Raw genomic sequence first — 68263 nt, 5'->3', positions numbered from 1 at the left:
ATGAGTAACAGCAAGTAGCGAAGACCTTAGTTAAACAAGGAAGGGAGAGCGCGCGCGCGTGCGTACGTACGTAAGAAATAGGAGGAGGAGCGGCTAACATATACATACATACATATATATAATTGTACGTATGGCTCCTGCGCTTCCGACGCCGTGGCCGCACTCGAGGAACCGCCTTCCGCAGGGGTTGGGGGACAGTAGCAAAGAAAAATATCGGCCGCAGAGGGCGGCGTCCTTCCACGGGGCCGGGACGGCTCCGGTGGAGCGGCGCCACATCCGGCGGCCCAGGACCCAGCCGGACCTGCTCGCTGGGAGCCCAAGGGGCCAGCCTGAGAGTCCCCACGCCAAGAAGACGACCGACCAAGGTGCTGTCGATCGGCCGACGACGAGGAGGTTGCCGCCCAAGGTGCTGGTGAACGTGACGGTGCAGCGGAGCCTGGGGCCGGTGCACGTGATGGCGTCGGCCGAGTGGACCGTCGCGGAACTAGTGGCGGCCGCCGTTCGCATGTACGTGAAGGAAGGGAGGCGGCCGCTGCTGCCTGCTGCAGAGCCTTCCGCCTGCACCCTCCACTACTCCCAGTTCAGCTTGGAATGTACGTAATTCAGTATTGCTTGCACTTACTTCCACATTATTATTATTATTATTATTTATTATTATTTTTCGTGACCTTTTAATATTATTCCAATCCTAGTTCCATTTAGTTTTAGTTTTTAATTTTAAGTTTTCTGTTATACGTGCAGGCTTGGACCCCAAGGAGAAGCTGATAGAGTTGGGCTCCAGGAACTTCTTCCTCTGCCCCAAGCCTCTTCCTCCTGCTAGTTCAGATGCTCCTGCTACCACTCGTGCCTCTTCTTCTTCTTCTTCTTCTTCTTCTTCTTCTTCTTCGTGCTCCAAGGAAGCTGAGAAGGCCTCCAAGATTGGCCTTAGTACTTGGCTTAGATTTATGGATTTCTTCTCATAATTAATAAACTTGTTGCGCTTATTCCTTAACTCGTCCCCTCCCTAGCTGAAGTGCTGAACAAGCTGGCTCAGCCGCAAAGTAGCTACGATCGAGTGCTTCATGCTGTAGCTTTTTAGTATTTTAAGCTGCTTGTTTGTTATTCCACATCCTGGACATTATCAATTGTATTGTATATACGTCTATTAGGGCTCTCTCAGCGGTTTAAATATCCCTCTGTTCCTCACTGAATAAGTTCACACAAGTAATACAAAAGTGCCAAAGCAAAAATAATATTTGATCTGGCACAAATATCAGTTATCGAGAAAAGACTAGTAAAACAAACTGAGATGGTTATTAGGCCAGCGATGAACTATGCCCAAATTTAGTTCTATCATTTGGGGGCAAATCCAAACTAACCATTATAAACTTTTTTTAAAAAGAATCATCCTCAATCCAATTTAAAAATAAAAAATCGAAGTTAAGTTAGCCTCGTAATCTAATCTAATCTTATCTGTGTTAAATTATATTTAACGAGTAATCTATACTAATCATTTTTAACTAAGCTGGAGCAAATCTAAACTAATCCCTCGTCTCGTCGGATGAAAAAATATAATACGTATTCCCATTCGAATAGCACAGATCTCACTCTCACCAGGCCGGATGTAATGCTTTTTCCTTTCTGAGTCAGGCCCAGCCCAATTTCACTCGGGAGATGAGATTTCAAAATTTAAGCCTGACATGGTTGGTCCTTCAAATCTCAACGTTGATCCGCTAGGCCTAAAGACAATTCTCCCCTAGTTGATCCGGTCCGACTTTTATTGATCAAGTTTCCAATTTACATGAGGCGAACATGGTTGTTGGACGGACGGCGGATATTAATTAGCGTCGACTCCTAAGTCCTAATCTCGCATCAGCGTCGTCCGTTGGGACTTGGGAAGAGCGCCCAGTCCGGGTGGGGGTTATATTCGTTATTTTATTCTGTTACTTCCCTACAAAAGACCATACAAATAACTGGAAAATTTTGACATTCATCAAAATCAAAACCCTAATACTAAAACCTATAAAAAAAAAAGAAGAAGATAGTAAAGAGCAACTCGTCCGCGTCACAAGCGTCGCCTCTGCGCCGTCTCCGATCGAAGAAGACCCCCTACGCCTTCTTCTTGTTCTTCTTCTTCTCGAAGCCGCATGCAGATGGAGTCGTGGGGTAAACCTGCTGCTCTCTCTTTTCGATACCAAGTTTTGGTTGTGCTTTCTCGTACCTCTGCACCACCTTCTCATGCTCTGCATGCTGCATATCGTGTTGTTTCAAATCTGCTTGCCTCATAACTTTCTTAAGTTTTCTAGATTTTTTTTTTTTTTTGTAATCCCGTGATTCCTTGCTCTAATTTTGGCAATGCTTTGCTGAATTATGTCGTTTATTTGCTCTAGGATCAGGCTTAGTTATCTGCGTGTGACCACATAAAATTTAGACTTTTTAATACGAGACCAACTAGGGTTTAGCTACATGAAGTCTTTTCCAACAATTTATTCGGGGCAGTCATCTAGGCCAAACCTTTTTTAAAAAAAAAAAAATCAAAATCTTTTGTCTCTGCTTTTGAATTTTATTTTCCTTCCTTTCGGATCTTCAAACTTGAATTTCGTATATATAATATATATATATATATATATATATATATATACATATTTTTATTTCTTACGGTTTTGCTGGTCCATTATTGGTCTAAAGTTATATACTGCCAAACTATCTTAAATTAATTTCTGTAAATTTATACTTGATTGACGCACTTGGCACATAAAATCGCAACTCATCTTACATTGTATATTAATACCCCAACAGGTGCATCAGAAAGTCGTAATCTTATCTAATATTTTTCGTCTTGTTCGAATGCCTGCAATCCCATGGGTGAGAAATTATTTTAAGGCTGCGTTTGGTTCGCGCTATCTTTTTAAGATTCCTAGTAATGCAATGGGAATAAAAAAATATGACGGTATTTGGCTAAAGGCACTAAGTAATCTAGTTGGTAATATTAGATTCACTTGGGAATGAGATTCATCCTAAAGTACTAATCTCATTCCCTTACGGGAGAGTGGGTATCCTCATATTAATAAATTGGGTAATCATAATATGTCTAATCTCTTTCTTTCTCCCTACCCGCCGGCTAGTTAGTATTATTATCCTTTACACTCTAACCTCGGATCTCTCTCTAAACTTATCTTTTTCTTTTTAAACTTCAACTATTTTTCTCTATCTAAACTAAGCTCTCTCTCCCCCTCTTTTTCTAAAATTTCAACTCCCTCACTCTCTCTAATGTCGATTCAATTTCTCTTCCTATTATTTAATTATGCTCTCTCTCTCTAACCTATATTTTCTCTCCTTTTTTTTCTAAAAAGATGTTGAAATTTTTGGTAGCATTATCTAAAATTAATTAAAGAAATAAATAAATTAATTGTATATTTTTTGTAAACTTAAATAACATGACTAAATAATATGACCGTGCGAATCAAACACATGAATACCACATTTTTAGTAATAGGATGAATAGGAATAAAATTCTCGGATATCTTTTTACTCCTAGTAATCTTTCATAGTGCGAACCAAACGTGCCCTAAGAATTATGTTATTGTGACTACCAATCAAGGAAAAGAACTTAGACAAATAATAACAAGGTAGTGTGTACTGTTTTCTTGTTTTGCCTTAGTACTTGAGTTCTTCATACAACTGTCTTTGTCTAAGAGTGTGTCATTTTATTTTATTTTTCCACTTGCATTGTTGAGCTGAATGTAACTCTGTTGTCATGAACTAATCTTGTCGAGTATTTCATCTAGTCAAGTTGATCTTTAATCAGCTTTAAGCTATTAAGCCTTATGCCTTTTTGTTCTGTTCTTTTAGCCCGCCTTTTTTTCTATTATGATTCTGCTGATAATCCATTTACATCCCCCGCTTTTCTATTGTGAACGAATTTCCTCTTCTATTCTGCGCAAACAAGCTACTAAGGAATTGTTTATGTTACCTAGTTTGCTCAACTTGGATTTGTTATTGTGCATATCAAAGATGATTTTTTGCCTGTTTGTCCCTCTTGGGCATTCCTATAACACGAAAAGATTGGAAATATAGTGTTATGTTTTCCTCCCCTGCTTACAACCTAAATTTTTCTTTTATATGACCATCTTCTTTGGCACAATTATCAGCTGTGGAAGTCAAACCTGGGGAAACTTTTAAGTGTGATCCACAAAGAGACAACTATGTGTACCTGATGCAGGTTACTTACTATTCGTGCTGTACATTATCGTTCATTGCCGTATGCTGAGCACATTTTAAACTTTGCATTCTGTGCTCACTTTATAGGCATCACTTGGTAATAGCAAGAAGGAAGGAGCAGAGAATGTTCAAATCTTTCTAAAGTTTGGTGACCTAAATCTAGTCATCGGAACTCTATCAGCAGAAAAGTGGCCTCAGATATTATATAATTTGCTTTTTGAGAAGAAGTTTGAATTATCTCACAACTCAAAGAATGCTAGTGTCTTCTTTTTCGGCCAGAAGACTCTACCTTTGGATGCTTCTGAATATCCTTTTTTCAAGTTTACGCTTAGTTGCAGTTCTTTCTCTCTACGTGACTACATCAACTCTCTCTGATTGATTCTTTGTTACTTCACTTTTTTATCTTCTTTGTTTCCTTGACGATATTTTGGTTCTCTCTGTCACTTCTGATGATGATGATGAACTTTCAGGTTGTTTCTCATTCTCTTGTAGCGTATTTCCTTCTTCCTCTTCTTCAAATTATTAAAAATTGATGTAAAAAGTTTCATACTTATCTGTTCTGTTTTCTGAATTTTGCAGTTAATTCTGCCAGCGCGGATGATAATGATGTTCAAGCTGGCCAAATTGCAAACGGTATCATACTGCTGTTTTATCTTTCGATTTTATAATATCTATTATTTAAGATTCAATCTGGAATCCGGTCTCTGTCACTCTGTGTGTGTTTCTTCAACAACCTCTGGCAACTTTTTATAATACACACTTTTAATCAGTTAAAATTTTCCCTCTCTTTTTTTTTTTTTTTTTTTTTTTTTCTCTTACTTTATGAACTCTTTTTTCTTGCTTTGTTTCTGTGGGCTAACAGTCGTGGAGCATGAGACAAGAAAACCGAAACAGGAGGAGGCAGATGAAATCGTTGAGCTTGAAAAACCATCATACCCTAAAAACCTAGATGCCAGTAAGGAGAGCGGCGAAGATAGTTCCGAGGAATATAGCTCGGAAGAATATTCTTCTGAGGGAGATAGCTTTGGGGAATATGATTCACAGGAAGATAGTCAATTGAGAAATGATTCTGAGGATGAGGAGGTCTGCTGTATGGTTCTTTTTCTTCCCCCTGTTTCTTTGGTTCCAAGAGAAAACTTACTCATTCGATCTCTTATTTATAAATATTAATCAGGAAATTGATGAGAATGAAAGTTCAGAGGAAGATGCGGCTATAACTAGTAAGGTATCTTTGTGCCAATATGCTCTGTAATCCCAATTTTTCCGCTTTTTTTACTTTTCATCATTCCACCCTAAAAACTTACGCAGCTTGATAATAGAATTAAGCGACTATCACCAAGGGAGCAGTCAGCGTTTATGCTGCAGTAGTTCAAAAGAGAGGATCACTACCCTCCGAGGCATCTGAGTAAGCCCTCCGTTACTTTTTCTCCTTTACTGGATGTAGCAGTGTATAAATCCCTTTGTGCCATTCTTTTTAGATCTTACAACTGAATGTTTCTGAAACTTACAGGAAAGCAAAGCGCTCCAATGCCAAGTGATCAGGAATATCGACTCTTCCTCACAATTTTGGAGAACTTCGGGCAGCAATTGAGAGACAAGTTTGCATAGAGGCTTTAGTGGATCTAGTTTTTTTTAAATATCTTTACAAAGTTAAAAAAAGCTTGTGTTATAGTCTTATTCTTTAGACGTAGTTGTTAAGAATGTCACAAACATGAGTCTATGATTAGAGTTTACTCGAAAGGCTTTGCTTTTTAATTTGTTATCAGACTTGTTTTTTCTTGAGTAGTGACCAGCAGATAAATAGATTATCCAATGTGATAGTGCCCTTTGCTGTGATTCGTCCCGTGATGCTAATAATTTTTAACATCTGAATTGTTCATTCCGGCTGTCCTTTTTCACATTGATCTTTTTGCTCGTGCTTCTTGGCGGCAGATGTTGTTTGTAATCATATGGTCAATGGGTAGAGAAGAAATGTGATGACGCAAAGGGGCTGTTTAATTGCGCACAATAAAAATCGCTGCCCTATTATTTCAGACGTGTATAGATACTAGTATATTTTAACCAACAAAGGAAACAGAGGATAGGATCAATTTTATTTATATTTTGGACAGCAAGATACAGGTGAATTTACGGAGGATATCTAAGGGCTTTTTTTTTTTTTTTTAAAAAAAAAAAATCTGAGGGGGAGGGGCAAGTGTTTGCTTAGCCATCAAGATTCATCTTTCATCATTGAGGAGGCTGCGGGGGGACCAAGCTGAGGGGTAGGCTACTAGATCCCATTGTTGTTACAATGATTTCAACACTTGGCAAGGCACAATCATTCTGTGTCTGCAGCTTTTTTGGAACTTCAGCCAGTCGTCAGCTTATGTTTCGGCAGGTTTTTATGTATTAGACGGAGGAGGGATGATATTACGTACCCATAATTGTTTCTTTTATGAGTCTAAAACTGTATGACGGTACTGATTGATTTACCTATCATTGCGTGCTGCTGACGTGCTTCCTTAGTCATATGCTTCTTGCTTTTGCGTCGGCGGCGTCTGTAGCAGTTGGGTTGGTTTGGTTTATCTAGAGACTAGACCCGATCGATCCGCAGGGCTTAATCAACACACATGCTATGCTCTATGCACGCCTTTATGAACCTCTGCATGCATTCCTCTTCTCGATCATCTTCCACTTGCTGCGTAAGAAGCCCGTGAAGGACTGAGGTGGTGGGCTCATATATTGTCATGGGGTGGATGGACCTCGATCAGCGGCACCACCTGGCCGGGGCAAAAGAGTAAAAGTGGGGGCCAGGGATGCAGTACAGACAGCCCATGTGAAGAAGAAAGTAACAGCATCCATGCACCTCTAGCAACCGTCGTCGGAGAGACAAATCACGCAATCATATGCATACATCTCGCGCCACAAGTTTCTTTATTTATTTATTTATAAATTAAAGCGCAAATAGATAGTTGATTTGGAGCACCGGCCTGCTGCATGTTATTTGTTGAGGAACACTTCTTTCTTACACCTGTTGCCCCGTGAGGGCCCTCCGAATACGACTCCTCCATGTGTGTGTGTGTGTCATGTGTGGTGCTCGGGCTGAGAGGGAAGAAGCAAAGCTTCTTTAATAACACCCTCAAAACACTATTCACTCGAGGCAGTTTAGCAGTTCGGAACAGTTGGAGCCCTTCTGAATGTTCGTTTGGGCTTAAATTTGACAGGCAGGCTCGGTTTAACGTACTGAGTAAGAATATATCTTAAGTTTTCAGTTTCGACCCTGTTTAGTCACTGAAAACTGTACCGAACTGTAATCTTTATTAGATAGCTGTCGGATTTTATTTTCCACCTTCCAGGTGTCAGAATGACGTGAAACTTTAAATCTAGCCTCATAAAAATAATTCTGACATATCCACCAATTTTCATAATTTTCTGACACTGTGCATTTTCTGCTAATTTATCTGCCCCGTTTCTCACAGAAAATTCTAAATCTTCTGTTTTCGCTCCGATTTCAGCACAGGTCATTTCCNAGAGAGAGAGAGAGAGAGAGAGAGAGAGAGAGAGAGATGTCTCTCTCCTATGCTCGCACGTGCATAACAGTGCACCAATAATTTGCGAGCACGTGTAAGGAACGTGAATGCATGGTGAGGTAGGTAAGCACATTGCCGCCGCATTTGTGTAAAAATATGTCGGTGCAGATATTACTGAGTGTAACTTGATAATTAGAGTTGATATATGAGGGAGGGATGAACCCATTCATGTGGGTGCAGCCGAATTTAATTTAATAAAAAATGTTGTGCAGCACTAGCACCATTCATGAATGCGGTTGGGGGCAGGTAAACCCCATAAACCCTCTTTCTACGGGTAGAGCACGTAGCAGCACATTAAGATGGTGGGAACAAGGTTTATTTAAGGTGCTTTTTTTTTTATTGTCTATTAAATCCGGATAAAAAACTTGCACTCCTTACTTCCACATTTGTGCTCAGGATTTTTTACCTATTTCATTTGTTGACGCACCATAACATTCGGAATAAAAGAAAGAGACAAAAAGATTATAAGACCATATTCATTACCATTCATGAGATTAAAATTCAACTTCGAATAGCAAAAGATCTGATGGTTGGTACCCGAGATATTAAGTTCAAATCCTAGTTGATTCATATTTTCAGTTAAGCTTATTTCTAAAAAAATAAACGAAACGGGTACCATACTATCTTTCTCTAAAAAAAAAAATAAAAAAAAATAGCATCGATCGAGAGTCTGCTATCAAATAAATTAACATGAATTATTCGGAAAACTGCATAAATTTTTTCCACAATTTTAGGGTGACAATTTGGCAAATTCACAAGAACAACAATTACTTGAGAGCCAAGCATTGGGGAAATTAACGATTTATGCACTCCTTCCATTTCTCTTTTAAGTGACACGAAAAATTCTCGGTCCAAAACAAATATGCAAGCGAGCTCATTACAAAGTTACAATTAGAAGGTGCAGAATAGGGCTTTTATACTGTTCTTTTCTGCTGCACGAGTGTTTTGGTTAGAAAGGTACGTAAAACTAATTTACTAGGTTATTTTTCTAGCATTATAATTAAAATAATGGTAGTACAAAGATTTCAATATGACTTTCGTTGCATTTTAAATGTTGCGGAGAACTTACTACTGCTCATACAGCGTCCATTCCATTAAAAAGTAGCGCGGGTACCACATTGTCCCAACCCACGAGCCCTTGCCTCATGCTTTTCTTCGTGTTATTATGTAATTGAGATTCTCTAGTCTCTACACTTGCGTACTATAATGTTCTCTAGATATTCCCTCTGTTTGGAATATTTTGCTTCCTCAGATAGTTCTCCATAAATTTAATAGCTTTTCTAGCTCTTTGCTATAAAAGTCTTTTTTTTTTTTTTGAGAGAGAGATAGGTAGCATGCTATTCGTTTCGTTTATTTCATTTAGAAATAAACTTAGTTGGAAATGTAAATCAACTATTCGAACTTGGATCTCGGGTACCAACCATCAAGCCTTTTTGCTTCAAAAGTCATGGCACTAAGCTAGTGTTTGATTGGGGTATAAGGAGTGGGATAAGGGATTATTCCACTTCTTATACAGGTGAATTTGCTATCCCATCCCTTAACGAGTTATCCTGGAATAACATGTTAAGGGGTGGGATAGCAAACCACACCCCTTGAGTGGGAATTGGGATGGAATTAGCTAATCACACTTCAATTTATTTTTTTAATCTAAATTAAATTATGAATTTTAAATTTTACATTTTAAAATTTTATAATTTATAATTTTAAAATTAATATTTATAATTTTAAATTTCAAATTTTAAATTTTTAAGTTTAAAATTTAATATTTTATATTTTTTAAATTTAGATTCGATCTTAAATTTAAAATTTGAAATTAAAAATTTAGAACTTTGAATTTTCAAATTTGAGATTTTTAAATTCAAATTTTAATTTTATATTTTTGAAATTTAAGAGTTAATATTTAAATTTAAAATTTAAAATATAAAATTTAAAAATTTTAATTCAAATATAATAAAGAGGGCAATATTATTATTTTCTATTTATAACCACTCACTATCCTTTTTATTCCCCTTACTTCAACCAAACACTATTTTGCTTATATTTGGACTAAACGCAATACTCAACCAAACACAAAATTACTTTATACCCACCTTATACCTCATTTTATATCTATTTTTAAAACAACTAGTTGTTACTTATATCCGAATCAAACGAAGCCTTAAGGAGGTTGTAGTCCAAGCATTATGCCAACAACACTACTCTCCTTTTTTTTGCCCCACCCATCCATAATTTGCTAGCGCTACGAGATTCCGATTAATAGTTTTTAGCTTTTGGTTTCTTCTGTTCCTTCAATTTCTTCTTGTGGCTTTTTCTTTTTTGTTTATTTGTTTAAGTATTGTAACCTTTAGTCCAATTAACATGTACAACTAGAAAATAAATAAAAAATAGGGGCAATTGCCTATATACCCCTGAAAAGTTTCCGGTTTTCTTATTTACCCCTCTTAGAAGGCTAATATTGAAAATACCCTTCTTATGTTCCAAGTCTTTCTAATATACCCCTGGAGTTAAGTTCCGTCAGTTAGCTGCTGTTATCTCTGAAAAATTACCATTTTGCCCATTCTAATATACCCTCGTACCGTAACTCACTTTTCTTATATACCCTTCATATAACAAATATTTTTCTTATTTGCCCTTCAAATATCAATTAATTAATTAAGCACGTTGGGAGCGAGCAGATGAACGGATGAGATCGATCGCAGCTAAACCAATCTTAGTGGTTGGAGGCATAGTTAGTTAATTCAGATTCGGCAAAAATTCGGTACAGATATAATTCGGATAAAATTCGTCTTTTAATTTTTAAATTCGTTGAAAACTAACGGCTAAAAACGGATTTGACAGTTATTCGGATACGTAATATATACGGGTATTATACGTTCACCAATTAAAAATTCCGAATCAAAAATTCGACTATATAATAATATATAATAATTAATATACATATATATTATTATTATAATTTATATATATATATTAAATATATTTAAAATTATAATAAAATATTTTTAAATATATAAGTATATATTAAAATATTAATAAATAATTAAAAATTATAATGAAATATTATATGATAATATTCAATATAAAAATAAATAATATATAAATAATATTTATAAAAAATTTATTATATATATATATATATATATATATATATATATATATATATATATATATATATTATATATATATATATATAATATATATATATATAATGAGAGGGAGGTCCACGCCTCCTCTCATCCGGTCCACGAGGCCATATTGGCCTCGTCGACCGCGCAACTAGTGCTCCCGATGAGCCTCCGCCCCTCTTCGTCTCCACTGGCTTCGCCGTCCCTCCCCCGCTCCTCGACATGCCCGCCTAACTTCATGCCCCCGCCTCCCTCTCTCCTCCTCCTTGGTCCGTCTGCGGCATGCTCTTGCTCCGCGCCGGCCAAGCGGCTGAGGAGGAGGAGAGGAGGAGGAGAGAGCGGCGACTCGCGGGCCGTTTTTTTTGTGCGAATGAGGCGAGGCTTCTTGGGGCGAAGGTGAGGCGGAGGACCGGCGCCGAGGTTGGCGTGGCGGTGAGGCTGGGCTCGCGGCGGCGGCGGCGGGCGGCGCGAGCGGCGGGCTTGATCGAGAGTAATGATATTAAGTTGGCAGAAGAAGAAAGGATAATTTAAGGAAATAGTTTAATAGATAGGGGTAAAGTAGGTATTTTAATTAGGTTTTAACTCTGGTTTACATTTAACCCATGTTTAACCCGAGTTAGTTTAACAGGGGATAACTGCGGGGGTATTTTAAATAACGGTGGAACATATGAGGGGTATTTTAGAAAGAAAAAAAAAGTAGGGGCAAATCGGATATATTCAAACGCATGAAGGGTATATTGGCAATTATCCCTAAAAAATATACATCATGAAACATTCTAGTCAAACAATCACTTTCAGTGGGCACGAAGCTTTAATAATTACAAAAGGTGGAAAATATTTCAGAGATATTTAAGCAAATATGAAAAGATGGGCAGTTGATAAGCAACTAGTAGTAGATTTCGGAAGTGACTCTCTGAAAGGCCCCAACTTTTTCTTTTCTTTTTTTTTTTTTACTTAAAATTTTCGGTGATATTGATCTGAGTGTTGATACCAAAATTGAGCCGACCTAATCCACGTATGAGCCAATAAAGACACGTGGTACACTAGGAGTCGGCAATAAGGCGCCTGAAGGACAAGAAGGCGGGAACGGTTGAAGATTGGGGCGTAACTTCCATAAGGAGTTAGTATAACTTGCACGATCATGGTTACAACCACTCCCCCCAATTACTTTCAACCAACTAATAATGTGGGCTATAAATAGTAACTTTGAAGCCTGCAATAGGGGTCTTTGCCCCTGCGCACAAAAGACCACCATTATTTCTCTGCATTTTATCGCTTTTCTAGGAGTAGTCTAAATGTAATCTTTTTCTTCTCACTCGCATTTACTGCTTTCCCTAGGAGTAGTTCTTGTAATTTAAATCTTTGGAGTCTGTCTGCCCTATGGGCATCACTCCCTTATAGAATATATTTGGAGTCTGTCTGCCCCATGGGCATCACTCCCTTGTAGAATATATTTGGAGTCCATCTGCCCCACGGGCATCACTCCCATGTTCTTATACTCTTTCATTCCTTATTCAATAGAAAGTCATGTTCGACTATTCGGGCCGACCAGATTTTGTGTTGTGCTAGCCATTCGGCTCATCTCTCAATCGAATTCTGGGCTTCCCCTCTTCATTCGGCTCATCCTGCCGAAACGAATTTACTGTAGAGGCCTTCGAACCCGGCTGATTGGATCCCTCATCGGCCGAATCGCTTGATCCGTCGTGGGCGCATACTTCGAGGGTCACTATACGCAGCCGTTTCGTATCCCGACGCGTTTCCCCAGGAAGATCGTTGACCAGGTCAAGGGTCGGGAAAATTCAGCTCCTAACAACTTTTTGGCACTCCCGGTGGGACACATTTTTAGGTAAATTTATATTTTATATAAATTATGGCTGATGATCTACGTAATAGGGTTGTTCCTAAAAATTCTAAGAGTGATCAACCTAGTGATTCAGACAATGCTGGCGAATGTCAAGTAGTTTTGCCAGTTGAAGGAGAAACTAGTGGACAGTCGGCTTATCAAGAGCCGAGTCTAACTAAGGCACTCGGCCAGATGAGCCGAGTCCTGCAAACTTTAGATCAAAATATTCATCAAAGTACCGCTCGACTAGACGCGGTGCTGGCCGCTATCACGGCCTATAATGAAAATATTGCACGAATAGGACAATTATTGATTCGAAATGAGCAACCAATGACAGGCTTACAAAGGCCTATGATGACACCAATGTTGCAAAATCCTGCGGCACCGGTAAATGGACAGCCCCAATACCAGGGGGCACCATTCCAAACGGCTAACAGACCAGCCGTCGTCAATACCGGTCAACAGCCGGAAATTACGTGGGGATTGCCACCACCTCCGCCGATGGCAGCATACCAGCCTCAAAATGTAGGGGCTAGAGCCGGAGGGCAGGCCCCTACTGATATGCAAGGAGCGAACCCTGCAATACAGAATTCTGGAGTTCCTCAAGTGCCAAATTCGGCTCAAGCACAAGCTCCGCTATATGCTCAGATTGAGGAAGTCATTCGGAATACCTTCGGAGTAAGGGCCAGGCCGGTTATGCGGCCTGTTTTTCGATCCCCGTATCCAGCAAATATAGATACAGAGCATCTGTATCCGGCAAACTGGAAAATGCCAAAGTTCGACAAGTTCTCGGGCGATGAGACCGAGAATACGGTCGAGCATATAGCCCGTTTCACGGCCCAATGTAGAGAAGCGGCCGCTGACTCATTTTTAAAACTTCGATTATTTAACACGTCGTTAACTAAAACGGCGTTTACTTGGTATACAAATTTATCAGCCAATTCCATCCAAGATTGGGATGAATTGGAAAAAAAATTTCATGAACGATTCTATAGATCGGAGTCACAATTATCGGTCGTCGACTTGGCTTTATGCCGACAAATGTCAGGTGAAACGGTCGAAGAGTATTTGAACCGTTTCAAAATAGCCAAAATCCGGTGCTTTATGAGAATGCCGGAATCAGAGTTCGCCAAAATGGCGTTAAATGGTCTGCATTTTAAGATAAAATACCATTTTGAAGATAAGTATTTTTCTAACCTATTTGATCTTGGTGTTCGAGTTGCCCAATACGAGCAATTTCAGAAGAAAAGTGAGGACGATCGGCTGCAATGGAGCCGATATAAAAATCAAAGCAAAGGCAAGGAGAAATCCTTGATAGAAGAACAGTCAGTTCAAGAAGAGCCGAGCCAATCGAATGAAAGTGAAGAATCGGCTGATGAAGCCGAGATATAGCCACTTTTTTTAAAAAGAATTTCTTGATAGAAAAATATTCGGTTCAAGAAGAGCCGAACTAATCGAATAAAAGTAAAGAATCGGCTAATGAAGCCAAGATATATGTGGCTGGGATGATAAAGCGTCGTTTTCCTAAAGCCGACCATGACCAGTGAAACTAAAGCTTGGGTCTTGACTGTTCTTTTGAACAGTCGATTTGACACCAATAGTCATCCGAATGTTCATTCGAAAGACTATTGGGGGGGCATTGTTGATACCAAAATTGAGCCGACCTAATTCACGTATGAGCCAATAAGGACACGTGGTACACCAGGAGTCGGCAATAAGGCGCCTGAAAGACAAGAAGGCGAGAACGGTTGAAGATTGGGGCGTAACTTCCATGAGGAGTTAGCGTAACTTTCATGAGGAGTTAGTATAACTTCCACGATCATGATTACAATCACTCCCCCCAACTACTTTCAACCAACTAATAATGTGGGCTATAAATAGTAACTTTGAAGCCTGCAATAGGGGTCTTTGCTCCTGCGCATAAAAGACCACCCTTATTTCTCTGCATTTTATCGTTTTTCTAGGAGTAATCTAAATGTAATCTTTTTCTTCTTACTCGCATTTACTGCTTTTCCTAGGAGTAGTTCTTGTAACTTAGATCTTTGGAGTCTGTCTGCCCCATGGGCATCACTTTCTTATAGAATATATTTGGAGTCTGTCTGCCCCATGGGTATCATTCCCTTGTAGAATATATTTGGAGTCTGTCTGCCCCACGGGCATCACTCCCCTGTTCTTATACTCTTCCATTCCTTATTCAATAGAAAGTCACGTTCGGCTATTCGGGCCGACCAGATTTTGTGTTGTGCTAGCCATTCGGCTCATCTCTCAGTCGAATTCTGGGCTTCCCCTCTTCATTCGGCTCATCCTGCTAAAGCGAATTTACTGTAGAGGTCTTCGAACCCGGCTGATTGGATTCCTCATCGGCCGAATCGCTTGATCCGTCGTGGGCACATACTTAGAGGGTCACTATTCGCAACCGTTTCGCATCCCGACGCGCTTTCCTAGGAAGATCGTTGACCAGGTCAAGAGTCGGGGAAATTCGGCTTCTAACGCTGAGTAATTAAAGAGCAATACGGGATTGAAGGTGTTCATAAGTGCGCATTGTTGTCTCTACAGATTGGTTTCAAAACCAGTGAGATGCTGACATGTTACTATTGTTAAGACTTGGATGTTGTAACAGTAGATCAGCGATTGGAGGAGTATCAATTCGGTGGGACTCAGGTACAGTACAGGGGGTGGTGAGGGGGGCTAATTAGGGAGCTCGTCAAGGGCCGGCCGAATTTATAAAAGACAAAAGAGGGTCCGAAGAATGGACTTTAGGAAGGCAGACGGCTAATTGGCTGCCGAATGTGCAGTCAAAGGCCGGGGACCCCGGCCCATTCTTCGCCGCCATTAATGCCATTTAATTTTTAAGTGATTTACCAGTCGGTGGTGTTACTGGTGTATCGGTTCGCCACGTGCCCACATGCCAATAAAATTTTAAAAAAATATATTATTATTTTTTTTAAAAAAAAAAATCCAACCTAAAAGGTGCTTTGTTGTTTAATCTGGAAGGCAAAGTTTTAGAATTCTCGAGGTTTCTTATTGCAGTCTCTCTCTCTCTCTCTCTCTCTCTCTCTATACATATATATATATATATATATATATATATATATATATATATATATATATATATATATATTGGGTGTGGGGGCTGCATACGCGAAGGAATTAAGTCCATGCATGATCAAATTCAGTTCTGGTCGGTAAATATGCGAAACTATTGCAAAATCTGGACACTGGATGACTCTCAAAGCATGTAGTTAATTAAGTGGGTACAATGTCTCACTCAAAACAGTGAATATATGGTACAGTAGTACTCTTTAGGCTTTAGAAAAAGAGAGAAGAAAAAGCTTCACGCGTTTCCCACTACTCTCACCCTTAACCATTTTTCTCATTGCTGTAGCCTTTTTTATTTCAAAATTCTTTTTGTAGGAACTCATCACAATCTAACTAGTGAAAAAAAAAAAAAACAAATGAGCAGCTATATATATACCCTTTATAATTAAGATAACAGCATTGGCTTTTCTAAATTATTGCGTGATTTTAATGTGAAGGAGAATAAGTGAAGAGGAAAAGCTGGTCAAAAAAAATAAAAATAAAAAATTGTAGAATATATATTGGACATCGATCATGCGATGTAGGGGACGCTTGGCATTGATGCGGAGCCTGCCAAGCCTTTGCAAGAATAATGTCTTTACGCTTGAATTAAAGTGTTGATAATTTGACACGTAGCCTTCCTGCTTCGTTAATTGCACACTTAGGAGAACTTAATTAGTGCATCCGTAGCCTGCTAATGATGGAGATTTTGCGTCTATTAATTGTTATTGTTGGCTAGTCCATTTGCGTCGACAATTGAACAATCAGATGGCCCATTAATTTTCTGCGCTAGCTGGTAACAATGTACCATTTCAAATCTTTCTATGATCTTAGGCTGCTTTTAATTCTAGTAGGTACACTAAAAACGATTCTAGTACATACACTAAAAACGATCTCATGGCGGAAAAAAGAAGAAGAAGAGAAATTAAAGAAAAGTTATAGAAGTGGGACGGATACAACACGCAATCTATCTCTGGATCACAGTACTAGTGAATCATTGGAACGTAACTAAAAATTAAAGTGACAATACAATCTCAATTTAGCTAGTACCTTCAACGTGAGACAAAACAGAAAATTTAACTAATTAATCATATAAACTTGCAAGAAAAGGCTATCATGTTTTAATTAGATAATACTGTCGCTGATGCTGTGGGGACTACTGCTGTCCAATGAACACAAGTAGCCCTATGAATATTGTTCTAAGCGCGTAGTTTTTTTTTAAAAATTCCCGCTAGGTTATTGAGATGCTGTGCATCCTATGAAACAAATACATTTAAAAAGAAAAAACCTTTGGGCATATTCCCTGATGAAAGAATGATATCCAAGGGCCAAGGCACACATTAGAAAAGCAAAAATACAGAAAAATTAAAGAGTCAGTATTCTCCCTCTTCTAGTTGCAACTTGCAAACACTGTATTTTGTTATTATTTTACCATCGGAGGCTTGCTTGAAAGGATTTGCTGCACACACTCAGTGCATCCGTACTTTGTAGTGCAACGTACTCTTCTAACCATCCATCTCGTCTCCCTGACCGTCTCTAGAGCAAGTGGCAAAGAATTTGATAGTTGGTATATATCCGAGGTTCCAAGTTCGAATCCTAATTGAATCACATTTCCAGCTAAATTTATTTCTAAATGAAATAAACGAAACGGGTAGCATGCTACCTAACTCTAAAAAAAAACGATCCATCTCGTCCCAAATTGTCAATCTAAAAAGCCAAATAGCAAAAGAGTTAATTAAAATTTATAGATGCCAGGGTACGTAGGGAATGAAATTTTAAGATGATGGAATTGAAGGTTAATAATTAGGAGAATAAGGCGCACAGATCAAGCATATATATGTACAAATTAACCCTTTCTGTGATAAGTTAATCACGGCAGTATGTAAGAGAGAGGTGAAGTGAATGAACGACCGACACTCTGATTCGAGAATGGAAAGCAAAGTACCACCACCTTTTTGTCTAATCTGGGTTTTGCTGGTGGTCGATCACAGCATAACTTAACTTTCTCCTTAATTGTGTAATTAAAGCTCCATTATCAAAGCAATGGGCGATAATTAATACGACTAATCTCTGTCCCCCCCAAGAAGCCAAAGTACCGAAATTAACTCCTAGTCCTGTTCCGGCACGTCCCATGTACATGGATTATATATAAATATGTATATGTATATATATATATATATATATATATATATATGTGTGTAATTGATGGAACGGATCCAAATTTGTTGCTTCTCCCTAATTTGTAGTTTTAATTACTTCCTCGACATTCGTCGTCACCTATGGCAAGAAAAAAAATTGAATGCGATAACCACATAATTTTTTTTTTATCACATGAAAATATTAAAATAAAATTTGGAGGAGTATACAAGTTATTTTTAAACATTAGGGGAGTCACTAGTATTGAATCCTGAAATTAAAATTCCAATAAACTACAGACGTTATATTTTTATTTTTATTAGTTGCTTAATTAATGGGAACAGATCTATCCAGCTAATTGATCTTGGTGCTAAAACGTCTCGATCCACTGCTGAAACAAAGAATTAAAGAGGAGAGAGAGAGAGAGAGAGAGAGAGAGAGAGAGAGAGAGAGAGAGAGATATGTAAGGTAAGGAGTAGAAGAAGAAGTCGAAGAGGGGAAGAGACAGGAGGACACCAAGAGGAGGCATGCAGCTTCTTAATTTTCTTCAACAACGTACATTTTTGGAGAAATTTTATATATATATATATATATATATTCTAACAACTTTAGACGTGATAATATGGGAGCAAATTCAACGGTTAACCCAATGTGAAAACTAATGATCATCTCTCTCTTTCTGATAAAATAATATATAGATAGATAGTGTGTAGGATTTCAAGCTAACCAACTTTGGTCCAAATTAAAGTTCGCATCCGCATAGACCTGCACATTCTCCCACCGAGAGTACCAAACTGGAGGGAGCTCTAAGAAATATTAGATAAATTAACGATCAAGTACTCTACCTGATAGTAATTAGCTTTATTAATTGTGCGGATCAGGAAACGTGACTAATATTTGATCTTAATTGAGGTGGGACTGAACCCAGCTGCCAAATTTAACATTACTAGTCCGTTTATCTGCAGCGAGGAAGGGTCGAGATCAGAGCTTGTGATAGAGATAGATGCCTTAGAGAGTGTGACGAGGATGGAACATATCATCCTCATCACCGTCATATATATATATATATTATATATATAATAATATGTGATATAAACACACAACAAGTAAACGCGAAATAAACGCGTGTACATCACAGGCCTACCAAAATTGGTTGACACCTCACCCACCTGCAGCGTGTCGGCACTGCGCCCAATTCAAGTCCGTTTGTAGCCTTACCACCCCATACTCCAACTACTGGGAGTTAAATGCAGTTAAATTATCTTTTTTTTAAAAAAAAAAATGGAATAAATGGGGGTAGAAGGATTAATGTACGTGAGATAGATAGATAGATAATGCTAATATATAATTATAATTATGAAAGCAAGACGCATTAAATCTTAAAAGGCCCCGGTTCTAAAAAGGGTATTGGCATAACATTTTTCTTATTAGGAGAAAGGTTTTTTTTTTTTTTTTTTTTTTTTTTTTTTTTTTTTTTGCTAGTAGAATGTGACCTTGTGCGCGCCCGAGCGGATTGCATCCCGTCTCTTGTCTTTTTTATTGAATTTTACTACAAAAAGCTTAGACATTTTCGACAAGCTTAATCGACTTCTGAGATGTCTAGCAAAATAACACCATTATTATTATTATTATTATTATTATTATTATTATCATTATTATTATTATTTTCTCAACCTAATCATAGCATAGCGTTATTAGAAATTTTACTGCATGTCTACATGGATTTAGAATCCTATTGATATTATTTAATCCAGAGTGCTAAAGTCAGACTCCAAATTGAGTTGCCCAATGTACTTATCAAATTAATTAAAAGGAAATAATAATTAACTAAATTGAGCGTAAGCAGTCGACTTGATTGTTCTTCATATCATGTCCATTTTCCAAATGAGGTAAAGAGATATTGCTGACCTACGAGCGCTGTAATATTCTGGGACTCATCAATGCCGCAGCTGTGTCTCTCTGTCGGTCAACAAATAAATTAATTAACGATGCGCTAAGTAAATGAATAGAGATTAAAATAGATACATATTTATATTTATACAGTTAAGATTCACAACTATATATGCTTGTTAAGTTTACAGCAGCTGATTAAAGCCAAGACAATAAGGAAAATAAATTTATGAGATGCACCTCGCGCGGCGTGCGGAGATGGAATGAGGACCATCCTCATTTCTTTAAAAGTTAAGTTGATGAATTGACGAATCGATGGCAGTGATTTCCCTTCCATCATGTGCTGCATCCTTCTTCTTTTTTTAATTATTTCAAGCAAGAAAATATTGCTTATGCATGTAGGCAATTAAGAATAAACATACCAACTCTTGGTTGACGAAGAAAATAGACGTAATAGAAAAAACTATAATTAATTAAAGCGTCTATTTCTTTTTTAAAATTGAAAAGAATTCAAAATGATTATACTATTCTGGAGAAAATTAGTGCTGCGTTTTAATTATTGACATAGTTAGACTCTAAAACTTACTCGGAACTCCTGCTTAGTTTCTTCATCTGTAGACGTGAACTAATAAAACCCACAAAGTTCTGATTTGGCTATGTCCGTAATACAAGAAAAGGCTAGTAATTAATTGGGCGTTACATCAAATTAATCTCTCTTTTACAAGGGGGTGCACATTTATAGCACATGGTTCCTTTTAAGTGCTATGATGACGACCTTGTGTTGTACTTTTATTAATTGAAACCTATTCGATACGCTTTTTACAGGTGCATGGCGATTCTCTTTTTTAAGAAATTTCGTTTTCTCAATTAGTGTATATATATACGCCTTAATTAGGTCGGGTTTAGGAGGTTGTTACTATTATATTTATTTAAATTGGCTATTTACGACGGATTTTAAATTGAAAAAGTGGTGCATTCTTTGGATTTCTTAAACAATGTTGCAACCCAAATTGACGTCGCACGTATTCTAAAAAGCGCTGAAAATTGGAAGTCAAAACAATATGCCACGATGAACACCCTCCCTAGCCACTAGACGAGAAATTCTACGCTATCACACTTGCATCACGTCATCAAATAACAAGCCAATAACATTCCTACTTTTCAAACAAAAGTACAATAAAAATATTTTTTTTACAATCATGATGGGACATATACTCCTAAAATGAGACATTTGATTGGTTTGTTACGCCACGTTATCAATATATACCCGTTGCATTTTAGAATTTTTCCCACTAAACACCATGGAAAAACATAATTTACCAAAAATGAAATTAAAAAAAAAATTTGGAAAACCCATTCTCTTTGCACGGTAAAAAGAAAGACCACATTTGGCATCATGGTCTTTTTTTATTTTTTTAATTAGAATTTATATATAAAAATAGTGCAGGAAGTAACGATGGATCATGTGTAATATTTAAGTCCGAAGTACTTATTTGATGACATAAAATCAAAGCAAACAATAATATTTTTTTAACTTTTAATTTTTTTAAAAAATTAACATTCATTGCTCAACCCGGATACAATAAAAGAAAATTTTTTACTCGCTATATTAAACTATATAAATTTAGTATCTTAAAAATATAACAACGAGGCCAAAATTTGTTGTTGTTGATTTTTTTTTTTTTTTTTTTTTTGATCCCTTTCTAGCCTTCTGGGCGATATATCTTTTGGTTGGCAACATACGCACATGCAAGGGGGAAAAATATTTAAGGATGAGGAGACTAACCTGCATTTTTTTATTTTTTATTTTTTTTTTTTTTTTAGGTCGGAATGTTAGTAGCATAAGAAAAAAATTTATTATAGAATTAAACATTTTACACCTTATGATTTTAGCATTTAAAAATTCTTTTTAATTTTTTAGTATTCTAGAAAATTGATAACAGCAAAAAATAGATTTTGACCTTTCAAAAATTAGGATATAAAATTTATACTTATATTATAAATGTATGGAAAACATTGCTCGACTCATGGTACCCATGTGATACACGACGCAATTGGAGATGACTTTTTTTGTTTTTTTGTCAATTATTCTTACGATAAGGCTCAAAAGCTTCAAATTGAGATTTAATTCCCTAGAAATATAAAAATATAAAAGAATAGCTCATTGACTGTGCTTGTGAAGGTTTTTTAGAATACTCGAAGAATTACTCATTTTTCAATCGAAATACACTGTCGGCTAGCCGCCAGTTAAATTAACTAATTAAGTATATAGTAAGAAAAATATATATATAAATTATTAACATACTTGTAACCAAGNAGTTGTTAAAAAAAAATCTCTAATATGGGGCTAGCTGCAAATATATTTCTATAAAATTAAGAAAAAAATTATTAACCATTTATCAACAAAATCATGGCATCATTTCTTGTAGTAAAGGTTTTTTTTTAACAACTCTTCATCAAAGAACAATATATTTTTTTAATCAAAAAAAAAATCAATCTAACAATTACTAAGAAATAATTTTTAAGATCTCCAATCACATACGCAGTGGACATTAAATAAAAAATGTCACGCATGGCGCCAAAAATAGAAAGGTAAGAAAATAGATAATTTTTTAAACTGATCACAAATTAATAATGAATGTTAAAAATAAATCCACTATATGTTGAAATTAGATGAAAATTTTAAAATTGATTCCGTTAACATATATCAATCACTAAATTAAGTAGACTGGCCGAGTTGAAAAAAATTTAGAAATAATTTAAAATAATTTTAATTAAGAAGTATGATAAAAAAATATTTTTTTTAAAAAAAAGATAACACAATATTCGTTTAATTGATCATTACGAAAATAAATTTGGCTAGATAAATGAGATAGCTAGGTCTTAAAAAGGATTGCAAAGGAAGTAATAAAGAGGCGAAAATAACATAAGGCCAGAAACAATCTGAAAATGCAACTCCCTCTTCGAAATGAAAAAAAGAAAAAAGAAAAAATTGCTTTCGCGTGAAAATAGTTTGAGCGGTCGAGTCCCCTTGAGAGTTGAGATAACGATGCGATTGGTGATGATTACGTGTCGCTCCAAGTCAGCCTCTCTCCCTCTCTCTCTCTCTCTCTCTCTCTCTCTCTCTCTCTCTCCTAGGTTAGATTCCTGCTACCGACACTACTAGGTATATAAATATAATATAGTAGTCACCGGAGCTGGTAGTAAATTAATTAATTGATTGATGATTAATTAGTCCAGTACAGTAACACAACCGTTTAGATCGCGTGCATGCGCAAAACCCATTCGCTCTTTGGCGTTTCCCGGCCTCGTCTCGCTTGTGGTTGTGGTTGTGGCCCTGACCGGGTTGGACTACACTGTCGTTTAACTCGATCGGTTTGCGCTGCTCGTTTGTTACATGTGGCAAGGGTGTGGACGATACAGTAATCTTCATCCCGCTACGCATGAGACCCACGTGTATGATCCCCTAAATACGCGCCACCGGTGCACTCCCTCTCTGTTCCCCCTCTGGGTCTAGTTATATGCTTAGCTCCATGCATCTTTGTGTGCGTTGAATAGTACGATATAATTTCAGAAACAATTTTTTGGATGACAAATTAAATGGGCTTCATCTTGACTAATTCTCACTTGCAAACACTCCTCCTCCTCCTTCTTTAATCTTAATATATTTAACATCTACAGCAGTCCCTTCTCTAACTTGTTTATTTATTTATATTAAAGTGTTATAAATAGGTACGCGGAAATACGGAGGATTGTAATTAACAAACTATACCTGCACCTTTCAATTAGTTAAAGAAAAACAAAATCTTAGCGTTAGCATTGTTCCATATTTTACCATTTTGGGAGAAGCAAATTAATCTGAATTAAGACCAACCAGTAATAACAAATTAAGCTTACTAAATTTAATTATTTGGACTAACATTCTGCCGTACCGTGCTGCAGTAGAGGCGTTTGCGTTAGAGAGAGAGGGGGAGAGACAGGTAAGAGAGACAGGTAAGGGTACGGGCTGCTGATTTAATCTGCATGCGAAATAATCATATCTTAGGATCATGCAATGCAATGGGGCAGTTGATAGTGATACAGACTACAGAGAGAAAGCTTTATTAGTTAGTTTGTATTTTGTAAACGGCGGTGGGGGGAAACAAAAGCACCCCCGCGAGATAAAATTAAAGATGGTGGGCCTCCTATCCTAGAAATATTTTAATATTTTAATATTCTAATATTACAAAAAAAAAAAAGAAAAGAAAAATTGAGGCGGGGGGGAGGGGCAAGAGATTGGGCCTGAGACGACGGCCCGGATTTGCGCCGGGTTGACGCGCCTTCGGCCGTCTTCCGTTGGTTCGGGACTCGATTACCTTTTTCCCTGTTCTGTTCGGAAATTGAAACCAAGAGAAGAGGCCACCCAGTATTTTTATTCCTTTTTATTAATTATAGGAGGGGGAGTTGTTTATTTAAAGGCCGTGGTTGTAAGTTTATACCCAACGGTTGGGAGTCTGGGGTTCTGGGTTTCTCTCTCCTCCCTCCTCTGTTTCTCCCGTCTCTCTCTCTCTCTCTCTCTCTCTCTCTCTCTCTTCTCTTTCCCCAACCCCCTCGCCTTTCTCTCTCTCCCTCCTATCCTCCCTCCCTGGCTCACGTTAAAGGAGGAGGAGATAGATAAGATAGATAGATAGATTGATAGAGAACAAATAAAGGAAGAGGAAGGACAGCATTGCGGCCATTTTGTTGCCGGCTTCCTGCTTTCCTCTTTCCTGCCCATTATTATAATATTTCTCTTTGCATATATGATTAAGATTTTGGTGGAGGCAATAGGGGATCAAGGAAAAGAAGGGCTCCCCTCTTCCTCTTCCTTCTTTTGTTTTTTTTACGCTGACCAGCATTGCCGGGGTTCTCAGTGAGCTGGCTTAGGTGAGAAGTGAGTTCGCTTCGACAGATCCTTCCTTCCTTCAATTCTCTCCTCTCCTCTCCTCTCCTCTTGGTGTCCTCCTGTCTCTTCCTCTTCGACTTCTTCTTCTACTCCTTACGTCTTCTCTCTCTCTCTCTCTCTCTCTCTCTCTCTCTCTTTTTTCCTTTTCTTTCCCGGGGGATCCATTGGAAAGACTGACAGTCCAGCTCCACCGCATTCCCTTGCGTAATCTTCCAGCAATTCAAATTTCTCTTCCTGCCAAAAAAGAAAAGAAGATATCACAACAGCAGCAGCAATAATAATAGAAAGCAAAAGAGAGGCAGGCGAGACAGAAATACAAAAAAGAAAGTCACTTTTTTTTTTTTCTTTTTTTTGGCCCCTCTGGAGCACGGAAACTAAAGAAGAAGAAGAGTGTGCGCGAGGGAAGAAGCAGCACCCCGCCCCGCCTTTATAAAAATCCTGTCTTCTCGAATTTCTTACTACCCTGTGGGCCTTTCTCCTCCTCCTCAACATTGCTGCTGCTGCTACTACTACCGCCACCATTATTTCTGTTTTTTTTTTTTTTCTTATTCTGGGGTGGTGGTGGTGGTGGGGGTGTTTCTGCTCCTCTTCTGCTTCGTGGGAAAAGCAGAGGCCATGGAGAGGGTTTCGTCGGCGGCGCTCTTTCCGGAGGCGTTCCAGGGGAGCAGAGACGGCGTGGCGGAGCAGATGGCGCTGGTGTGGCAGCAGATCAAGGCGCCGGTGATCGTGCCCCTGCTCCGGACGGCCGTGTTCCTCTGCCTGCTCATGTCGGTGATGCTCTTCCTGGAGAAGGTGTACATGGCCGTCGTCATCGTCCTCATCAAGCTCTTCCGGAGGAGGCCCGAGAAGCGCTACCGCTGGGAGCCCATGCGCGACGATCTCGAGCTCGGCAATTCGGCTTATCCCACGGTCCTCGTCCAGATCCCCATGTACAATGAGAAAGAGGTGCGTGAGCATCCGCTTCAGCTTCAGCTTCAGCTTCAGCTGCTGCTGCTGCTCCATACATAATTATTAATTCCCGGCATTTAATTTCCTAATTTCCTTCATTTCCATAATGCCGTCGTGAGTTTTTAAGGTTAACGGCGCTCTGGTGCTTCTTTCATCTAAAACCCCCCTCCAAAAAAACAAAAAATTAAAAAAAATACAGGTGTACCAGCTGTCCATCGGAGCTGCCTGCGGGCTGTCATGGCCGTCGGATCGCATTATAATCCAAGTGCTTGATGACTCCACGGACCCAGTTATCAAGGTAAGCGATCAGGGGCCTGCAGGAATACTGTTTAGCATTTGCCAGTACGGTAACTCCGCTCATTTTCTCTGCTTCTCAAGTAATTTTTCCAGGCTCATTTTATTTTCTTTTTATCACGTCCGCCGATCTCTTCTTTTCTAATGGGTCCCGATCTATTGTATGATGATGCTTCGCCGAGCGAGTTCCTTATGCTGTCGGTTTCCAAACCCCCGGAATAATCATATTTTAATCCCAACTTAAATGTTAATTTTTCACATAGACTGCGTTCTGGTCTCTGATCCGGGGCTTTGTCCTTTTCCCTCGCCGGACCCAAGTCTCGAGGTGCGTTCAGACGGCACAATCGAGAGCGGATCGACCAAAAGAACACCGAACAAATCAGCCACAGTAAATAGCCTAGCTAGTTAATACTTAATACCAAATCATTGACCTCAGCCCCATCTTCTTCACCCAAATCCTGCTCCTAACCGGTGGCAATCAATTAATTCCAAACTGCATGACCATGACCGCTCTGAATCACATGCTAATCCTGCTAACTAACTAACTAACTGACTGATTCGCAATCAATTCTACACAGCAGGAGCAGTTGAATCGCATGCTGATTCTACCAACTCAACTCATTGAACTCGGCGCCACACCATTTTCCAACCCAAATCTTCCTTTTCATTGGTTCCCGCATTTAGTCGGACGAAGCTGTCAATTCTACGCTACACCACCATACCATTGGCGTGGTGCGCGTGCTAATTAATTCTTCTACCTTGGCGTTCTTTTGACGGCGATCGATGCTGGAATCGGAATTACAAATGAAAAACGAAAAGAATTATAGATTGGTTCATGTGGGAGACATTAATTAAGATTGGGCTGATGCAATTATGCGCACATGCACTGCAGAACATGGTGGAGGTGGAGTGCCAGAGGTGGGCGAGCAAGGGGATCAACATCAAGTACGAGATCCGGGACAACAGGAACGGGTACAAGGCAGGGGCGCTCAAGGAGGGGATGAAGCACAGCTACGTCCGGGACTGCGACTACGTCGCAATCTTCGACGCCGACTTCCAGCCGGAGCCCGACTTCCTCTGGCGCACCATCCCCTTCCTCGTCAACAACCCCGACGTCGGCCTCGTCCAAGCTCGCTGGAAATTCGGTATTAATTACCATCTCTCTCCCCCCCACCCCCTTTCTCTATTTTTCTCCATCCGGTGTTACTTGCTTGCTTTCTGCCTAGCTGCGTTAATTCCTTGCTTTTCTAAGTTACACCTTAATAAGTACTTAGTCTGGAGAAGATGTTAGCACGACGTCATTATCTAAACTCTCTATTCCCCATTGATTCAGCATCCTATCAACCAATAGTTTGAGATCGATCAGGCGGGGTCTTACCCTATCTTTTTCGTTTTTTTTTAATATAAAAAACTTGTTTTGTAACTTAGAAGGTTCGGTTCCCCTGCTTTGGAGCTATAATAAACTCTACGAAATGAAGATAGAAAAGAGAAAAAGGGAAAGCAGCTACCAGCTTCCTTTTTCAACCAGAAACCGACAGTTGGTGTGGGATTCCGGTTGGCATTCTGTTCTGCGATTCAGTACAGTACAGTCTCGTAGAGTAATTTTACAGTAAGACGAGTGTCGGTGGACTTTGTTCCTTCATTTTTAATCTCTTTTTGGGATTGGGCTTCTCTCTCTTATCCTATGCTATGGGGTAACATTTTTCTAATTTACCTTGTTCAAAGTGGGGTCCGTCCCCTGTGTTACTGCTCCTTTTTCTCTTGACGTCTTCTCTCGGCGAGTAGAATCAGGAATTAAATGCAAAGTGAGGGGGGGTGGGGGATTGAGATTAGGCAGGTTCCCGGCGATTTCGGATCTGACTCTGTGGGGTCCCTCCCACTCACTTTTTCCGTCCCTTGCTATTACTCTTTTGCGTTGTCTAAAACGGTGTGGGGGCGGAGGGGTGGTCAGGGACTTTTAAGATCATCTGCCCGCCGACAGTCTCCTACTCTGCTCCTCTCTTCATTTCCCCACCCACCACCCTCGTTTATGATCCAACCCTAAATATGAAAAATAGGATGTTTGCTTACACCTGATAGGTAATTCTACCCCATCAAATATTCTTCGTGAAAATAGGACTTGTTTAAGTGACGAATCTTCGAAATTTAATTCTACCCCTAAAATCCATGGTAACACATTGTCTTTTTTACATATATATGTATCTATATATGCACACACACAGTAAGATCAGATTCCACATGCACCTTTTATATATGCCTAGTGTGCGTGCGTGTGTGTATATATATATATATCAATATATGCCTAGTGTATGTATATTATTATTATATATATATAATGGTGCAGAGCGTTATGTGCATCCAATAAGGCTGAGGCAGTTTTCTAAATAAGCAAACCGTACTGCTGTTTTTATTAAAGAATAAAAGGAGAGAAGAACCGGAAGCAATTTTTGTGAGAGCAAGAATAAAGTAGCCGGCAAGCGCAGCCAACGCGGAGTGCTGCGGACTTCTCGACTTACCGATCAATCGCTTCGTAGGGCCCATTCCTTGCTCTCTTTTTCACTCTCTCTCTTTCTGCAGCAGACCAGAAGGGGCCCCTACCACGCTGCGTGGCCGATGGAGCCAACACAAACCCTAAACCTTAAACCCTAAACCCTAGAGTTTTAACTAAGCTCCTCACTCGAGAGTCAAGACATTGTTTATGTGTACACTACGCCCTGACCCAGCACATCCTAAACCCTGCAGCTTACACCAGCCGCGGTTTCCCAGCTCCTCCCTGTTTTCTAATTCCCCCTCTCCTCGGGTAGTAATGTTAAATCTAGAGGCCGGTTGTGCATCACTACATGCATATAAACAGAATTGGAGGGAAGAGTAACGAGGGAAGGGTGGTCCCCCAACTAAATTTTAAAGAAACCCGCTCATGATATATTATTTTTAAAATAATTTATACTAACGGTCTAAAATGTAATATATAATTAATAATAAATCAAAAAAGAAATTCTCAAGCGTATTCCTTAAACCTTAAAAAATATTGCAAGATACTTCTTCAAAACTATCAATATTAATATTATCTTATATAAATTTATAAATAATATCATAAATATTATTTTATTTTTATTAGAATTTTATCACAGTTAAACTATGAAATAACTTATTTGCCCCTCAATGTAATTAACTATTATATAATTCAGTAAGTTTTTATTCAATTTATATCATTTAAGACAACCTTTTTTCTTTATTTCGTCTATAATTTATTTGTTTTTCAGTTCAATTATAGCCGTCACCTTTTGTAGCCTTGTACTTATTTCAATTGGTAAAGTCTAATTCTGATTTGTCTTTTTACTAATTGAAGGGGCACCAGTAGTAGTCAATTAGAGAAAAAAAATGGGTACTAAGTCATATTTTTGATAAAATGCTAACAATATTAGATATTTTGATAATTTTTTAACATTAGTAATATTTTTTATATTAATAATTTTTTAAGAAGCTTTATGTAATTAGAGGTGGATGAAAATGCACTAATAGAATTACTCTTAGCAAAAACAGGAAAAAAAAATTGTACAGAACAAAATTTTTATTATAGAATTTAAGGGAAAAAAAATAAAAAAAGAAAACCAAAGGAATTGGCAGCTTAAGCTTAAGGTATGTTTGTTTGGATGGAAGCGGGATGAAAGTGGAGAGGAAGGAACTCGTTTTTGACTTCGTCATAAACGATCACTTTCTTCATTTGGTTGGTCGTAAAAGTATTACGGTCGAAATTCGAGTTAATCTGAAACGGTGATAGACTTCGTGGACCGAATTTAATTATGGTGAGAGGGGATGAAGAAAAATAAATAAACTAATATATTAGGTGAAAATAAATATATTTAAATATATTAATTATGATACTAATTACTCTTTTATTCAGTTGGCATATTTAAAATATGATAAAAATTGATTAATTAAGTATTAATATTTTTATTTTATAATCTTATTGTTGTATTACTATAATTTATGTATAATTATAAAAAATAGTTTAGTTGTTTTAAATTAAATTTCAACTATATAAAAATATAATTATATATTTTTATTTATTATTTATTTATAAATTTTACATCATACACTTACTATCAAACAAACAACAGAACTAATAAAACTTTACTTTTATAACTACGAAATAAACAACGAATAAGAAATAATTTTTATGGAACTTCACTTTCGTCCAAAGTCTATTTTAACTCAAAGTCTAGTTTGGATGGTGTCACGTGCCTAGATTTGCGGGGTTAAGCGCGGCAACACACAAAAGCCAGAGGCATGTGTGGTCTACGACTCGGGCCGTCAGGAGGGCCCACAGCCCGAAATTAAAAGTTTGAACAATAATAAATGTATTATTATTATTATTATTAGGGCGATTGCCGGATTGGGGGGCCAGCGGCCCAAGTTTATGTACACTCGCCCGATAGTAGAGTCTCAGTCGGCTCCTGTATTGGTGCCGCTGCACAAGGGACGCACGTGACGTGGCCTTTTTCTCCTCTTCACAATAGTAGCCGCACACGAAATACACGCCCACGCCCAACTCTCTCCGTCCGTTATTACTGTTTTAGTAGAGTACTACACATATTCATCCAATTTGTTAAACAGGAATCTCTAACTCAAAAATCTAAAAGCGAGAAAGACGAAGAAGAGGAGGGGTTAAAAAAAAATAAAAAAGAGTTTCAGTCCGACGCGCGGAATTTTTCTAATTAATTAATTATTTATTTATTTATTTTTATTATTATTATTATTTTACTAAACTGCTGAATTTAAAATATTAAATCAGGTTTCATCAATAACACGTGAAAAGGGTGCAACATATTTATCCCTGCAGTATATTATATTGAGATGCTAGGTTTTTTTTTTTTTTTTTTCCCTCATTTTGTTAATTATTTGTTGGGTACGACTTGGTATTAATTACTGCTGCTGGTGGTGCCAAGTGCCAAGTGCCAACTCCGCCTTCCTATCATGTATGTCAGTTTGTGTGTATGTATCCGCCACCTCATGGCCGTTCCTTCTCCTTCCATGTGCAATTATTCTTCAGCTGCTAGCTATCCTTTTTACGGTAACTTAATGCTTACGAGCTGCGACGACAGCGTGGGCCTCCATTGCACACCCCCACCCTTCTCCTTCTCCCACCGACACTTTATATTTACCTTCATTTTCTCATATTTTTACTCTCCTTTTCTTTTTATTGTTATTAATTATTTATCCTAATAAGGGTTTACTAGGCTGCTCATGTCATTTGTCCAGTCTCGCACGCAGCAGAATAATAATGTACAACAACAATTTTGTGGTGGGCTGCGCGCAGTGCACTGGCCATCCTAATCATGATCCTATCCTCTGCACTCTGCAGCGTGGCCTTTCTGCTATGCACCGAGTGGTAGAAACACCAGCTAACTCGATCGCGGGCTTCATGTATATTGGGCTAGCTTCGTTGCTACTTGCTTGCTGGTAGGGGCGTTGACCGCTGACAGCGCTATGAATGGCGCCCAATTTGCCTAACGAGACCACGCTGATCGCCAAATTGATTTGACCATCATTAAGTTTCGAACTAAATTGTGATCGCAACTCCTTTTTACTTTTAGCTCCATTTGGGAGCCCTGGAATTAGCGATCAATCAATCAATCAATCACTACGTCAAAACTTGGGGGAAAAAGAAAAAGAAAAAGAAAAAGAAAAGAAAAGAAAAACCGAAACATTTTACTATACCTCTCTAGCATCCGTGTTATGTTGATTTTACTGAGACAGATGGGCATTTGCAGTGAATTCGAACGAATGCTTGATGACGAGGATGCAGGAAATGTCCCTGGATTACCACTTTACGGTGGAGCAAGAAGTGGGATCCTCTACCTATGCTTTCTTTGGCTTCAACGGTAAGCTCCTCCGAATCTTCTCCTTTTTTATCACTGCCTGGTGAACTGAATGCCTGAACTAATATTCAGAAACGGACGGTAATAAGATATAGAACAAGAGAGACGTGACGGCATGAATTACAATACTGCCGCAGAAGTTTCCATAGCACTTGATTTGGAATTTCCCAGATACGGGACGCTCGATTTGGAATGAAAACTAGAAGAAAAGAGTCTGCTAGGCGACTGCATGAGTAATGAAATATGAAAAATTAAAGTGAAACAGCAGAACATCCTACTTTCTTTTTTTGTTCTTTTTTTTTTTTTTTTTTTTTCTTTTTTTTTTTTTTGAGGGAAAACATCCTCTGTTCTTAGGGAAAACAAAAAAAAAATTTCTCAATCTTTTTGTTGCATCATAATGTCGAACTGTCTTCCATACGCAGGGACCGCTGGGGTATGGCGGATTGCTGCTCTCAATGAAGCAGGGGGGTGGAAGGATCGAACCACGGTGGAGGACATGGATCTTGCTGTTCGAGCAAGCCTTAAGGGATGGAAGTTTGTATTCCTCGGAGATCTCAAGGTATTCTCTCTCTACTTGGCTGCTTCTTCTAATTCTTGCGTCTCTTTTCATTCTGAAGCCACAAAATCTCTATGCCGTTTAGAATTTATCTTAATCTCTGCTGGAAAGCAAATAAACCTGTACCAATATATATATATATATATATATATATATATATATGTGCCTACTTCATTGCTTCTCCTTAAGCTTTCCTAACCTCTTTGACCAAAAAACACAAAGTCCAATTTCATCGCACGTTAAATTTACGATCTCCCAAAATTGCCATTTTTCATTACCACTGATTTCTTAGTAGTAATTAAGGTTAATAGAGCAACCGAGGCCACCAAGATGCTGAATGCTACTGAATTATAGGACGCTTGTTTGATCCAATCCTTAAAACCATTATTGTTTTTCTACTTTAATATAGGTCAAGAATGAACTTCCTAGTACTTTCAAGGCCTACCGCTATCAGCAGCATAGGTGGTCTTGCGGACCAGCAAACCTGTTCAGGAAAATGATGATGGAGATTGCCAGAAACAAGGTTGGTTCAACTTGAGCAGGGAATTTAAAAGTTTTCACAAGTTGCAACATGATTATTGAATCGAGGTTTCTTTTCAAATGTTAATGCAGAAAGTGTCTCTTTGGAAGAAAGTGCATGTGATCTACAGTTTCTTCTTTGTGAGGAAGATTGTGGCCCATATCGTAACTTTTGTGTTTTACTGCTTGGTTATCCCTGCAACGGTCTTGGTCCCCGAGGTGCAAATACCCAAGTGGGGTGCTGTTTATATTCCTTCCATGATTACGATGCTCAATGCTGTTGGGACTCCAAGGTTTCACATGAAATCCATTTTAACACATTTGTTGCTTTTGCTATTTGATCCTTGGCTCTACGAATTAGTTTTTTTTTCTTTTCCCTCTGTTCTAAGCAACTAACTTTTGAGAGGAAAATCCACTGGCTATATTGATTATAAAGAGACAAGAAGGAACCTAACTTTTTTTGTCCAAACCTGAATTTCAACACCACCCAAGAAGTCCTGCTGCTTAAAATGCATCGCTTGTATCATCTAAAAACAATCATTTTCCTGGACTGCAGGTCTCTCCACTTGCTGGTGTTTTGGATTCTTTTTGAGAATGTCATGTCCTTGCACAGAACAAAAGCGACCTTTATTGGCCTATTGGAAGCAGGGAGAGTAAATGAATGGGTGGTCACTGAAAAGCTTGGAGATACTCTGAAAGCAAAAGCCGGTGGTAGAGCAGCTAGGAAGCCACGAATCAGGATTGGTGAGAGGTACTTTAAATTAAAATACGATTTTTACAGCACGTTATTTATGCATTTTTAATCTTTCGGTATGCCTCTTCATGAATATTATGTAGATTAAATAGTAAGAGTAACCAGATTTAAACTGTTTCATCCAAGACCGGTCGGCACCAGGTATTGATTATCTTTCATCCGACGGATTTCGTTGTATGCCGGCGGTGGTCCTAAATTCCTAATAGAAAAAGTTTGGATGCAGGAACTTAATTGAAGAGTCTGCTTTATTATCTTAAAACAGAGGAACTTGCTGTTTTAGTTCTTCTTTTGCACTTTATCTATTGCTCCTTGTTGCAAAACCAGGCTGCATATTTTGGAGCTCGGCGTTGGAGCTTATCTCTTCTTCTGCGGGTGCTACGATGTAGCCTTTGGGAAGAATCATTACTTCATCTATCTCTTTCTACAAGCAGTTGCCTTCTTTATAGTTGGTTTTGGTTACATCGGCACTTTCGTCCCGCATTCTTAAGGGCCCCAAGGGTAGGGCGTAACCGCAAGAAGCCCTGGAAGTGAATCATACTGTTTTCAGATTCTCGGTAAGCATCGATATTTAGTTAAGCAACCTTCTTCAATTGTTTGTTTGTTGTGGGAACAAATCAAAGCGAAGTCCGCGGTAGAAGATAGGTATCTTGTGTGAATATTTTTGGCTGCAGAAGCGCAAGCGCCATGGTCTATAGGGTTTGTACTAGATATGAAGGAAGGGTGAATGAACAGGAAGGAAATTTTGGGCCTCTCCTTCACAGAAGGAACAGCGGTAGAATAATAGTTTGATTTTAAGTAGGTGGTGTGTAAACAAAAACACCAGTAGAGAGATTCTGGTTTCATGTGTGTGTCCTCTGCTTCGAAGGTGGAAGAGGAGGAAGGACGTAAAATGATGGATAGAAAAAAGTGGCAACTGGATGGTCCTTTTTATTTATTTTACTTTATTTTCCTTTCGCAATTTTATGTTATTCCCTTTGCTGCCTTGGCAATAAGGAAATGTTATTGTATAAAACTCTTTCCCTACCGGCTTCCTTGATTTCTTCCATCAAATAAAGAAATCCTTTGGTTGGTTGAAAAAAAAAAAAAGGATAAAGAAAAAAGAAAAAAGAAGATATTGGGCTTGTACACCGCATTCTGTCTAATTTCAGTTTCTGTAGTTCTCCATAGTTTTCCAGAATCGTATCGGTTGCCTATACGTGTTAGTGTTGATTTTATCTGTTCAGGGAAAGGTATGCTAATGGGTTGAGCTAGTCGGACATTCGAAATAGCAGGAGCATAGTGCGACAATAGGGTTGACTGATCTCTTCATTATAGTTATTTTGTGGAATACCCAGTTAGCATGTTTATTCTGCACTGTAGGATATTCTCCGCGCAAGAAAGAAAGAAATTGAGGTTGGCACTTGGCCGAGATGTTACTGGGATAAGGAGGAACCCTCTAAGAATTCTAGATATTGGATGCTAGGCAGGGGGTGTCAAGAAGAGAGAACTGTGTTTCCGCAGCAATTATACTCGAAAATGTCTGACAACAGCACAGCACAGCACAGCACAGCAATAATCGGTCAAAGAGGAGTTGGCTTAAACAACAACTCGGAATCTAATGCGCAAATACTAACGCTTTCACAACACTAGTAGTAATGTCTGCAGTACTAGTCAATTATTCAATTGTCCAGTAGAGTTTCAAAATCAGAACTGAGTAACATGATATGCAGACTGATATTGCATCCTAGAGAATTGAAGGAATTTATAGGACCTACATTTATGCTCGCACAAATGTATAGGTGAAATGGAAACACAAGACAGTCATAACAAATATCTTCTAACAGTCTGGGTCGCAGCAGATATATCTAGCACGTCGCGCAGGTTCTACAACAGTATGCGGCATTTCCTTTTGATAGGTTCTTAAGTTAGTTTTTCTAGCTTTTCATTATTTACAACCTCTGTTCATAACACAATGAGATACCGACAAGTATGCACAAATTGACTTAATCCGACATGCTTCTTTTTAAGATGAATAGTTAAGATTGACAGGAAGGACTGAGAGAATATTCCACGTCACCATCATCATAGGGTACTTGAGTTAACTTAAAAACAAGCATTTCACACTAGAAAGATGAAAATTCTCGCTTACTGAAAGTGGTGATAGAATTTAGTTTCAAAAATGAAAGATATGATATAGCGCGTAGTTTACAATGCAAACAAAATTGAGAGAACAGGCAAGACTCTTCGGAAATGTGAGAACAAACTACCAGAAGAGATAATAATTTGAAATAATTGATCCAATTTAGTCATACTTGCGAGGAGTCCAAACTTCTAAGGGCTTCAGGCACTACCTGCCTACATTGTTCAAGTACCGTGATCAAAGGTCGAGCAAGAGCAGCATCTACCTTACAGAAGAAACTATGCAGAATACCAATAACAGAATGACGTGCGGTCCTTGTAAGAATTTCAGTATACTCCCCAATTGTAAGAGGAAAATCCACAATGATCACTATTTCAAATTGCTCAACATCGACTGTCGGGATGCTCTCTCTATCCTTTACTAAGATTTTGGCCTCTTCGTCACTGCAGAAAATGCAACTTTTCAAGTTCAACAATACCCCAAATCATTCTCATGCAGAAAACAGAAGGCTTGTATTGAGTAAAAAACATGAAGAAACTCCAGGTTTAAATACTGCATGAACTCTGAAAATATAATACCCAAAACTATACATACTAACCTGTCAGATATGGTGAAACAACCGCTGGTTAGGCCACATAATAGATTGCAATTCTCACCTCTAAGAGAGGAGACCAACATTTGAGCCTTACTAATACTTTCTGCTATTATTAGAATCCTTGCACTCTGTAGATTTTGATTACTCACCGTTTCCGAAACAATTTGCATGACCTGCAAAGCAGAGACCAGCAAGAACTGTCAACACTATAAACACAAGGCAACAACAAAAACGTTAGTAATCAAATAGGAAATAGATACATGCACTAAAGCATCTTAAGGCATCTAAAAACAGAATTAGCACAGCCTACAGAAAAGGCAACAATTATCCCGGCAAGGATTCCACCCACCCGCTCACTCTCTCTCCGTCCCTCCAAACTGATGCAAACATTTGTTTACCCATAAACACAGAGGTAAAATTGTGTGATTTATCCAGCTTTGGTGTTAATAAATGAAGAAATAGGAGAAAGATAAATAAACAAGGATCAGCATATACATATATAAATTATGATTCCTCTAGCAGCGAAGCAGCAAAAACAACATATGCCTGACTGGTCTGAAAATAAAAACAGAAGTAATAGGCAAAAACTCAAAACTTGTCAAGTAAAAGATGACCATCCAAACAATCAGGCTCAACATATATATATATATATATATATATATATAGAGAGAGAGAGAGAGAGAGAGAGAGAGAGTTGAGCTAGAATACTCTCAAAAGTACCAAGGGGATGGTGCTTTTGAGTTTTTAACCATTGGATGGAGAGATGTAGGGTTGAGATGATGGTGGTAGGTGGTGGTAGGTGGAATAGTGTTTGATCCAAGGAGTATTAGTAATTAAGAAGTTGATCCAAGGGCTAAAAACTTAGAAGCACCAATGGGTTGGTGCATCTAAAAGTATTCTAACTCAATTCTATATATATATATATATACATATACATATATATATATACATATATATATACATATACATATATATATACATATATATATACATATACATATATATATACATATATATATATATACATATATATATACATATATATATATCTGATATGTTGGCAAAGATTCAAACTGATAAAGAGATCAAGCATCAATAAGTGCAGGGAACAAGGATTTCAAGAACATTATAAACAGTACCATCTACACACTAAATTATCTCAAAACGAAAAAAGCAACTTCGTTAGCTGCAGGCTGAAAGTACCTCCGTCATCTTTTGCTCTTCTGATGCACAGAAATGAACATTTTGCAATAGGAATGCACTCTGACTAGCAATGGAGTCAAAGAGAGACAGCCTAGTAGTTGGTCCACCAAGCAGATTTCGTGCTAATGACATAGATGTTTCTCCATGGGTATTGCTAAAGATAACAATATGAGGATCAGCAGATATACCAACTTTGATTGAGTTAAGTTTATCGACAAAATTGAGATCGACAAAGCTATGTAGTCCATCAACAACCTGAAAAAACAAAACGATTTTAGGTCTATAAAGTCAAAAGCAGCAGAAAGAAGAATGAAACAAAGCACGTGTCTTCTTCTACGGCTTGTAGAAAAGAGAGAGATCGGTTAGATAGTAAAAATCAGGTTGTATTATTTATTGCTTATTAGAAAAAAACTATAAAGAGTAGATAAATAGCTTCAAAAGAAACCATAAATCCACGCGTAAAATAACAAAATGGTGATGAGATAAGAGTTCATCCCTGCAAAAAAGAAAATACAATTGTTTCCTTCTTCACAATAATGCCAAAGCAAACTTCCATATACAATGTACTGTCAGTCTGCATTACAAGATTAATACTGGACATCCGAGTGGTTTACAGTTATTACATAAAATAATGCTGCACAATTTAAAAAACTGATTCATGACCACTAGTAAGCAGGCACTATTGGTAGACCGACGCATTGCAATGTCTTGTACAAATCATATATCATTCATTGCTTACCAGTAATGATACACCAGATATGTCGATGGCGCTTAGGGAAACAAGTTCAAGAAGCCTATCTGGAGTGGATACAACGAACTCCGGTTCGCAACTTTTTAGACTGTCCTAGGTAGAGGATTTAAAGAGTCATGAAAATAAAAAAGCTGCTAAATGCATATTAATCAAACTGCAACAAAAGAGACATGCCGAAAACAGTTCAACAAAATTGTAGATCCGCCAAACAGAAATGCTAAGATATGGAAAGCATTTCCAGTGAGCAGTTAAGAGGAACAATACTGGATGGTTCCCTCATTCTTTCTCTGGTACATTTTTAAACTTAAATAGTATGGCCAATGATATTCGGTCAAATATCTGGAAAAGAGTCGCTCCAAATAAGAATATTAGCCAAAAAGTTCAAATTTCTCACTCATTATTTTAACTATTTAACATAGGTGCCCTGCATATATGCCACAATAGAACTAACTCTAGCTTTATCTGTATCAAATCAAAATTAGACACTTGCTTGACGTCTTCTTCCAAAGAGAAGACGTATGCATAGTTTGCCCATAATATAAGACAAGTCGAGCATCATCATCGGCAAAAGAAGCAAAAAAGAAAAGAAGAAAGATTCCCCACCCCCACAACCAGCTGCTACAACAAATTATTGGTATTCACTTATAGTGACATCACAAACTAAAAATGATTATGTGCCGTGATTTTCATTTACAACGTGAATTCTGCATAAGGAACCAAAAACGAATTGTTTTCTACATTCTACCCAGACTTCAAACCTTTAGGGGCCGTTTGGTTCAAGTCACTCGAATTGGAAAGTTGCTAAGAACTAGTGTATTCATATTAACGGACTACTAATAATTCCCATCAAGCATGGAAATAAGAATAATTCCTAATCCATAATAATCTAGTATTCGTACCATCTAGGAATCTATAATGATTTCATTACTTCACTAACACTTTTTACAACTATCCAACCTGAGTTGAATAATAATGATTTGAATATTTTCAAAAAAAAATATGAAGAATTTCCGGACTTCATATTACTGTTAGGAATTCGGGACCAGTTATGATACCAATTACTATCTATGACAATAACTCTACCACTTGTTATAGTGATTGTTATCCAACAAATCACATTCTTATTGCATATAGAGATCTCTCGCAAAAATAAAATAGCAAACGAAAGAGAGGAAGAAGAAGAAAAACAAGAACACAAGTCTCTCTGTTTGGAATCAAACTGTCTCACTTAAAAGCCATTTAATGGGAAAAGTTTCACAATGAACTTACCCGCGAACCTGGTGATCAACAGGCGCACCAGGGTGCAAGCTTACTGTGTGTATCCCCAGAGCCTTGAGTGGCTTGCAAATTGATCTTACCTGACCGTAAATACGAGAGAAACACATGAGTACATTGTCTAATCCAGATAACTACAACACATCAATAAGAAAGGTCAGGTTTAAAACCAAAAAAGAAAAAAGGAAAAAAGAAAAAGGAAAAAGGGTTTCCCACTAAATTTGATCGAAGTCGAACAAACAGAGCAGCAAAAGAATAGTAGCAAGGACAAAATAGTAGTAGCAGTATGATACAGTGAATTTGAGCTGAAGCGTGAGACCTGAATAGCTTTCTCCTGTGAAGGCACGAGAAACAAGAGGAAGGGGCATTTGACGACGAGGCCCTGCTTCTCCTTCCTAGTGATGATATCGGACGCTGCAGAAACAAGCCAAGCAATCTGCTCTCTGGAAGAGCAAGCCCCGCTCGTGTCCAGCACATTCGACCTAGCAGAGAAGCACCTCCAGAGATCAACGCCCCAGGTGCTACTGAGGAGGAGCGATCCGTCCGCGCTCTCGTCGAGCCAGCCCTCGTCCATCCAAGAATCTCGTATGGCGTTGAGGCATAGGATTAGGAACTTGGAAGGGCATCCGAAGTCGTCTCCGCCGCTCTTTGGGCCGAGCTTTACGGCGGGGACTGCGACGGCCGCGCTGCTTCCGGCCTGCACTTTCTTATCGGGATTGGGGGAAGCAGGGTTCTTTTCCTTGCGTATTTTTTTCTTCGGAGGAGGAGGAGGAGGAGGAGGAGGAGGCTTCTTCTTCTTCTTCGGCAATTCCTTCTTGCCGTGGCGATCATTGAAGGGATCCTCGGCCGTCGGGAGGCTGTAACACATCCCCTGCAGGATTGCATTACAAGTAGGATGAGGATGAGGATGAGGGTAAAGAGAGAAGATATCAGGGATGATGTATGGCGACCTCGCAGATGCGGCGCTTGCCGGCCTTGCGGCGGCGCTTGGCGGCGATGATGGAGGCGACGCGAGCGGAGACGGCGGACTCGCTGTTGCGCATGCGCTTGCGGTTGATCTTGTTCCGCTTCTTCCTGACGGCATCGTCTCCCTTCGCCATCTCTCCCCTGCTTCCTCTCCCCGCCCACAACCGCCGCCGCGCGCTCCACCGCCAGACTTGGGCGGACCCGATTACTCGCCACTTCAGTTGCGTCTTTCGTCTATTTCCACTAAAACCTAAAAGGCCGTGTCGAAGCCTGCGAACATCTGCCGCCCACTCCGGTCAACCAGAGCGGCCCATTGGGCTTGCACAATGCCAAATTGGGATTTCATTATTTTCATTATTATTATTATTATTTTCACCCGAGAAGGAATGGCACGTGCAGATATGACGTGGCAAAGTACATAGGTCTAAAGAAATTTGAAAAAATATAGACGAATCCGCAGGGCGCAGGCCCATGCAAGGGACTCGAGCCATTTTCACCGACTGAACTACCGATAGTAGACATTAAAAAAAAATTGAGACAGAAGCGAGTAGCATGCCATCCATTTCTCAAAAAAAAAAAAAAAAAGTATTGAGACAGAAGCAAATACCAATATGATTTTGCACTCACAAAATGCTTCACCAACTGTTGCTTAATTAACATACTTAGACTTAGTTTGGTATTGAGACCTATCTAACGCTATTAGATAAAATAGAGTTGAAGAAAAAATATATAGGGATATGCTTTAGCGTTCTCCGATGAAACCGCAGAAAATATATTGTAATCGACTCATCGCGATATGCGGAACGCAATATTATGTACGAAAATAAATATAATATTTTTCCAACGTACTTTCTGATTGCACATAACGCAATCTCTCCGCAATCCAAAACGAAGCCTTAATGAATAAAATAAAATAAATAACTTGTGTTTTTTCTAAAAAAAATGTATTTAAAACAATAAAATACTTCAGATTTTGTGAATAAAGGTCAAATTGTAAAATATTGCAAAAAATAGAGCTCTTTATATAATTTGCGAAGGCAAAATTTTGAATTGTTGTACGCTGAATATTCTTTTATTTTTATTTAAAAATTATCTGGCTGAACTACTTAGGAAATAAGTTGATATTATTAAAATAGTTTCTATTGTTAGTATGATCTAATGAAACAATTGTATCTATTGTATAACTAATCTACATACCAAAAATATGATCAACAAAACATTCAGTCTAATCAAGCAACACATAGTTGATCATAAAGCGAAAACAAGTAAAAAAAATTGTGTTGCATAATCGTAAGGCAAAGACAAGCAAAAAAAATATGCTCTAATACCAATTATTAATCCAGGAATCAAATTTGAGGTACTTTCTCGCCTTTTATGACCCGTTGCGGATGGAAAATAGAGAGAAGAGAAGGGAGGAAAGCGCTTTTTTTTTCTTAGCTACAAATTTTGAGAAAAAAGGGATTGTATTTATAGGCTCCTTAAAATATTCTGAATATCTAATAAAATATAATAAATATTTATTAAAAAAATATAAATATATAAATTTATCCTTATTTTTATTCTTAATTTATTATGATTAATCCTAAACACATCTTACGTGGATTAAATTAAATTAGAATCGATCAATGCGGACAGACTACATAATAACAGTACAATCTAATAAATTTTGGCTAAATTTTTATAGGGTAAAAGTTAAACACTTTGTGTTTTACCGAAATCTTAATTCCAGATAGAATATTTTATATATAATTCATATTTTTCTCTTCTATAAAATTCTCCCTATTAAATATTTTTCTTGCCGCCCGATACATGCCAAAGATTTTTTTTTTTCAATTAAATTTGAAAAAACTCTCATCTATAAAGCGCATTTTATATCTTATCCCCATAAGTAGCTCTAAAAAGTGTTCAAGAGGACAAAAAGAAATATTTGAAATCTATTATTTTTTCAATGTACCAAATATAGTGTATTTAGACTTTTTTAGAATTTTTTTTCTCCCTCTTCATTGGCCATGTGCTCGTGCCATTGAATTTTCTTTTCTTTTTTTTTCCTTCTCAAGTTCTCAACTTAAACATTTTCTTCATTTATTAAATTCTTCCTAACTTTTAATTTTGTAAAATAATATAATTTTAGTTAAATAATAAATTAATACTGTGATAGATTTATAATTAATTAGCTTATATTTGTTTTCTCATATTATCCTTACGAATGGTTAACTATTATGCAAAGTTCAAAGTTATTAAATAGAGGACTGCTTCAATACATCGGCTAAATTAAATCTAGTCGTTCATATTTTAAGGACGAGATTGACTTTTGCATAATAGTTAACCATTCGTAAGGATAATATGAGAAAACAAATATAAGCTAATTAATTATCAAATTTGATTAACCCTACAAATATTTGTTTCCTTATTTAATTTTGTTACTTACCAAATTAGATAGTGCTAATTTGATAAGTAATAAGCCTTTATAAAATTGAATTTAAAATTCAATTTGAGCTTAAACTATAATTGTGTGCATTAAATTTAAATTTAATTTTAATTTTAATTTTCAGAACAAAAAAATTTACGTTTAAATGAATAGTATATTTCAATTCAAATTGTTAATTTAATATTAAAAGGACACGAAATTTCAACTATATTCACTTATTTTAAATTATGAATTATGTTGTATTTATAAACATAACTTTTATTATTTATTTAAATTAAAGGCTTCTAATTTTAAAATTAAAATTCAAATTATTTATTCGATTGTAAAAATAACATTAAAGTTCAAAAATAAAATAAAATATTTTATAATTACTAGAGGAGCATTATGAGAATAAAAATAGAAATTTATAAAAAAACTCTTAATGCTAATTTTATATATGAAAAAATAATTTTTTTTGGTAAGATGGTGACTAATACTTAAGACAACAAAAGTCAATCACCCTCTTAACTAAAAGATATCTTCACCATTTATTTTAAAAAATTTAAGTGCGGATATTTTTGGATGCATAAGCATTGCTCTATTAAATACTAATGGAATATTTCAGTATAAAGGTCTTCATCCGCGGGCGGAGTCTGACAAGTGACAATTCACATCATCATCACACTCCGCTCGAAGTCGAAGTGACTGTTGCTTTTTTCCTCCCCTGCGGAGTCCCGCGCGAGTGATTCTAGGGTTTATGCTGGAGAAATGGCGACGCGGGAGAGGGAGCACGTTTACCTCCCCCTCAAAGATGCGTTGGAGTGCGTCGGCGTTAAGATCAACCTCTTCGCCGTTGTTGCTGAGATCGGAGCCATCATCCGCAGCAGAGGCACCGGTTCGTTTTTCAACCTATATTCTATTAAGGATTTCTTTTGTTTTTATTTTTGTGCATATAAGTTCTTCAAATCTTTGAGTATCGTATGTGGATATGAATCATATGATTGTCCCTAAGAAGTTTTTTTTTTTTTTTTTTTTAATGTAAAGTTTCTTTAACCTATTTGATGAGATCAAACAAACTAGTTATGTAATTGTTGTTATTGTACCTTACGATTTGGTATGCTTGCCGCCTAGTGTCTCTAAGTTCGATAAACTATTTATTTAGTCTATGATTTTAACTTTCGAGGTCTCTTATGCAGATTATGTTCTTACTTTAAAGATAGTGGACCAGTCTCTTCCAATTCTTGGAATTTCAGTAAATTTCTTTGGCGATGACGCTACCAGATTACCCCATGTGAAGGCAAATGGCGATATTATTTGTTTACACAATGTTATGGTAAATATATATATATATATATATTTTCTACTTTTTACCTTTTATTTTAATGAGTAAAATTTGGCTATATCATCACCGGGTAAAGGGGGAGGGGGTTTGCAGCCTTGCAGGTGGGTGGGATGAAATTAGGGTGGAGGGAATTTTGGAATATCTTTCAGGTCAAAGTTACAAAAGAATAAGCTAAATCAGAAAGAAAAAAAAAATTGTGGCCAAAACTACGCTATAAATGGAAAATTTTCCTGTGAGAAAGAAATCGGATTTTCAAACCTAAAGACTTAGGCATTACAAATCTCCTTAAACATTAAATATACACCACTCGTTTATCCGCGCAACCGCCTACAAATTATTTATCTATATCAAAGACATAGATATTTGTGTAGAAGAGGGAGATCTTTCCTCTTAGTCATCCTTTTCAAAACTTGAGCGTGTGCCAAGGAGGAAAGCTTCTTGAGAATTTTAATTCTCCAAGAGAATACAAATTCTTTTGCGCATAATCAATTGATCCTTTCTCATTAGTCATTATTCAATTCTTCTATTAGCTTAAAAATTTGTACTGATCTCACATCCCGCATGTTGATAGATGAATAGTCAAAAATATTTTTTGATTTGTTGTCACCTTTGGCTCATTGATATTTGTTTATTCATACTTTTCTATTCACTCAAATTCTCCTTTTATAAAATAGGTTCATACAGTTAGATGATTCTCAATAGTGGTTAATCCTTTTAGTTAAGCCTTTTTATTTTTGAGTTGCTCCAATAAAAGAATGTTCATGCACATATTTATTGGTGTACAGATGAAGGCTTATAATGGAAATCACTATTGTCTTTACAATAAGAGGTTTTCTTCATTCGCACTATTTGAAGGTATAACTAGCATCGGCATCAATCCGTATGAAATTTCTTCGAAATACTGCAGAAGTGATGGCGATAGTGCACTCTTATTAGAATTAAGGAGATGGTCGATTGATCACCTGCCTACTGCAGGTAACTGATACTGCTAGAAAGTGATTTGTAATAGAGTTGTATTTGCTTTATTGTCTATTTCTAATTACTGTGACGAAGTATTTAAGTCATTTCTCTTTTATGATCTTATTATTTCTATTAATGGAAATCTCACTTTATGTGGTCAGATACTCATATGAGTTAACATTTTTGTTTTGCTAGCTTTTATCAGTAGAAACACGTCTGATTTAAGTCATTTCTCTTTTATGATCTTATTATTTCTATTAATGGAAATCTCACTTTATGTGGTCAGATACTCGTATGAGTTAACTTTTTTGTTTTGCTAGCTTTTATCAGTAGAAACACATGTCTGATTGATAATTGAGATGTCACTATTATGCTTTTTTATCAGCTATCTTTTACGTACTTAGTTTCTGATTTTTTGTTGTTTAGCCTTAAAAGAATCTACACTGCAACTGAGGAGTGTGAAAGTTGGTGTTGTTTTTGATCTAGTATGCAAGGCAAGTCACTTTATATATTCTCTTGTTGAAATTCATTCATTGGGTGGTAAAGAGGTGCGTGATAACCTTTTTTTTTTTTCTTTCTTTTTTTCCTTTGATTCTGAATAGGTTCTTCATGTCTGTGAAACTTCTAATGGCGGACGAATACTCTTTGTTTGGGATGGAACTGATGCTCCTCCTCTACAGTTTCAGGGAAAGTAAGTTCTAACTAGTCTTTACTTTTCTCATGACGCCTTCTATGACTCTAGATACATTAGTGTGGTTAATTTAGCAGTCATGTCATATTGGTATTCATATACTATTTGCAAAAGTTAGATTTTAAAATTTGACAAGTCACACTAACCTATTAAAGGTTTCTAGTATATCATATTTGTAGAAAAAGTCTAGCTAGTTTACTAAGTAAGATTGCTTATTAAGTAGTTTTCCATATACATGTATACATGTATATGTATTTAGAGTAAAGCTAGAATAAAACCAATAGTAAAGTAATAGTGTTTACTATCTACTTTCTATATATATATATATATATATATATAGGAGCACGGAGGCCTCCGTGCTCCTAAACCCCTTTTCAATGATGGAACTTTCGAATCGATGACCCGGCTCAGTTAGACTCGATCTGGTGTATGCGAAGTATTTAGAAAATAAATTTTACGGCTTTTCGATAACATTTACCTAGTGATTGAAGGGGTTCAAAACCAATAATTTTTAATGGTTGATGTGTGTTGTTTGCAAGTTTAACGATGTAGAAGTATTCAAATCGGATGAAATTTTGATAGAAAATTATTTATACTATTTATAGCATGATCAATATCTCTAATCAGAAATTTTACATCATCATTTTTTGTGAGATATTTATTTTCAGTCGTTGGTTTTGAGCCCTATCAATCACTATGTAAATGATATTGAAAAACCGCCAAAATAATTTTCTAGATAATTCACATACCCTAGATTGAGTCTAACGAAGCCGATCGTCGATTCGGAAGTTCCATCGTCAAAAACAGCTTAGGAGCATAGCAGCCCTACTCTCTCTCTCTCTCTCTCTCTCTCTCTCTCTCTCTCTCTCTCTCTCTCTCTCTCTCTCTCTCTCTCTCTATATATATATATATATATATATATATATATATGAGCAGAACTAGTTTAGTAAGTTCACTTGTTTAGTAGTTTCTAATATTTGATATCGTATTACTTTCCTTCAACACCTCAACCATGAGAAAACTATTATGAGGCCAACTTAATAAGTATAATGTATCTTGAAACTTGCAGCTATTGATAATTGTTGCTGAAGCCTCTTAATAATATATTTATTTTGTTATTCAATTTCTATGAAATGCATCTTGGTGTAATTAGATCAAATTTCTTTCGCTGTTTTCTTTACCATAAACAGCCTAGACAATGGACTAGACCAAGATCCATTGCATCTTGAAGAGCTGCCTTTGTCAAGGGAGGTTTTATGTTCATTTCCTCCGGTTGGGACAGTCTTAAGGGTATTTTCTAACAAGGTTTTCAAAGAGTTCTCACATTTGCAAGAAAGCCAACATTGGGTTAGACTATGCAATATGAACTGTGAGGTGCTATCTGGGGTGTGGAAAGGCATTCTAGGGCCATCCAGTAAAGTTCGTCTTTTATCTAATGTGGATGACTCTGTATTGGACTCTCTCATGTAATTACTTTTCTTTTGTCAAATCATAGGAATTGACAAATTTCTTTCCTTTGTGATCAATTTTTTACAAAATTTATTGTTTTTACTAGGAATTATGATGAACGGATGATGTCAAGTGCAAAACGTGTACCTTTGACGTGCTTCCCTGCGCCTTCTCATATTTTAGGTATGTTGTTCTCTCATTATTGAAGGCTTTCCGTAGGTACTGTTATTTTTTACTATGTTTCAATTTTCTGTTATAACACACTATACAATGTTAAATTACTTATATTTTTATATGCAACATACACCACGCTGCAGTTTAACTCGTAAACTGCATAGCAGGCCTAGTAGCACACGTTAAGTAAAATTTTTCCTCATTATGGTGTTACAGTCGCTTCAGCTTTGTGCTTTATTCCAAATAGGCTTGCTTTTTTGATCTTTTTTTTGTTCTGAATCATAGCTGTAACAGTTTGTGTTATGTATGGTCCATATTGTTGTCTCGTGAGTCGTCTTCCCTTCTCCTAGTTAGGGTACAAAAGAAATGAATCCTATATTTAATAGATGTAGATTCTCTCTCTCTCTTTTTTTTTTTAGCATTTCTTTGAAATCAATTTTGAAAAATGCATATGAATATTGATTAAAAAAAATGCCCTTTTCCTTATACATCTTCTTGACCAACCTGATATATTAACATACGATGATTATTTGTGGGAATTTGCAGAGGTTAATCATGAGAATGCAGTGTATTCAACACTAATGGATTCTCTCACCCATAATGAGGTATTTTCGTCTATATTTTTGTATTTCTTTGGTGTTAATTCCCAATTTTCAAATGTTTTTTTAATTTATTCTCTGTTGAGACCCAATAATTTTTAGGTAAAAAACGTACAAAACTTACCTGACCATTTTGAGTTGGTTACCTAACCATTCAAAATCTTTGATATTAAGCACAAAGTATATCGCTACATCTCTTAGTTTCGCCACATCTCTTATTCTCACTTCTCTTATGGAGAGTTACTGTATGCAGTTTTGAAGAGTAGGTATCACAAACTATGAGACTCTCCAAATTGCAGTTTTTTAAGGGCTGCTCTTTTCTTGTGCGAGTTAAAACTGCATCTTTCTTATATTATGCGAGCATATTCTTTAGCTTGACTTCTTCATCTTTCTTTATGCTTTAGATAGTTCACAGGTCGAAGTGCATTGTTCGGGTGGTGGCTGCCTGTCCTTGGCATGTTGAGCACCTACGCTCTCCTGTGACAGGACGATACCGGGTCAAAGTGACTCTTGAAGATCCAACTGCAAGAATTCATGCATACATTGTCAGGGAAGATGCAGTAAGATGCTAGCTTTTTGTCCTTTAACTTGTGCCTTTTTTTCAACCTGCATCTTTTAGGGGCAAAATTATGTATGTTTCTCCAAAATCGTATGTATATATCCCTGTAAAATCTGAATTTTCTGGTAAAAAATTTAGCTTCTGAAAATATTACCAGTCTGTTGGGTGTTCAAATTTGGATGGTAAATTGGTTTTGATTAGCTTTATGCTTTTGAACCAAAAGACATTGGATTAATGCGCATTGATCAAATTAACCTTCTCTAAGATGTTTTTTTTTTTGCTTTTTTGGAATAATCTATTGTAGTTTTGACGCTCCATCTAAATGTTTACCAGGCTAGATTTTTTGGTGCTAGTCCAGAGCAAGATTTAGCTCACAATATGAACGCGCTACTTGGTATAGCTGAAGGGGCTAGTGGCGAGGGAGGCAATTCGACTTATAGAGATCCACCATGGGTGTGGTGTTGCTTGAGGTCCTATTACTTAGAAGAAAGTGATCCATGGGGTACTAGAAGGTACCGGATATGTGACACCGAGCTTGTTGGTTAAATAATAGGTACTTACCTGATCTTCCCTCTTTATCTTTTTCATTGTTTTAGCTTTCGCCATGACAGAGGTACAGCTTTGAGCCAGTGGAGACTTCGGATTGTTTCACCAATATGAATAGCTTGCTAGGAATATAGGGTTATTTTGGATTGTTTATGTTGGGTTGTCTGATTGGATTTTTAGTTGCAGTTAAAACTATGTGTTGTCTGATGGTCTCCTTCTGGACTAATTAGGATTGAGTCGATGAATGATAGCAAAGGTGATATTGACCTATAAGGAAAATGCAAGCAGAAAACATACATGTTGAATATAGTGAGATGTTTATTTTGGGGCTTCTTATATCTGGAAGAAGGGTCTACTTTTGAAAGATATAGATCGTGAATGCTATAATATTTGATACCATAGGAGAAGGCTGTGAGACTTATTATAGGCCATGGATTGCTCTCTGTTTACTAGTTTTTCTTTGTTTAAGTATTGTTTTGACTTTATTACTACGTATTTGATGAAGTAATTTAAGGAAATGTATTTAACATCAGCAGCAATTTTGTTTCGAGTAGTAGCTACATTTATATGTGTTGACAATCCTCTTTCTTCTGTGGTAAACCTTTTTCTATTATGATAGTTACCTAGGAAGTTTCGGCTTTCAATCTATAACTTCATAATTGATACTACTTTAAAAATACTTCTCTAAAGGAACATGTTGTCGGAAAACTGCTTTCAATGAAATGACTTGGCCAGGAAAACTGCTTCATTTACAAATTACTTAACATGTAATTCTTGTTTGTGATTCCTTTGTAGTACCTTCTTAGGTGGCTAATATGTATGTATGTGTGTGTGTGTGCGCGCGCGCGCGCGTGCATACATATAGTATAGTTCAGTTAGCAGAAGCAGTAGTGCTACTGATGACTAAGCAGGATGTTTCTTCGAGCGAGTTTATAGTACAAAATTGTAAAATATTTGGATACTGGATTTTTTGAATGCTTGTTCGGGACCAGTTGTATATACTTGGCATATTCTCTTTATGATGCTGCAGGAGACGATAAAGACTTGCTTTTGAGGAGTTGAATGTTGTAGAAGATGAGCAGCAGACCTAGTGCAGTGCATTTTGGTGGACATCTTGGATCTGAACTAAAATCTCAGCTTTTTTTTTTAAGCAAGGAATGGTGCGCTATCAAGAAGAATCGTAGGAAGAATATACAGTTCATTTTGGAGCCTCTGAATGTATTTAAATTTCGTTATTTGAGTATTAACTATTACCTGTTTAAGGGCTAGAGTTCTCTATCAAAGCTTTGCATTTGGTAGGAGATGCTCTTCAGTGCTAAGAGGCTTGTAAGACTCTGGGAATAGTTCTTTACGATCTGCTGTTGTATAGGATAGTTTTGTGTCAGTTTGGAGGCATCCTGTACATAAAATTTTTTGGGAATGTTGTGAAGCATGATCAGGTAGGAATCTGCCGAACTTTCCTACCTAACGTAGAAAATATCAAAGAAATGTAACCCCTGCATAATCAGTCTGCTATACTTATGCCTGTGCAAAAACTAAATTTTTATGTCCATTGGAACCTTAATTGCTTGTGCTTATCTAGGTACAGAAAATGCCTCGCTTTGAAAAACTTAAATACAAAACTGACTTTTCTGTGTAAATAAGATTGCTGCTTAAGATATGTTACTTACCACTATAATATTTTTCTCAGACTAATATTTTATATATATATAGAGAGAGAAAGTTAAGTTGAAATTAGGGGTGTAAAACGGGCTGGGCGGCCCGTGGCCCCCCTTCGCCCCGGCAAGGCTGCAGGCCGGGCTGTGGCCCGGCAAGCCACTGTAGCATTCGGGCCGGGCCGGGCGGCTCTTTGGGCCGTGCTTGGCCGCCTACTTGGGGCCCGACGGTCCGGCCCGGCACAGGTCTGGGCTGTGCCGAACCGAGGGTAGGCCCGTGGCCGGGTACGCTATGGCCCGCTTGGACCGTGCCAGCTGGGCCATACGGCCTGGAACCCCAGGCCCAAGGCCAGTCTTGGGCCTGGGGTCTGCTCTCCTGGGGAGGAGGCCCTCCTCCCCAGGAGATCTCCTCCCAAGGCCTGCCTAGCAGACCTTGGGACTGATTTTGGTCCAATGGACCAAACCAAGTTTGGTCCAATCCAAACCAAGTTTGGTCCATTGGACCAAAAACCCTTCTTATGCAAATATATATACATATATATATTAAATAAATTTAAATATTTATTATTTTATAATTATTTTTATAAATTTTAAAATTTTAGTTAAAATATCAATTTAAATAAAAATAATTTATTATTTATATTTTTTTAGATTTTATATATATTTAAAAAAATTTAAAAAAAGGGGCGGGCCCGGAGCACAGTCCGGCCCGGCACGACCCGTGCCTTTCGGGCTGAGGGGCCGTGCTGGGCCGAAGGGTAGGGAGTTCGGGCCCGGCACGGATTTGGTCTTGGGCTTGACCGAGCCGGGCCAATCCCTAGCCCGTTTCGGCCCAAAAAATGTGGGCCGTGCCAGTCTGGCATAACCCACATTACACCCCTACTTGAAATGCTATCGGTAGCAAGAATGCTGGCACGGCCCACATCACACCCCTAGTTGAAATGCTATCGGTAGCAAGTAGTTTTTGGTGCCATCCATTTGTTTTTTATGATGGAGTTTTTAAATTAATGATCGGTACTGTTGAATATAATTTATACCACTTGAAATATCTAGAAATTAAAATTTATATTTTTTTGATATTATTTTTTTGTCCATTAAGTGAATACAAAATAAACGATTGAAAATAAATATCTTTTAAAAAATAATGATAGGAGTCTTGTAATCAAAATCGAGAATGTAGATTTTGTTCTAAATAGTTTAAAAAATTTTTTAATTAAAATTCAATTGATTTGAATATCTTTAACCGTTAAACGAGAAAACGTCTCATATCGACTATTAAAATTATAAAATTTGAAATTCTTTGATCATTAGGTCAATGATGTCGAAAAGATTTGAAATTTGATTTCTAGAATTTCAAGTAGCATAAATCATGTTCAACAGTATAAATCGTCGATTTGAAATCTCCATCATCGAAAACAAATGCATGGCAACGGAGTCCGTTTGTTACCGATAACATTTCAGCTCTACTCTATATTTACATAAGAATACTATTTGTGGCACGAAGATTTTTGTGTTAACTAGTTTTTTGATGATGTGATATTAAAGTCAATGATCGATTTCATTAGGTAGCTATTAGAAGTATTGGAAAATTAAATTCTATATATGTTTGACATTATTTGATTAGTAATTGGAGGATTTTAAAATTGATAATTTGAACAGCCAATGCGATGGAATTGTTAGTTTAAAGGTGTAAAAGAAAATCTAAATTTAGTACAGTTTTGATTTTAAATTTCAGTCTTTTATTATTATTAATTTATTTATATTTTTTACTTTCATCTATGTTTTGAAATTATTTATTTTAAAGGTAAACGTTGTTGAAAAAATAAAAATTAATTTTTTAATATTTTTAATAGTGTAGGTAAGTTTAACGGAACTGATCGTCAATTCAAATGTTATCATCAAAACGATTTAGTAGCATGGATATTTCGATGCTAACAATAGTATACACTAGCCAAAGATACTAACTAAATTATATGTATAGTGTCTCGCTATTATATTATCGGTACTATGGAGGCCTCCGTGCTATCAAGTTGTTTTCAATGATTCAGTTTCCAAATCGACGATCTGTTTCATTAGACATAATCTATACTATTAAAAATATTTAAAAACTAAATTTAATATTTTTTTGACATTATTTGACAAGTGATCAAAAGGTTTCGGAATTGATAATTTTAATAGTCGATGTGATATATTTGTAAATTTAATAATGTAACATAATTCAAATTCGATGAAATTTTTTATAGAAAATTTTCTTCACTAGGAGAGTAAGAATCAGTAGATTTGATCTTAAATTCAAGTATTTTATCATTATTTTTTGTAAGATTTTTATTTTTTATTATTCATTTTTAGACTACTAGTTTGATAGGTAAATGATATCGAAAAATTATAAAATTTGGTTTCCAAATATTTTCGATAGTGTAGATCAAGTCTAATGGAGCCGATTGTTGATTCGGAAGCCGCATCATCGAAATCAACTTTGTAACATAGAAGCCTCCGTACTTCTAATAATATAGACTATATAGTAGCCGGAATCTCGGGCTCCTATATATATATATATATATATAGGGAAACTAGTAATCCGTTTATATCGAGTTGGTTTTCGATGATAGAGCTTTGAAATTGAACGATCGTCGTTGAACATCAATTTATACACTTGAAGTGTTTAAAATCAAATCTTCAAATCTTTTCGACATCATTTGCTAATGATCAAAGGGTTTCAAAATTTGTATTTAATGTGGAGTAAGAGACGATTTTTCGTTTAAACGGTGTAAAGATATCCAAATCAATTGAATTTTTGTTAGAGAAATTCTTTAAACTATTTAAAACAAGATCTATACTTTTGATCTGATTACCGGACTCTCTATCATCTTTTTTAAAGAATATTCATTTTCAGCCTTTCATTTTTCTGTTACTAGATGGATAAAAACAATATCGAAAGTGCGTGAAATCTGATTTTCTAGGTAGTTTAAATGGTTTAGATCATATTTAACGGAGCCGATCGTCATTGGGAAGCTCTATCATCGAAAAACACTCGATAGTAAAACGGCTAGTTTACTATCGAGAGATTCTAGCACTACTTTATAGTATATATATACATCAAATATAGAGAGAGAGAGAGAGAGAGAGAGAGAGAGAGAGAGGAGAGACGAGTGCAGGAACTATCGCTATCGCGAACACGGACCTTCCGTGCTTCCGGCTCGTTTTCGAATGTTACGACTTTCGAAGATAAAACCGTCAATCGGGCTCAGTTAAAGTTAATCTAGAGTATTTGACAGAACAAAAAAAAAAAAAAGAAATACTAGAAAATAAATTTTATGATTTTACGATATCATTTGCCTAGTGAACGAAGGGGCTCAAAATCAACGGCTGAAAATAAAAATCTTACAAAATGTAATAATATGACATTAAAATTTTAAATCAAAGATATTGATCTTGTTTTATATAGTATAAAGAATTTTCTATCAAAATTTCACGTGATTTGGATATTTCTACACCGTTAAACGTGCAAACGGCTCACTATGGCCATTGAAATTTGTTGATTTTGAGCCCATTCGATCACTAGGCAAATGATATCGAAAAACAATAAAATTTATTTTCTAGGTACTCCAAATACTCTAGATCAAGTTTAACGGAGCCGATCGACGATTCGAAAGTCGCAACATCGAAAACGAGCTGGAAGCACGGAAGGCTCCGTGCTTCCGATAGCATAGTAGCCTTACTCTATATATATATATACGGAAGGCTCCGTGCTTCCGATAGTATAGTAGCCTCACTCTATATATATATATATAGTCTGATTATGGTGTTTTTAAAAGCACCAATCATTTGGTGTTTCCAAGTTTTTTACCGTTAGATTTAATTTTTTTTAACTAATTCCACTCTTTAGATTATTCTATTGTACCAACCACACGCTCAACCCTAGAGTACCACTATTATCCTAATCCTACAATTATTCATCTAAAGGTTAAAAAGTGTACAGTAAAAAAAAAATCCAAATACTATTAATAGCATAGAAACTCAATTCTATGTATATAGAGGAGTCCGGCTGGGATACTATGGATAGCACCAAATACTTGGTGCTACTGAGTTTTCCGCCGTTAGATTTAACCCTTTGACTATTTTCACCCGTTTGATTATACTATTCAAACAACAACTCACTCAACCCTAGGGAGCCCATATTATCCTAACCATACATTTCTTTATCCAAGGGCTGAAAACTTAATAGCACCAACAACTTGGTACTATTGATAGAGAGAGAGTATGGTCTAGTTCTATATAGAGAGAGAGTATGGGCTATTAAACTCTTATGAGTATAGAGAACTTTTTATATTCATAAGTTATTTTCAATGATTAAGTTTTCGAATCGACGATTCGCACTGTTAAATATGATCTAAAATATTTAAAATTTTTAAAAATTAAATTTTAAAATTTTTTAAAATTATAATAAAATCTATCGAGCGGAGATAAAATTAACGGTCAAAACTGAACGACATTCTAAAAATAGATAATCCGATCCTTCAATTTAAGATCAAAGTTATTGATCCTTATCTAAATAGTAAATAAAAGTTTTTATTAAAAGTTCAATCAATTTCAATTCTTTTACACTGTAAAATTAGCATATATCCCATACCAATTGTTAAAAATTATCAATTCTGAAATTTTTTGATCGTAAGATAAATGATATTGAAAAAATATAAAATTTTATTTTAGAAGTTTCAAATGCTCTAAATCATGTTTAACGTTATAGATATTCGATTTGAAAACTTTATTATCGAAAACAATTTATAAGTACGAAAAAATTATACTCATAAAAATATAATAGACAGAGTCTCTTGCAAATGAGCAAGATATTGAGGAACTGTCCATATGTAAGATCTTATCAAAATAGGTACTATCGGGTCAAGTGAGGTGAATTAGAGAATAGACAGATGTCTGCTGGTATTCTTGCCTTTTTTTTTTCTTTCAGGCTACTAATGTCAATTTTTTGCTGCCGTTACTTAGTAGTTTTATTTTTGATAATGTGGCATTTAAATCGATGATCGGTTTTGTTATACTTGATCTACTTATTGGAAGTATCTATCCATGTCTAACAAAATAGTTTGTCGATTCCAACATCCCATTATCGAAACTAAATTGTTAACGAGAAAGCTCCGTGCCAACAAAAGGTTAGACTCTCTCTCTATATACTGTAGAATTACTATGCTTTTAAAAGTATAAAGAAGTTTGTGCTCGTAATTTTTTGACCCTTGGATTAAGGATTATAGGGTCGGGACGATAGCGCAGTCCCCTATTGTCCCCCCCACCCCACCCCCAGGGTTGAGTGATCCTCCTAGAATAATAATATTAATCCAAAAGTCAGAAATTGCCAGAAGGGTTGATTGAAGGACCAAAAAGTTGGAAGCACCAATTTCTTATGCTTCTGAAAGTTTAATAGCTTGTTTTCAATGATGCAGCTTTCAAATCTATTATCGGCTCCGTTACACTTAATCTACACTATTAAAAGTATTTGAAAACTAAATTTCATAAATTTTCAACATTATTTACATATCAAACGAATAGTTTAAAAATAAACGACTGAAAATAAAAATATCATAAAAAATAATGATAAAAGACTTGCATTTAAAATCAAAAATACTAATCATACTCTAAATAGTAAAAAAAAATCTATAAAATTTTTATTACATTTGAATTATTTTACACTGTTAAATTTACAAAAATGTATCACATCTACTCTCAAAATTGTCAATTTTTAGACCACCGCTAGCTAGATAATGTCAAAAAATTATAAAATTTAGTTTTTAAATATTTTCAATAGTGTAGATCAAATCTAACTGAGCCGTTGTTGGTTTAGAAATTGCAAGATTGAAAATAATTTGGTAACACGAAAGTTTCTATGCTACCGATAATATACCAACCTAGCGTGCTCTCTCTCCCTCTCTATATATAATGATAAATATACCTCACTCTAATAAAATATAGTTTTTATCTAAAAATAATTAAAAATTAAATTTATCCTTTGAAAAGCTACCCCATTAAATTAGAGCAGTTAAAATGACTAATTTGAATATATTTTTAATTATTATTACAATTAAGCTTTCTTACACAATTTAAATTACCACAAGCTATATCAAACAAGATATGAATTTAAAACTCTACTGCAATGCAATCTCCACTAGTCCTAATGGTTTATTGTGGGCGGCATGGGACCAACACGGCCCATATTAGTCAGGCGGAAACAGGCTAGGAGCTGACCCTAAACCCTATCCGGGCCAGACCGGGCCGGGCTTTGCTCTGAACTAGCCACTTAAATTTTTATTTTTTAATTTTTTTTAAAAAAATGTAAAATTATAAGAACAATATATATTTTTTGATTAAAAAAATGTAAACCTTTATAAAAAAAATTATAAAATAACAAAGTTTTAAAATTTTTAAAAACATATATTATTATTATTATTTTTGAAAAAAAATAATTTTTGATCCAATGGACCAAAGTTCTTTAATCCATTGGACCCAAAACCACTCCTCCCAAAATCTGCTGGGCTATTGGGTTTCGGCCGCACTGACCCGGCAGGCCCGGCCCATGTGGGCCGTGCCGTGGGTCACGGGCTCTGCTTAGCACAACACCATCCAGGTCCGTTTCAAGCCGTGCCGGGCTATCGGCCCTACAGATTGAGGCCCACCACAGCGGGAGTGTTCTTGTCAGACCGGGCCGGGCCGGGCCGGGCGAGGGGCTACAACACCCATGTCGTGCTGCAACCAGCCCGAAGCCCTGCCGGGCCGGGCCTCCCACAGGGTGCTTGCTCGTTTTACATCCCTAACTACTCCTCTACATGCTCTACTAAGGTACTAAACGACTCCTAATTGCAGTTGCAGCTGTGGAGCGGAGATTTTAACGAAGAAGAAAGAACTATGCACAGCTCTCCGCGCCATGTTTACTCGGACATTGGAGGTTACTCCAGTAATCAGTTAATCATTTGGAGGGAAAATAGTTGGAGATCGTGGCAGCGCGGTTCTCATGTGCAAAGAAACAGCCAGAAACATTAGCACCTACGCCTCGTACAAGGTTAAATTTCGTACATGCAAGGCATGTCATGCATGAGAATTTACATCAGCTAAAATTATATGCTAAGTAAAATGTAATTATTAATCAAGCTTAGTCAGCAGCACCACCCTTTATTCATCATCATCAGATTCAGATTCAGAAGCAGACCGCAGATGCAGAACAAAAGCACAAAGACAGGAAGAGGGTGGGCGTTCACTACTCAGGGCTGCAGCTGCAGAGGTGGTAGTATTTCGATCCTGGAGACCCCTTCCCTCGCCTCCGCCACTTTGGCCACCTCCACCTCCCCCACGATCTTCTCCTCCGCGGCCTCGTCGTCGTCGTCGTCGTCTTCAGCCGCCCCGCCTCCGCCTCCGCCTCCGCCTCTTCGTCCCCGCCCCTTCTCGAGCTGTTCCTGGTCGTCGTCGTAGTTGGGGTCGCGGGGGTCGAGGGCGGGCGGGGCGGGGTCGAGCTCGGCTTCGGCGGGGTCTTCGGGGCCCTCCCAGGTGAACTTGCCGCCGTGGCCGGACTTGGGGGGAGGGGCGCCGAGGCCGCCGAGGCCGTCGACAGGGTGGCGGTCCATGCGCTGGAGGCCCTTGTCCACCAGTTTCTTCTCCACGTAGCGCATCGTCTCCGGCTTCCGCGTCCTCGGCACGGCCGCCACCACCACCCTCTCCGCTTTCTTCTTCCCTTCCTCGTCCCTGCGCACCGCCCTCGTCTCCATCGATCACAACTAGCTAGCTCAATATCGATATGAATATAGATATGGACTTAGGACTTGGATTTCAAAGTCTCGATCTCGCTCTGGATCTCGATCTCGAATTCCTCCTACCACACCTCCCTCTCTTGGCAGTGGAGAGGAATTTAAAGAGTGGCTTGGCTGCTGGCGTTTGGAGACGACCGGAAGGTGGTAGAAGGGTTCGGCACGTCCTCGCCTCGTGCCACGTGTGGTCTCTCTTTCCACTGGTGGGCCATGGACCTTGGTGCGTCGGTCCCATCTTTCAGTCCCGGAATTTATCTTCTCAACAATTCTGTCATTTTGTTCGGTGGCCAAAATCCGTCCCTTGTCTCCGGGGGAGTCCAAAGATTTTACGATATCCTGTCTCGCGTACCTTCCCAACTTTCCCATTTGCCGTCGCTTGGGATACAAGCATACCTCTATGCTCAACGACTAACTCGGTCTAAAATGCTGGCACTGCTACATTTCAACATCTTTGGAGTGCTATAAAAGATGACAGGCACATAATTAAATAAAAATTACGCAGCCCATCTCTGTGACTATGTTCTCTGATTATTTACTTAGATCCACCGCATGCAGTGAAATAATAAAAGGCAAGCCATAATTATGGCTGATCCAGTGGCCTAATTTTTACATGCCCACGCTGACGCTCAATGCCAGAAAAATTATAAAGTCATTCAACTAGTAGAGCTTTAGTCGATAATGAAAAATAAAGCAGAGATTGATCCCTGCAAACATCACGATGAAATCAACTCAAATTCACATTAAAGACATTCAAATTCGTTCCGCTCACAAAGCTTTCCCCTCTAGAGTAGAAGCCCCATTCATAAAACACTAGGCCCCTCCGACAAGAGTAGTCATCACTAGTCATTAGATAACAAGCAGAGAGAATATCACAATTACGACCGTAAAAACAGAAATTAAACCCCGCAGGTGTTAAAGGTCTACTGTTACAGATACCAAATCAGAACTACGCGACCACCTAAGCAGCCCAATAATTAGATGATCAGATTTTAGACCCTTGAGGAGTGTCCTCAACTCATTGCTCCGAACTACCAACAGAGAAGCTATCACATATTCAACGGGTTAGATCAGTCATGATAAAGTCAGACAGACACCTACAGAAAGTTCTATCTCGGTAAACGCCTATTCCCCAGATAAGCATACATTAATATCAGGGGAAGGCTTGTGCTCTGCCGACTGCAGGTCGGCAGGCCAGCCCGCCACCTTGAAAGGAGTTGGGTTTGGGTTCGGTGGTCGGTCGGTCATGCTGCTGTTCTCGGCACCTCCACATACTTGGCCTGCAGGTAGACTTGACGTCAGGTTCTTACAGCCATCATCGGGAGGAGTTGCTTGAGATATAGGCTTTGCAGATGTTAATACACCACCACTAGCTGGAACTGGAGAGAAAGTTGATTCCTGGTTAGCCCTTCTTTTATGCTCCTTGAATACATTGGGCAGGAAACTCCCCACAACAATCTGTTAAAGTATGTAAGATAGTACAGGATTAAATACCATAGTTACTCAAAACATGCTGCATATAGTGCTTACATCAACTCATCATAAGTTATCTCCCTTTCCTTCTAGGATCAGATGATGGCTAATTAGCGTCAATAATGTGAGGATTAGCCCCCGATATTGCAGATTCCCATAGATGAGAATTACTTTGGCATGCGTTTCTTATTCTTAGGGCCTTTCTAGATGTTAGAATAACTTATCTAACTTAAACTCTTCGTATTTGCTCAAGGGGCATTTGATAATTGGTTTTTGAATGGCATGGAAAATATGTCTAAAAGTAAGAAGGAAATGAAGTTCAATTTTCCACATTATGATAAATCATCCTGTTAGTGGCATCCAATGAAATCATGAGTAATCTTACATCAAATTACCAAAGTTAAATAAGAAAAGGTCCTCATCCATCACAAGTATCACTATCACCAATTAACTTATGCAAACAGGGTCTCACTAAAGAGGTGGACCCAAACAAACGATAGCAGGGAAGTAGAATGCATGTGTTTTCTAACAAGACGCGTGCAGTGATCAAGCTGATCTACACCTATGATTTTCTTAAATGCATAGCTAGAACCGAAAAAAACCTATACAACAGATGCATCTGTTTGTAGATTATTATTAACGTATAAGTGTCAAGCGGAAAAAGGGGTTCTCATGACATATCTGCAAATATATGCAAATATGGCTAAACAAACCTAAACGTAAATACATGCAAATGCAATGCAAGAAATTTTCAGGGTCAATTGATGTGCCGTTCAGAATTGACCAATAGCCTTAAACATTTCTGTATGAAGGAGCACATTCTACTGTTACCTGAATTGGACTAGCCGCAAGCAACAACCCAGCAACTCCCCCACCAACGACACGTCCATCAGGTCCAGCAAGTGAGACACTAATACCACCAGTTCTGCTGCGAACACCACCATTCTCACTGATCGCGAAGGACCCCGACAACGATAAAATCTCAAAACGTCCCTGCATTAAAAATGGTACAAATGAAGCACCAAACCGAGGACAACAAACCTAAAGAAATGAAAAGAAAATGAGTGGACAACTAAAAGCTGTTGGATTATGTATTGCCGAAAGAACAGTTAATGGATCAGTTAATTAACTGTTGAATACACCACTACCGACTTGTTCTACCAAAAAAAAGGGTTTAATTTTGACTATGTAGCCCTTAAAATAATAGACATCTTATTGATCCCGTAGGTAATCTTTTAACCACAATATAGCTTTTTGGTTTCATTGCAAGCCCCTTGAGCTTTTTTGGCTTCACCGCAAGCCCCTTGAGCTTTTTTGGTTTCACTGCAAGCCCCTTGATAAACCCTTTTTGTAAAACGCGACTTGCAAACTGAGGTATTCAAAATATAGGCTATCAATTGCTTCTCCAGTTCATCACTCTTCAACATTTTCCTGCAAAAAATCTTGGACGACATATACACCGTGAAATGGTCCATTAAGTAACTAGGACGTATATAGCACAGCTCTAAGTAATTTTTTGTCTTCTAAAATCATTGTGTTGAAGAATAAAAGAAGCAATCAATATAGAGAAAAGAGTTCAGCAAACTTTTGGTTGTTCGCAATATCTTCTAGAAAGGAGAGGCGAAAACCCTACTATAAATCTCTATGTAGGTAGGAACACAAAAGCGAGTTTCGAGTAAATATGAAGAAATAGGATGGCGAGCTAAGTAAAATTTCCTCTGCAAGAATTTAGCTGCTCACTTAACAACAGAGTGGGAAAATAGAGGTGACTAGCAATTTTAACTGGAAAAACATCAACATGGAAACAAATTGATTAGTAAAACGTAGGCTGTTAACAAAACACACTAAATTGAAAGAAACACATTCTTGCTACCTATTGGCTGATATATGTTATTTTGTTGCTTACTAGCTGATGTGGTGCACTAATCCAAGCAGTTCTCAACCCTACCCTATAATTTAGACAACAAAGCTAGTAACAGTTGAATTTTGTTGGATTTCACAGTAGTTCCTTGGAAACATCTCGAAAAGATAAACATTATCTCTGTGCGTCATGACTAAATGCACTTCGATTTATACGAAAACTAACATAGCATGCTTGTACAAATTTCATACATAAAATTCTAAACTACGAATATAATCTATAGCATTTTGATGTTGAAAATACAGCCAGTGGAAGGCAAGAAACAGGCACCATTAGAATCACAAGCTCCTTTAGGAGCTGAAATGTTTCATTGTCCGAAGGAGCGGAAGAAAATTTAAAAAAAAAAAAAAATCATACATCAATGAAACAAGCTATCTGATTGAGAAAGTCAATCTGATCAGTACATGCAAAACTAAAAGCTTTAGGCAGTATACGAGATTTATTGAGGGAGGCAGCAGTTCATGCCTCGTAAGTCAAGGTGCCACCAGAAGAACCTGGCTGGCGTAAGGTGACATTCGAAATAGCCCCATTTGCAGAAAGAATGCAAATAGCTCGTGGGCCCTTTTGGGAGAAGGACAGTATACGTGCCGCAACATCCTAGAATGGAACAACGTTAAGTCAGCAACATGTAATCAAAAAATGCAGTGCTATAATAAAAGCAGTATGTATGTATTAAGAAGTTCAGAATGGAAGTATTAGCAGCAGATTTACCTCCCCCGTAGCTATGGTTACAACATGTGGTGTAAAACTCCCTCCGGCGGAGAATGCAAACCACTCACCTTCACAAATTGAAAGCTCAATAATGTCAAAAGAGAATAAGTATACATGTTAGCCGGACAGAAATACATGTTGGAGCCCACTAAGGCATGTGTTGTTGGGAGTCGGGTCGAGGAAGAAGACATAAGAGAACACTCGACGCAAATCGTTTTCCTAAGTCACCTAGCAAAGAAGCGGTGACAGGTTTTGTCCAACAACTACCAGGACCGAGAACACCTCAAAGTAGGAGTTCAAACAAAGCCTCATGGGAGCTGCTTTGGCCGGGCTATATATGTAAGTGAGATCTAGAGCCACCGTACGAGTAATTAAGGGGAAAAAAGGACACTTTCTTCTATTTATATTTTCTTTTATTTTTTCTTTTTTCTTTTTTCTTTTTTCTTTTTTTTTTGTATCCTTATCCTAGGAATATATAGATCAAGTAGGAGGCCACACTGCCACAGTGAAGCCACTAAGCAGAGACCAGCTTAGAACAGTCTTCAATATATAAATCCCGCGTCCCGAACAAAAAAAAAGAAAAAATAAAAAAAGTGAAAACGAAAAAAAATATTCATTTCCGAAAGGAAGAAAGAAGAAAAAGTGCGGGCGGCGAAGGTCAGGATGAGGAGGAGTAGCAGGAGAAAGAAGGAAGAAGAAGGCGGACAGACCAAGAGTGGCGAGGAGCTGGCGTCTGCCGGAGCCGCGTGGCCGCCCTCTACTCCGTTTGGCTGACAAGTGGGAGGAGTGATGGACGAGGGCGAAAGAGGAGGGTGCGGAGGAGGGGGACAGCGCCAGCCCCATTCCCATTCCCATTCCCATCTCCGTCTCAGTCTCCGTCTCCATCTCCATCTCCATATCCACCTCCATCTCGTCCGGCGCGTACTTCTTCGGCCTCCCCCTCTTCTTTCTCGCCAGCTCCTCGTAGATACCCATACCGCCCACGCCCACACCCGTGGCAGGCCACGGTATTGGAGCGGCCGCGGGAACTCCCGCTCCTCCGCTCCCAACACCAACACCAACACCAATACCGCCGCCACCACTAACCTCGGCGGGAGCTGCTGCTTGCGGGGATGGGGACGGGGTGGGAGACGGAGACGGCGAGGGAGTCGAGGATGCTGACTCCTTCGTCGCTCCTCCTCCGGCGTCACCTACTGCTGCTGCTGCTGCTGCTGCTTTAGCTCCGCTGCCGCCACCTTCGGGCCCCGACATCATCACCACGCTCTCCCTCCCTTCCATGCATATATAGATTATAGAGAAGAGAGAAGAGAGAAGCAACTACGCCGTCCTCTATAATGTATACTAATTAGAATGAAGAGCAGGACCGAGCTGAACCACTTCACTGGTCATCACCCAACGAAAAAAAGGGCAAATAAAAATTTAAATTTTTTTTTTTAAAAAAAAAAACAACAAGAGGGAGCGAACTCGTGGGCTACGATGGGTGGGATCGTGAGAATTGGGTTGCTGAGGTAACGAGCTAACAGACGAGTCTCCCTCAAAATGGAAAAGAGGATAAAAGAGACATCTCCATTCTTTCGCTCCGCTCGCTTCTCTCTCTCTCTCTCTCTCTCTCTCTCTCTCTCTCTTAGAGACTCTTCGTGCTGCTGCTGCTGCTGCTGCTGCTGCCGCCGCCACCGGGACGGAGGAGGAGACAACTAACAAAGAAAATTACGAAAGAGCGGGTTCCTCTTCCTCCTCTCAACCTGCCCGACTCGTTCTTTCTACTGTTCTACTTCCTCTCTTTTCAGCTGACATATACGCCCCTCCTTTCCCCCAAAATTACCCTCCCACAGATATAATATAGTCGCACGATGACGAGGCTCCTCCTTTACTAATGTTAAAAATAATAATAATAATAATAATAATAATAAACAGCAAAAAAAAGAAGAGGAGAGCAGATTCCGTGAATAACAGCCGATCAGCTTGAAGCTGCAACGAGGACCCCCGGCAGTAAAAAATTATTATCATTACTCAAATAAATAGATGGATGGACGCCAACTGGCCAATTCTTCCGCTAAATATCCTTTTCCTGTAATTAAATTCCGTGGCAATTACCGAGACGAAATATAGGTAAATGAAACAGAAAATAAATAACAAGGGCCTGTAAATTAATGGGATGAAAGTAACATTTATTAGGTAGTAGGGGTTTGACAGCTTGTTTCTCTGTCTTTGCTTAAAGTTTTGAAACTCAAACCCATGATCGTACAACCATAAATATATATAAATGGACATAAATATACATACACTCAAAAGTTTTGAGAAGGGAAAAGAGAAAAAAAAAAAAAAAAAAAAAACATTTCCTTTTCCGTTTTAATGGAGTCCGAAATCAAATAAAGAGTTAGTTTATTAAGTATTTTACCAATATATCGGCATAAAATTTTTTTATTAATGTGCAGTCACAATTTGAGTGCAAATCTTATATTTACTTAATTTTTCTTAATAAATTTTGGCATAACAAAGTGTGATAAACTAGTACAAATAATGAATCCTTCGGCGCCTTGACGGTGAGACTGTCATATTTACGTTCACTTCTTTTTTTTATGAAAGAAAAATAGTATACTATTTATTTTACTTATAGTTTTTAAATATAAATCTAGCTTGCAACATAAAGCAATTAAGTTTCGAATTTGAAACATTGAATATTGACCTTTAAATTTTTTGCCACTTGCTTTACATACGGCCGGCTATTTATATTTATTTTTGAATGAATTATTAGCATTGCTTATATAACATAAAAGAAGAATAGTATTATTTTTAGAAAAAATAATAAAGACATAAAATTCTGATAAAAAAATGATGCATTAAATGGTATGAACACTTATAAAAACTTTTGTTAGTGGGCAAAAAAATGTTTTCAATTTTAAATTAGTAATTTGATAATAACTATTACGGTGAGAATTTAAGAATAGGTAAAAATGTGTGGACAATCCTTGATGGCATAATTTAGTTCTTCTTAACTTAGGTCCTAACAATTAAAAAAATTTAATTTTTAAAACTAATTATTCTATTAGTTTATCTCTAAAATAATTCATTCACTTCTCAAATAGGATTAAGGAATCATTTATGATAAATCTTATAACTTTGATGGTCAGATATTTTAGACCTTTATGCACAAAAATTTTACTAGTTTTGGATTTTTTCAAAAATAAATTATTTTTTCTAATTTTATAAATTAAGTCTGCATTTTCAGTAAACATACTAAATTATTTTTATTTTTCTTTCTCTCCATTTATCTCTCGTTTATTTTTCTGCTCTCTTTTTGTTTCATTTATTCTCGTTGTCCTTGCCTCTTTTTTTCCTCATGCTTCCTCTCCCTTCTCCTCCTCCACCGCCACAACATCGACGCCGCACTCCTCTCTCGTATCAAACCCATACCTTCGCCAACACTAGCGGTGGCGACGCAAACTCAGATATAGCATAGATTGCGGAGGTGAAGCTGTGATGGAGGATGTGGTCGTGAATGGCGACAACGACGAGGATGTCACAAAATTTGAGGACGGCGAAGAGAGAGAGTGTGTTGTGGTGAGGATAGGCTGTTGCTGTAGAGGGCGGGAGAAGAGGTACGATAGTGAAAAGGAATACAGTGGGTGGCGAGAATATATATATATATAATTGAGCTTCTATGCTTTTAAAAGTATCAAGTTATTGGTGCTTATAGATTTTTAGCCATTAGATTAAAAAATATGCGGTTAGGATAATATGGGTCTCCTAGGGTTGAGTGGATGGTTGGTTGAATAGTATAATCTAATAGTTGAAAATAATCCGAGGAGTAGATCTAACGGTATATATATATATATGCTTGGGCTATTATAGTCTTATGAGTATAGAGCTCTTCGTACTCATAAGTTGTTTTCAATGATGGAGCTTCCGAATCGACGATCCATTCCGTTAAATATGATCTAGAGTATTTGAAACTTCTAGAAAATAAATTTCGTAATTTTTCAAAATTATTAAAAAATTCATCAAACGGATATAAAATGAATCGTCAAAATCGAACGACGTCTTAAAAATGAATGATCGGATCCTTTAATTTAAGATCAGAGTTATTGATCTTTTATCTATGTAGTGAATAGAATTTTTTATCAAAAATTCAACTGATTTCGATTCTTTTATACCGTTAAACTAGCAAATATTCCATACCGGCCGTTAAAAATTGTCAATTTTTTGACCTTTTGATCGTAAGGTAATGATATCGAAAAATTATAAAATATGAATACGAGAATGATTGTACTCATAAGAGTATAGTAGCCAGACTATATATATATATATATATATATATNTAAAATAATTCATTCACTTCTCAAATAGGATTAAGGAATCATTTATGATAAATCTTATAACTTTGATGGTCAGATATTTTAGACCTTTATGCACAAAAATTTTACTAGTTTTGAATTTTTTCAAAAATAAATTATTTTTTCTAATTTTATAAATTAAGTCTGCATTTTCAGTAAACAGACTAAATTATTTTTATTTTTCTTTCTCTCCATTTATCTCTCGTTTATTTTTCTGCTCTTTTTTTGTCTCATTTATTCTCGTTGTCCTTGCCTCTTTTTTTCCTCATGCTTCCTCTCCCTTCTCCTCCTCCACTGCCACAACATCGACGCCGCACTCCTCTCTCGTATCAAACCCATACCTTCGCCAACACTAGCGGTGGCGACGCAAACTCAGATATAGCACAGATTGCGGAGGTGAAGCTGTGATGGAGGATGTGGTCGTGAATTGCGACAACGACGAGGATGTCACAAAATTTGAGGATGGCGAAGAGAGAGAGTGTGTTGTGGCGGGGATAGGCTGCTGCTGTAGAGGGCGGGAGAAGAGGTACGATAGTGAAAAGGAATACAGTGGGTGGCGAGAATATATATATATATATATATATATAATTGAGCTTCTATGCTTTTAAAAGTATCAAGTTATTGGTGCTTATAGATTTTTAGCCATTAGATTAAGAAATATGCGATTAGGATGATATGGGTCTTCTAGGGTTGAGTGGGTGGTTGGTTGAATAGTATAATCTAATAGTTGAAAATAATCCGAGGAGTAGATCTAACGATATATATATAGAGTGAGGCTACTATGCTATCGGAAGCACGGAGCCTTCCGTGCTTCCAGCTCGTTTTCGATGTTGTGACTTTCGAATCGTCGATCGGCTCCGTTAAACTTGATCTAGAGTATTTGGAGTACTTAGAAAATAAATTTTATTATTTTTTGATATCATTTGCCTAGTGATCGAATGGGCTCAAAATCAACAAATTTCAATGGCCGTAGTGAGCCGTTTGCAAGTTTAACGGTGTAGAAATATCCAAATCAC

The 68263-nt window shown here is 37.5% G+C and overlaps 7 protein-coding genes across 15 annotated transcripts in view; 4 read left to right on the top strand and 3 right to left on the bottom strand.

Moving 5' to 3' along the window:
* Nucleotides 1-1153, top strand: part of LOC109723416 (uncharacterized protein At4g22758-like) — a 1959-nt gene extending 806 nt beyond the window's left edge. Inside the window, exons 1-2 of the mRNA XM_020251775.1 lie at nt 1-593; nt 742-1153. The exon at nt 1-593 is cut by the window's left edge and continues 806 nt beyond it. Of these exons, the coding sequence (XP_020107364.1) occupies nt 131-593; nt 742-962 (684 nt within the window). The 5' untranslated portion in view covers nt 1-130 and the 3' untranslated portion in view covers nt 963-1153. The remainder of the gene's footprint in view (nt 594-741) is intronic.
* LOC109723414 (histone deacetylase HDT2-like) lies at nt 1292-5834 on the top strand. Of its 7 annotated transcripts, XM_020251766.1 has the most exons (9): nt 1292-2145; nt 4131-4201; nt 4288-4505; nt 4645-4670; nt 4780-4833; nt 5063-5283; nt 5375-5420; nt 5520-5605; nt 5711-5834. In XM_020251766.1, the coding sequence occupies exons 1-8, from the start codon at nt 2127-2129 to the stop codon at nt 5603-5605; spliced, it is 741 nt and encodes a 246-aa protein (XP_020107355.1). In that variant the 5' UTR covers nt 1292-2126; the 3' UTR covers nt 5711-5834. The 7 variants fall into 7 exon arrangements, with proteins under 7 accessions (XP_020107355.1, XP_020107358.1, XP_020107357.1 ...); XM_020251769.1 differs by lacking the exon at nt 5711-5834 and having other exon boundaries at nt 5509-5611; XM_020251768.1 differs by lacking the exon at nt 5711-5834 and having other exon boundaries at nt 5375-5425; nt 5520-5611.
* LOC109723408 (glucomannan 4-beta-mannosyltransferase 9-like) lies at nt 24415-34845 on the top strand. The gene is made up of 9 exons (XM_020251756.1): nt 24415-25710; nt 25913-26011; nt 26900-27152; nt 31782-31892; nt 32312-32448; nt 32855-32968; nt 33058-33257; nt 33521-33715; nt 34043-34845. Exons 1-9 carry the CDS (start codon nt 25381-25383, stop codon nt 34203-34205), a joined length of 1602 nt encoding a protein of 533 aa, XP_020107345.1. The 5' UTR covers nt 24415-25380; the 3' UTR covers nt 34206-34845.
* LOC109723410 (ATP-dependent RNA helicase DBP3) lies at nt 35843-40861 on the bottom strand. Its single transcript, XM_020251758.1, has 7 exons — nt 40612-40861; nt 39981-40532; nt 39656-39744; nt 38375-38474; nt 37636-37890; nt 36436-36605; nt 35843-36280 (listed from the first exon to the last, which is right to left on the bottom strand). The coding sequence occupies exons 1-7, from the start codon at nt 40759-40761 to the stop codon at nt 36004-36006; spliced, it is 1593 nt and encodes a 530-aa protein (XP_020107347.1). The 5' UTR covers nt 40762-40861; the 3' UTR covers nt 35843-36003.
* Nucleotides 43645-50894, top strand: LOC109723110 (protection of telomeres protein 1a-like). 3 transcript variants are annotated; one of them, XM_020251329.1, is made up of 11 exons: nt 43645-43929; nt 44231-44367; nt 45162-45351; nt 45763-45830; nt 45939-46027; nt 47218-47493; nt 47583-47659; nt 48197-48255; nt 48654-48809; nt 49142-49361; nt 50385-50894. In XM_020251329.1, exons 1-10 carry the CDS (start codon nt 43803-43805, stop codon nt 49352-49354), a joined length of 1392 nt encoding a protein of 463 aa, XP_020106918.1. In that variant the 5' UTR covers nt 43645-43802; the 3' UTR covers nt 49355-49361; nt 50385-50894. The 3 variants fall into 3 exon arrangements, with proteins under 3 accessions (XP_020106918.1, XP_020106921.1, XP_020106920.1); XM_020251332.1 differs by lacking the exon at nt 47218-47493 and having other exon boundaries at nt 43648-43929; XM_020251331.1 differs by lacking the exon at nt 44231-44367 and having other exon boundaries at nt 43811-43929.
* LOC109723109 lies at nt 58028-58938 on the bottom strand. The gene has a single exon (XM_020251328.1). It carries the CDS (start codon nt 58770-58772, stop codon nt 58272-58274), a length of 501 nt encoding a protein of 166 aa, XP_020106917.1. The 5' UTR covers nt 58773-58938; the 3' UTR covers nt 58028-58271.
* LOC109723108 (AT-hook motif nuclear-localized protein 1-like) lies at nt 59575-64855 on the bottom strand. Its single transcript, XM_020251327.1, has 5 exons — nt 63624-64855; nt 62914-62981; nt 62668-62799; nt 61113-61274; nt 59575-60266 (listed from the first exon to the last, which is right to left on the bottom strand). Exons 1-5 carry the CDS (start codon nt 64189-64191, stop codon nt 59934-59936), a joined length of 1263 nt encoding a protein of 420 aa, XP_020106916.1. The 5' UTR covers nt 64192-64855; the 3' UTR covers nt 59575-59933.

The sequence above is a fragment of the Ananas comosus genome, linkage group 17 (assembly GCF_001540865.1).
Source record: "Ananas comosus cultivar F153 linkage group 17, ASM154086v1, whole genome shotgun sequence".
In the NCBI taxonomy this organism is placed as follows: domain Eukaryota; kingdom Viridiplantae; phylum Streptophyta; class Magnoliopsida; order Poales; family Bromeliaceae; genus Ananas; species Ananas comosus.
Note: the sequence above shows the minus strand (reverse complement) of the source record. Positions and strands in the feature narration are given on the sequence as shown.

Coding starts and splice junctions, on each gene's coding strand:
- LOC109723414 (XM_020251766.1), top strand. Junction 4,506..4,644: donor CTACCTTTGGATGCTTCTGA/ATATCCTTTTTT, acceptor TCTCTCTGTCAC/TTCTGATGATGATGATGAAC. Junction 4,671..4,779: donor TGATGATGATGAACTTTCAG/GTTGTTTCTCAT, acceptor TGAATTTTGCAG/TTAATTCTGCCAGCGCGGAT.
- LOC109723408 (XM_020251756.1), top strand. CDS start 25,381: ATGGAGAGGGTTTCGTCGGCGGCGCTCTTTCCGGAGGCGTTCCAGGGG. Junction 25,711..25,912: donor CCATGTACAATGAGAAAGAG/GTGCGTGAGCAT, acceptor AAAAAAATACAG/GTGTACCAGCTGTCCATCGG. Junction 33,716..34,042: donor CGAATCAGGATTGGTGAGAG/GTACTTTAAATT, acceptor TTGCAAAACCAG/GCTGCATATTTTGGAGCTCG.
- LOC109723410 (XM_020251758.1), bottom strand. CDS start 40,761: ATGGCGAAGGGAGACGATGCCGTCAGGAAGAAGCGGAACAAGATCAAC. Junction 37,891..38,374: donor TATCTGGTGTATCATTACTG/GTAAGCAATGAA, acceptor TTGTTTTTTCAG/GTTGTTGATGGACTACATAG. Junction 36,281..36,435: donor TGTTTCACCATATCTGACAG/GTTAGTATGTAT, acceptor CATTTTCTGCAG/TGACGAAGAGGCCAAAATCT.
- LOC109723110 (XM_020251329.1), top strand. CDS start 43,803: ATGGCGACGCGGGAGAGGGAGCACGTTTACCTCCCCCTCAAAGATGCG. Junction 44,368..45,161: donor TTTGTTTACACAATGTTATG/GTAAATATATAT, acceptor ATTGGTGTACAG/ATGAAGGCTTATAATGGAAA. Junction 47,494..47,582: donor TCTGTATTGGACTCTCTCAT/GTAATTACTTTT, acceptor TGTTTTTACTAG/GAATTATGATGAACGGATGA.
- LOC109723109 (XM_020251328.1), bottom strand. CDS start 58,772: ATGGAGACGAGGGCGGTGCGCAGGGACGAGGAAGGGAAGAAGAAAGCG.
- LOC109723108 (XM_020251327.1), bottom strand. CDS start 64,191: ATGGAAGGGAGGGAGAGCGTGGTGATGATGTCGGGGCCCGAAGGTGGC. Junction 62,982..63,623: donor CCAGCTCCTCGCCACTCTTG/GTCTGTCCGCCT, acceptor CAATTTGTGAAG/GTGAGTGGTTTGCATTCTCC. Junction 61,275..62,667: donor GTGGCACCTTGACTTACGAG/GCATGAACTGCT, acceptor TTTTTAATGCAG/GGACGTTTTGAGATTTTATC.